The sequence below is a fragment of the Diceros bicornis genome, chromosome 19 (assembly GCF_020826845.1).
Source record: "Diceros bicornis minor isolate mBicDic1 chromosome 19, mDicBic1.mat.cur, whole genome shotgun sequence".
Taxonomy (NCBI): Eukaryota; Metazoa; Chordata; class Mammalia; order Perissodactyla; family Rhinocerotidae; genus Diceros; species Diceros bicornis.
In genome coordinates, this window is record NC_080758.1 from 24129323 (window position 1) to 24193501 (window position 64179).

General features: G+C 47.6%; 2 protein-coding genes across 2 annotated transcripts; one reads left to right on the forward strand and one right to left on the reverse strand.

Moving 5' to 3' along the window:
• Positions 1 to 802: 802 nt before the first annotated feature.
• Positions 803 to 43626, forward strand: LOC131418178 (fer-1-like protein 4). Its single transcript, XM_058562175.1, is given in 46 exon segments — positions 803 to 936; positions 1208 to 1263; positions 1646 to 1734; positions 1833 to 1932; positions 3115 to 3206; positions 3395 to 3436; positions 3731 to 3901; positions 4439 to 4499; positions 4615 to 4746; positions 5003 to 5065; positions 5144 to 5228; positions 5480 to 5639; positions 5755 to 5937; positions 6025 to 6212; positions 6827 to 7185; positions 7572 to 7680; positions 7866 to 8046; positions 8136 to 8256; positions 8703 to 8803; positions 12661 to 12748; positions 12824 to 12940; positions 22857 to 23009; positions 23910 to 24063; positions 24221 to 24345; positions 24781 to 24915; positions 25040 to 25213; positions 25646 to 25762; positions 25848 to 26009; positions 28359 to 28554; positions 28698 to 28756; positions 28845 to 28976; positions 29586 to 29628; positions 29722 to 29822; positions 29900 to 30037; positions 30144 to 30302; positions 36640 to 36767; positions 36956 to 37126; positions 37552 to 37706; positions 38293 to 38453; positions 39026 to 39111; positions 40328 to 40425; positions 40662 to 40904; positions 41404 to 41681; positions 41770 to 41870; positions 41970 to 42198; positions 43534 to 43626. Coding segments are annotated over 46 exon segments (6168 nt in total). The 5' UTR covers positions 803 to 857.
• Positions 43627 to 44047: 421 nt separating this feature from the next.
• On the reverse strand, positions 44048 to 58518 carry ERGIC3 (ERGIC and golgi 3). The gene is made up of 13 exons (XM_058562809.1): positions 58379 to 58518; positions 58172 to 58242; positions 57965 to 58052; positions 57625 to 57744; positions 52287 to 52380; positions 51303 to 51468; positions 51104 to 51161; positions 46549 to 46580; positions 45595 to 45691; positions 45453 to 45517; positions 44607 to 44743; positions 44476 to 44531; positions 44048 to 44275 (listed from the first exon to the last, which is right to left on the reverse strand). Exons 1-13 carry the CDS (start codon positions 58464 to 58466, stop codon positions 44196 to 44198), a joined length of 1152 nt encoding a protein of 383 aa, XP_058418792.1. The 5' UTR covers positions 58467 to 58518; the 3' UTR covers positions 44048 to 44195.
• Between the last annotated feature and the right edge of the window lie 5661 nt (positions 58519 to 64179).

A 64179-nucleotide genomic window follows, 5' to 3' on the forward strand; every position in this document is an offset into this window, starting at 1 on the left:
GGCATAGCACAACTCCTGCACATAGGAGGTGTCATTAAATAGAATAATTAAGCGGATGGCCATGAAATGCAATCAACACATAGTTACTGTCACCCATGGGTTCAGACTGGGAGATACGTTCATTCTTTCATTCAATAAAAGTACTGCACACCTATTTAAGGGTTATTAACCTAAGCTAGGAGCTCTATGTCCAGAAAAATGCACTTGTGCTCAATATTTTACAGTTTCAAGGGTTTGCAGACTCCCTGGAGGCCATCTATAGTTCCACTAATAAGACCCCAAGTTAAGGACCTCTGGCTTCTGGTTAAGAAGTGTTTTGAACACCTGCTATGTGCAAACTAGGGACCCATATTCGATCACTAATACAAATGTGTTGAGTGCCTACAGCACTAATGCTGGGGGCTAGGGGACCCATTTATTAATCTATCCCTTTATTCAGCCAATGTCTTGAGGGTGTCTCATGTACCAAACCCTGAGCTGGGCATTGAGGACAAAGGTGAACAAGGAACAACAGGAGGTCCATGCCGTTGAGGCCTCATAGGCTAGCAGGGAGCAGACTAGTGTCCTGTCCTCTCCCCTTGCCTCCATTCCTACTCTGTCTCAGCTTCTACCCCACAAGGATGCAGGATAGATGCTGAAGCTGGTGCAGACAGGGAGAATTGAGCTGACACAGGAACCTTACCCCCATCTCTCAGTCTTCCTGCTCGCTCCCTACCCATGACCCCCAGGCCTGCCACCTGTGTGTTTGACTAAAGGGCAGGGATTGCTGAACCTGCTGAGTGAGTCCAGTGAGTCAGAGGTGACTCAGGTGGGCAAGAGGGCAGGCAGGCAGAGGGAGAGCCAGTGGCCCTGGGACAATGGCTCTGACCGTGTGTGTACGGCGACTGACAGGGCTGCCGGGCAGCCATGACCGACAAGTGAGGCTCAGCTTTCGAGGTGAGGCTTGCTGGGGTGCTCTAAGGATTTTTGGAACTGGGATGCTCTGGTTCTTCCATTCTCTAGGTCCCAATCTCATCCCTAGGCATCTCTATGGCCTGTCTCCTTTCTCCCCCAGCCCAATATCTCCAACTCTCTGCCTCCTTCCCTTCCCATTTTCTGCCTTTCTTTAAGGGTAAGTCCAGGGGGATTGGACTCCAGGCCAAGGGCGAGGGGTAATTATTTTTTTCTGGGGAGAGGCTGATAAATGACTAGTTTCAATTCTAAGCAGGCTTTACCCAGAAAACAAGGAGAATTCACTGTGGTCAAGAAGCAGATATTGGTGAGGTCAGTGGGGTTGGGTCCTAGATGGGGAGAAGCTGATCTGTGCCTCACCTAAGACCATCCTGGGGTTGGGGGGCTCATTCCTGGGTTTTGGGAGGTGTAGTCTCAGGAGGTGGGGTCAGTCTCAGGTTTGAGAAGTCAGACCTAGTTTGGGACAATTCAGAGTCAAGACTAGGGGGGTTTAGTTCTTGATTGGTAGTTAGCCCCAGATCAGCCCTGGTTTGGAGTAAATCCCCTGGGGGTTGGTTCCAGGTTTGGGAGATCACTTATAGAGTTAGCTCCACGTTGGGAGGGTTGGCTCCTGTTTCAGGGCTGGGAATAGGCTCTGGATTGGGGGTCAGGGTCAGCCCAGCACTGGGTATCACAAGGTTCCTCCTATCCCCAGCTCTTCCGTTGGCCACATTATGGGGCTCCACTGGCTGGGGAGACTCTGTCTGTGCAGGTGGTCAACTGCAGCCGTGTGTTCAGCCCCAGGTAAGTAGGCCTGGGGGAGCCAAGGATGCAGGTAGGGCTGGGAGGTGGCTTGGGGCCAGTCCCCTGGGTCACCCTTCTGCTCCATGCCACACCCCCAGGTCTCTGGGGACCCTGGTGATCTCCCTGCAGCAGCTACAGAGTGCCGGGCATTTGGTGGTGCGGGAGGCCCTAGTGGCTGAGAATCTGCAAGTGTCCCCGGTGAGTCCCACCAGCCTCCAGCCTGCCACCCCCAAGCCTGAGAGTCCCTCTAGATAGACGGTTCCTTTCCTCAGAGGGGAAAGCCCAGACCCAGACAGGAGTGGTAACAAGGCTCCCAAGCCAGGGGTCCTTTCATTGCAGCCCCTGCTGACGTCCCACATGGGCCAAGAACCAGGTTCAGCTCTGAGGGCTCTGAGGGCAAGGGGTGTGGCAATGGGGGAAGGAAAGGAGTTCTGTGCTGCTCCCTGACACTGCACCAGCCTCAATTCTTGTGGCAGACAAAGATGAACCTGGCTGGATTTTCCTGGTGCTTCATAGAGGGTCAGTATAGCCTGGTAGAAATGGACCTGGGTTCAAATCTCAGATCCACCATTTCCTAGCTGAGAACTTGGACAAGTTATTTAGCTTCTCCAGGCCATTTCCTCACTTATATTATGTGTAGTCATACAAAATGAGTGCTTTTCATTCAGTCTGTCACCATTTGTTGAGCCCTGATTATAAGCCAAGTGCTGTGCTGAGCAATGAGGACTGAGTGGTGAGCAAAACCAGATAAGAATTTGCTCTCTTAGAGCTCCATATCTAAAGAAAGAGGCAAACATTAAACAAATATTCATACAAATAAATGTAAAATTGCCACTGACAGGTGTTACAAAAGAGGTGGTAGGGGGCTGGGAGAGGGTATAACAGAGACATATGACCTATTTGGGCATCAGAAAAGGTTCCCTAAGAAAGTAGTGCTTAAGCTTGGAATTGAAGGGTGATAGGAGTTAACTATGTGAGAGGGGAGAAGTTCCAGGCATAAGAACCAGCATATGCAAAAGTCCAGTGCCCTGAGAGAGCATAACTGGGGTGCTGGGCAGGAGCAGACCCCAACTGAGATGGGGCTGGAAAGGTTGGCAGAGGCCAGACCATGCAGAGCTGTGAAGGCCACAGTAATGGATTTCCAAGAGCAATGAGAGAATTTTGGAGTCGTGTATGGCCCCTACAAGAGGTAAGTTGCACATGGCAGCTTCTTAACAGGTTATGAGTAGTTAACATCATTAGAGAGGAACCACAAGTTACCACAGATGCAGGCCAGGAGGGTCTCTGTTTATAGGTGGAGTAATAGGCATTGTCCTTATGCTTCTCTCAGCCCCAGGACAGTTTGAGGGGTCCTAAGGCACACTGTGTATCTGGTTTCAGGTCCAGGTGGAGCTTGAACTGAAGTACCAGCCCCCAGAGGGTGCAACTGGAGCCTGGGTGGAAGAGGACTTTGGGGCACCCATCAGGGACAGGTAACCCCCCCCCACCAACCTAAGCAAGGCCTTGTGGTCCCAGCCCAGGGAGGCTTTGGAAAGGGAAAAGCGGTACTCAGTTCTACTCTGGATCTCCTGGACATAGTGACCCTGGACTAATGCTGCCCAGGTTGCAGCTCTGTGGTCAGGCCTGGCCCTCACACTCCTTTTACTTCTCCTTCTCCCAGCTCAGAGCTGATCATCCCCAATGTGGGTTTCCAGGAGCTGGAGTAAGTATGTGGGGATGACCTGGGGTCACTGGGTCAGTCTTGAGATTAGGAGCCAGTGATGTGGAGTCAGTCTTTGGGTCTGGGATCAGTACTGGATCAATTCCAGGGTGAGAAGTCACTCCTAGAGTCAGGGGTCAGTTCTGAAATTAGAGAGTTCCCAGATTAGCAGTCAGTCCTGGGATCAGTGGGGTCAGTCAAAGGTTCGGGGGTCAGTCCTAGGGTCAGGGAAGTTAAGGGATGCCTAAAGATGGGTGAGAGTTCCCAGACATGTCCCTTGAGAGCCTTTCTTATCAGGCCTGGGGAGGCCCGGCTGGAGCGCCGGGCAGCAGCATTGGGCCGCAGGCTAGCTCAAGGCCTAAGTCAGCAGGATGATGAAGAAAATGAGCTGGAGCTGGAGCTGGAGCTGGAGCTGGAGGACGAGCCTGATGTGGAGCTTTCCGGCATAGTGTTCAGCCCCCTCAAGAGGTAACTTGTACCCACTGCACACTTGCTCCCACACTCCACCAGTGTGTCAATCTCACTCAGTCACACATGTAGGCCCTTGCCCATCCACTCTCACAAACACACAGTCCCAGGGTATGGGTGATGAGTGGATGTCCTGGGGTCAAGGGTCACTCAGTCCTAGGTATAGACACTGTCACATTCACACACACAGTTACACTGGCTCACATACAGCTTCTGGAACCCATGTAGGTGTTGGAAGTGTGATGAGGGCAAAGAATTCTGTCTCTTTTGCTCACTGCAGTGTCCTAGTGCCTAAAAGAGTAGGTTTGGCACACAGTAGGTGCTCGATAAATCTTTGCTGCATGAATGAATGGTTTTAGGGCTCCAGGAATGAGTCAAATTCTGGGTGTAGGGTTGAGATAGAGGCAAACCAAGACAGAAGTACTCAGAATCCAAAAGTTCAGAGGGAGAAGAGATCTTATCCCCAGCACAAAGCAAGAGTGTGTGTGTGGTGGAGGGAAGAAGTGAAGTGAGAGCTGACCTTAACCCTCTCTGCAGCCGAGCACGGGGCCTGGCTGGTGGGGATCCCTTCCAGGTGTCCGGAACCCGGGACTTCCAGGTAAGCTCTTCCCTCCAGGCCCTAACTCTTGGGGAATACCACCTGCCCTCCACACGTTCCTCCCTCCTATCTTGGCAGCCGTGGCTTCCTCTTCTCCTCCTTCCGCACTCTTCAGGTGGGGGTCACGGTGCTGGAGGCCCAGAAGCTGGTGGGAGTCAACATTAACCCCTATGTGGCCGTGCGTGTTGGGGAGCAGCGCCGAGTGACCGCCACACAGCGCGGGACCAACTGCCCCTTCTGCAACGAGGTGTGTGCGACCACGGAAGAGCGGGGACCTGAGAAGATGAGCCGGACCCGGGATAAGAACTGTCCGCGGAGGGGCCTGGCCTAGGTGGAAATAAGCCAGCTGCGGCGGAGGCTGAGGGCCGTCTAGGGAAATGGTGTAAAGAGGCACCATCCCAGGGCAAGGAGGGCGTTCCCTTTGCAAGAGGCAGGGGCCAGAGGGCGTGAGCCCTTCACAGACAACCGTCTCTCACCTCTCTTGTTTCCCCACTTCAACCCAGTACTTCTTGTTCGAATTTCATGAGACCCAGCTTCACCTCCAAGACTTGCTGCTGGAGATCACGGTGAGGCGGTAGGGTGAGAGGTTTCCGACAGAGAAGGGGAGATGCCCAAGCTCCAGGACTAACGCCACCTTCCCCCAGGCTTTTCATTCGCAGACCCTCCCCTTTATGGCCGCCCGGATAGGCACCTTCAGGATGGACCTGGGCATTATCTTCGACCAGCCAGGTACCGAGCCCTCCCGTCATTGAGATTCATCCGCACCGACAAGGGAAACTGACCTCCTGGGCGCTGATTCCTATGTGCTAACTTGTGAGCCCGCACTCTCTTGCGAAGGCTGACCTCCACGCACTCCCGCTCCTCCCTTCTGGGCTGGACATGAACTCCGGCCATTGTCCAACACTCAGATCCCAGCCCCACGACCGCGCCGCGCATCCCGCCGATCTCCGCTGACACTCGGCCTGCCCCTCTACCTGCAGATGGCCACTTCTACCAGAAATGGGCTCCGCTGCACGACCCTCGGGACACTCGCTCCGGGACCAAGGGCTTCGTCAAGGTCACTTTGTCCGTGAAGGCGCGCGGGGACCTGCCCCCTCCGCTGCCACCCCCCAGCCCGTGGCACAGATCGGACATCTAGAAGTGAGCTGGAGAGGGGTGGGTAGGGGAGGGTAGGACTGGGCGTGGCCTCCGGGACGCAGAGAGGGGGAGGGGCCGAGACTCGGGCTTCTCAGCCCCTCAGTGCCCCCTGCCCTAGGAACCTGCTCCTGCCGCGGGGGGTGCCGGCCCACAGGCCGTGGGCGCGGCTGCGAGTACGCGTGTGCCGCGCGGAGGGGCTCCCCGCGCTGCGCCCCAGCCTGCTGGGCAGCCTGGCCCGTGCCCTGCAAGATCGGCGCGTGCTCCTGGACCCCTACGTGCGGGTGTCTTTCCTGCGGCAGCGGTAAGTCCCTCCAGTCCCCACCCTGCCGAGGCTCAGGCTCTGGTCCCGTGCTGACCCCTCTCCGCCTGCCTTCACCACCGCGCTCAGAGCGAGACGTCCGTACGCGGGGGAGGCGGCGGCGCCCGAGTGGAACGAGCAGCTGAGCTTCGTGGAGCTCTTCCCGCCGCTGACACGCGGCCTACGTCTGCAGCTGCGGGACGACGCGCCCCTGGCGGATATGGCCCTCGCCACGCACGTGCTGGACCTGAGGCAGATCTCACACCCGGGCCGCGCGGGTGAGCGCATCTGGCCGACGCGTGCTGCCCCCGCCTGGGCCCTATCGGCGGTGGTCCCGCCCCCGACAGCAAACTCGATTTTCGCGATCCCACTCTGCTTAGAAAGTCGGGTCCACCCCACATAACAACCTGTACACCAAGCCGGCCCCTCCCTTCGGAGCCTCACCTGTCGCCCCCAGACTGCAAACCCCACCCTCGGTTTGGCTCCGTTGACAAAATCCTAACTACAGCTGCAAATCCAGTAACCACTCCAGCCCGGTTCTCCCTACAGATTTACACGTACGGAAACAAGCCCAGTCCACATCCGTTTACCCCAGTCCGTTATGGGATCACCCGTAGCTTCGCCCCAATCCTGACTCCACCTCCAGGGCTCTGGCTCCGCCCCTAGAGCCTTCGCTCCATCTGTCTGCAGCGCCTTTGGGAGCTGAGCTGGTTAGAAGTGCTCCCAGGTCGTGGTCCACAGCTGTCGGTCCACAGCTGTTCGCAGACTTCCCTCCCAGAGCGGCCGAGGCCCCCCGCCCGAACTTGCAGTAAATGAGGGTGTGGTGCATAAACTGACGTAGTACCCACCTGCCCCATGCTCCCCTCCAAAGTACTGTTCTTCTCCCTCACAGCGGGGTTTAACCCCACCTTCGGCCCGGCCTGGGTGCCTCTCTATGGCTCGCTCCCCAGCGGGGGGCTCCGGGATGGTCTTCAAATTCTCAATGAAGGCCTTGGCCAAGGCATTTGGTTCCGCGGCCGCCTGCTGGTGGCTGTGTCCATGGAGGTGTTGGAGGGGAGAGCTGAACCTGAGCCTACGCAGACCCCACAGGGGTCGAGGTTGCCCCGGCTCATGGGAAAGAAGAAAAAAGCCAGGCGAGGCCAGACTCCAACGGGGATTCCACAGCACGGGGATGTCAGCTCCAGTGCTGATGGGCCCGAGATTCCTAGTGCCATGGAGGTGGAGGTGGAGGAGTTGCTGCCGCTGCCAGAGGTGGGGGCTGGGGTTTAACAAAGGGGCGGGGCCCCTCTCAGCTCTGGAGTGTGTAACCAGCTACCAGGCATTAAATACAGGAAGGGGTGGGGTGGGGTGGTGGTGACTCAATCTGGGGGCCTGGGTGAAGAATGCAGTGTGTGTACACATGTGCCGTTGTGTATATACACATGTGGGGGGAGGGGGGCTGACTAATCAGAGGTGGGCGGGAGGACTAAGCCCGGGATCTAATTGGGGCTGCAAGGGGCAGAAGGGAGGTAGGATACCTGCAGTGAATCTTCTAGGCCTTGGTTGAGTGTCTTATCTGTGGCCACTGTGGCCAAGCATAGTCTGCGCTGCAACCTGGGAGGGTGGGGGCTGACTCCAGCCTGACACACCTTTTCCAGAACTCCCTGGCACCCTGTGAAGATTTCCTGCTCTTCGGTGTGCTCTTCGAGGCCACCATGATTGACCCCACCCTGGCCTCCCAGCCCATCAGCTTTGAGATCTCCATTGGTGTGTGCCAATCCCCTGAGGGTCATGGGTTTGAGGGTGGGCACTTTTGTTCCGGACTTAGCCCCTTGGAATGGACAGTTGACCTTCAGTCAGAGGAGGGCCCTGACTTCTATTGAGGCAGAGGAGGTTGAGGGAGGGGTCAGGCCCTCAGCCTGGCACCCGCTGACACTTGCTCCTCCGAGCAGGTCGTGCAGGCCGCCAGGAGGAGCAAATGGGCCGAGGGTCCGGGGCCAAAGAGGGAGCAGAGAGTGCAGCGGGGGAGGCGCAGCCTCTGCTGGAGTCGGACTTGGGAATCCGGCCGGTGGAGGAGGTGGAGCTGGGGACCCCTGCTCAGTGGCCTGAGCCTGTGGATGGCAGCGGTTGAGTGCTCCTGGTGGCTGGGAGGAGGGCGTTGAGAGATCCCCAGTGGCCCAGGACTGCCCCTTGCAGCCTCAGCTCCTCTCCGCTCGGCCCAGGCCGTACCTGTGCTTGCCCCTGCATCACCGCAAGCCGTGCGTGCACGTGTGGAGCCGCTGGGAGGATCACACGTGGCGCCTGCAGAGCAGTAACTGCGTGAGGAAGGTGGCCCAGAGGCTGGTGAGAGCGAGGCGGGTGCCCACAGGTAGAGGCTGGGACATAAGAGTGTGGGGGAGACTGCAGCCTTTGAAGGGAGCTCTGGAGCAGGGCTAACAGGTGGAGCACCAGGGAGCCAGCACCTGGTTGGTGCAAGGCCTGAGGGTCAAAGAGCACAGCTTCTGGGTGAACTGAGGAGGCAGGAAATCATGGGAGGTCAGAGATTCAGAACTGTCGGACCCAGGAAGGGGCTGAGTGAAGGACATGGGTAGAATTACTGGGGGCCCAACTCCACAGGTGTGGAGCCAGTAGAGGGCTAGAAAAACTGAACCCCGACCCGGATGGAGCCAAAAAAGGGAGGGGCCCAGAGGTGCTGTTGTGAGTGGGCGGGCCCTGGGGTGGGGTTGCGATCTAAAAGATGTCGGAGTCTGGGACCCTAATGACTCTGACCCTCTCGCCCGGTTGTGCAGGACCAGGGGCTGCAGGAGGCTGAGACTCTGCAGCACAGGCCGGGGCCCGGCGCCTGCACTCGACTCAAGCAGGCGCTGGAAGAGCTGGTGGCTGGGAGCAGGTGAGCTGAGAGCCTGCGCCTCACTGCTGCCTATATCCGCGCCAACTCCAGAGTGAGGGAGACTCATGGGGGCTGTTTGGACCCAAGGGCAAGTAGAAGCTGCGGTTGCTCTGCACTTTACAGAAGAATGGGAAGGAGATTATTGTCCATATCCGAGGGAGCTTGATGGAAATTATTGGAGGATAGGCCACTGCCCTCCAATAAGCTCCCTTTCCTAGAGATTTATCCCTTTTCCCCTCTTATCAAATCTCCCTTGCCCCTCTCCTCCACACTCGTTCCAGCTAGTATCCTCCTCCCCTACTTCATGAAGAAAATAGAAACCTCACCTTCCTCTGTCCCATCTACCACCTTGCCAGCTTCTGTATCCATCTGCTCTCCTTCCTTCCTACAACAGAAAAGAAGTGTCCCTGTTCCCATAGCCACAGCTGTGATCTTGATTTCATTTTCTCTCACCTCCTGGAGGAATTAGCTCTGCAATTGTCCACTTTCTCTCCTGCAGCGTCAACTGGTCCCTAGTTACCAGGTCATTACTGTAACCACATAAATTTGTTCTAGTCACTTCCACCTTTGACCTTCACTGACCTAAATTCCATAACCTGCTTCAGGTACTTCAGTGTTCTTCTGATCCTATTCTTAAAAGAGTTGTTTATCCATTTATTCAATAAATATTTATGACACTTACCATGCTGGCCCAACCCACTGATCCTTTTTAAGGATAAGTTAGAGCCTATCTCTTCTCTTCTCAAAACCTTCAGTGGGGGGGAGCCGGCGGGGGGCCGGCCCCGTGGCTTAGTGGTTAAGTACACGTGCTCCACTACTGGCGGCCCGGGTTCGGATCCGGGGTGCGCACGGACGCACCGCTTCCCTGGCCATGCTGAGGCTGCGTCCCACATACAGCAACTAGAAGGATGTGCAACTATGACATACAGCTATCCACTGGGGCTTTGGGGGGAAAAAAAAAAAAAAGAAAGGAGGAGGATTGGCAATAGATGTTAGCTCAGAGCCGGTCTTCCTCAGCAAAAAGAGGAGGATTAATATGGATGTTAGCTCAGGGCTGATCTTGCTCTCAAAAAAAAAAAAAAGGATCAGTGGGGGAGGGATGGTATAAGAGAGGAAGCAGACAGATGATTACTTTGTAATAGTTCAGGTGACCAATAATGATGAGTTGAATCTGGGGAGGTTGCAGTGGACATAGAGTGACATGAATGGATTCAAGAGCAATTTTGGACTTTGGAGGTGACACTTCAGGACTTGCTAATGGATAGATATAGGGGATGAGGAAACGTGCAAAGAGTCCTGAAAGACTCCCATGATTTTGGCTTGCACACCTATGTAGATGGTGCTATTTAGTGAGCTATGGAAAACAAGAGAAGAAGGTCTGAAGGGAGTGAAGGGAATATCAGAAGTTCATTTTCGGACATGTGAACTTTGAAGTAGATGTCTATTAGACTTACAAATGGACATGTCTGCTAGGCAGTTAGCTACGTGAGTTGAATTCTGGGAAGAGTTCTAGGCTGGAAATGAAAATTTGGGAGCTGTCAATACGTAGATGGAACTGGATAAGATTATTTAGGGAGCACAGAAAAGAGAAATCTGAGGACCTGGAGAGCTCTAGCATTTGGAGGCAGGGTGGAAGAGGAGGACTCAGACAAGGGCCTAGTCATAGGTGGTCACTTTTCTGTTCTCATCTTACTCAACCTTTCAGTGTCAGTGGACACGGTTGACCTCACTCTCCTTCTTGAAATATTCTGCTATTGACTTCCGTGCCTCTGGTTTTCCTTCTGTTTCCTTCTCATTCTCATCTCTTGCTGGCCATTCCTTCTCATCTCTTTTGCTGACTCCCTCTCTTCTTGACCTCTAAATGTTCCAAATGTTCATGGGTGTGTGTCCCAGGGCTTCATTATAAGGCTCTCTGCCTACATTCTTTCCATCTCCAAAAGAGCAACCACTTTTAATGCAATTTAATTCCTTGTTTGATTTCCCATACAGTGCAATTAAACTTTCCACTTTCACTTTACTGAAATTATTTTATTACTGGAATTATTCTTTGGCAGGGAAATTTCAGTGAAAGATTTGCCCATTTATATTTCACTATTTATAGCTTTGGGCAGTGTGGTTTTCTTTTGTGGCTACTATTTCAACCAGATCCAATTTCTCTGAATCCAATTTTGTGGATCTAAATCTTGCCAGGAAGATTTGATTCTCCTGTCAATTTTTAATCAATAGCAAATGTTAATAGATGCAGTTTTGACCCTTGTCAGTTTTATTTTATGCTAATTATTTCTACCAATAGAAGTCTTGGAGCAAAGAGCGTTAGTGTATGCTCTGGGGGCAGTATTAGATGAAAAATCCTTGGAGTCATTTTCATTTGATATATTTTTGAAATTTTCCATAATAAAAACTTAGGAAATTGTTGGGAGTCAAAAAGGGCCCAAAATATCACATCTCAAAAATCATTTTACTTTTCCCAACAAATATTTTTTGAGCATCTATTAGGTGCCAGGCCCTGAGGATATAGTGGTAATCAGAATGAAGTCCTTGCCCTAGCTTACTATCTATTTAGACAGACAGATAAAGCAGAGTATAAGGATGGAGAAAGTGGCAAGGGCTGTTTAGATGAAGTGATCAGGGAAGGCCTTTGAAGAGGTAACATTTCAGCAGAGACCTGAATGAAGAATGGGAGTAAGCCATGCAAAGATCTAGGGGTAGAACGTTCTAGCAGAGGAAGCAGCTAATACAAAGGCCTTAATGTAATGGGCTTTGTGTGTTCATGGAGGACAAAAAAGGCCAGTGTGACTATAGGGTTGTGAAAGAAGGGGAGAGTAACATTTGATCAGGACAGGGAGATAAAGGGAGCCAGATCATGTAGAGCCTTTTAGGTAAGAGTGGAACTAGTAAGAGTAGCTAGGAGGCAGTTGTGATAATCCTAGGTGAGATATGATGGTGGCTTGGAGTAGGGTGATCCTGGAGAAGGAGAAAAGTGGTCAGATTCTGGATGTATTTTATAGGTAGAGCCTAAATAATATGCTGATGGATTCATGTGGAATGTGAGAGAAAGAACGAGCAGTGAAGGATAACTCTGACATTTTGGAGTAAAGCATGTTTTCTTTGGAGGAGGGGGTTCATTGGAACCCAAGAAACATGCACTTGGTTTGGGCATGTAATCTTTGACCTATCTTTAGTCAGTGTTGGAATTGTCAAGCATAAGGTCCATCTGAGTCTTTAACGTGCAAATGAATCCCCGAGGGTATACACATGCAGTTTCTGACATAGCAGGTCTGGGGTGGGGCTGAGATTCTGTATTTTTTTTTTCCTGAGGAAGATCAGCCCTGAGCTAACATCCGTTGCCAATCCTCCTCATTTTTGCTGAGGAAGACTGGCCCTGGGCTAACATCCATGCCCATCTTCCTCTACTTTATATGGGATGCTGCCCCAGAATGGCTTGACAAGCGGTGCATTGGTGCACACCCGGGATCCGAACCTGTGAACCCTCAGGCCGCTGAAGTGGAGCGCGCGCACTTAACCGCTCCACCACCAAGCTGGCCCCCATGAGATTCTGCGTTTTTAACTATGTGATACCAATGCTGTTGCTCACACTTTGAGTAGCCAGGGCAGTAGAGGGTTAAATACTAGTGCATTCTAAGGCTCAAACGTGAGGCTGGCCTCAATGAATTTGGGCATGGTCCAAATACAGAAGCCATCCTTGACTGGGAAAGGGCACCTCTCTGAGAACATGTGAGGGAGTCTGGGTGTGAGGGAGTCTGGGTGTGAGGGCCTGCTCTGAGGAAGGTGGCTCCTAAGGGTCCGTGTTCCCTCCTTTGACTCCCACCTGCCACACCCGTCCCTGCTCACTACAGACAGTTTTGCCACGGTGCTGAGCGCAGAACAATGACCCGGCCTAATGCCCTGGATCGATGCCGAGGGAAACTGCTGGTGCATAGCCTGGTATGGTCTGGGGAAGGGGGAATCATGGGCACTTAGCTGGGGCTCTCCACTCACGTTCTCTTCCTGCCCTTCCAGAACCTGTTGGCAAAGCAAGGACTGCGGCTTCTACGGGGCCTGAGACAGGGCAATGTGCAAAAGAAGGTGGCACTGGCCAAGAAGCTCCTGGCAAAATTGCACTTCCTGGCCCAGGAGGTACTGCCTTGCCCACCCATTTCCCTACTCTGAATACCTTTCTCCTATGTTTCCAGAGGCCTCTGGTCAGGGGTGACCTAACATTTGTCCTGTGGATTGAGCCAGACCGAGGGGTCTGTTGCTCTAGGCATCGGATCAGCTCCATTTAGAGCAGCTAATAGTGAAGATAAGTGTTCCAGGCCCAGCAGGGATGCAGGGAACATGAAGGATTTCTTTGGATGAAGATTTGAGAGTACATTTCCTTGGCATGACTTCCCTGGTCTGAAGCTCTGAACACAACATGCGTGAGTGGTGAAGGGAGTTCACATTTTTGGAATGCTTCCTCTGCTAAGTGTCTACATGTGTTATCTTGTGTGATCCTTCCAGCAACCTTGGGGAAGACATTACCCCATTTGACAGGTGCAGAAACTGGGGCTTAGAGAGGGAAGGTGACTGGTCCACCATGTCATAGATGGTTAAGTGACAGAGCTAGAATTCAAAGCCAGTTCTGCCTCATTCTGAAGCTCAGTGCTTCCCAAAGGCACAGAAAGTTTTGACCTCTGGGGCCGGTATGTCCTCAGGGTCAAACAGTGAGGAGTTGGATACTTGGTCTCAGACCTTGAACGACAAGTTGAAGTTTGGCAAGTGTGAAAGAATGAAGACCATGTGCAAAGGCACAGAATCAGGTAGGCCTGGGCAGCTGGAAGACAGAGTAGTAGGAGACGGGATAGAGACCCTTATTATATTGAATTTTAGTGCAAAATTACTTTATTTATTTGGAATGAAAACCTCCTTTTGTTAGCTGACATTTAAAAACACTTTTTGACTTAAACATGCATCCTGAAATAATATAGTTTAGTTTTGTTATTTTTCAAACTTTATATAATACTGTTTATATTATTTTGGTCAATATTATATTTGTGAGATTTATCTGTATCATTGCATGTAGCTGTAATTTGTCCATTTTAATTGCTATGTAATATTCCACTGAATGACTATATTACAATTTGCTTATTCAGTCCACTGTTGATGGATACCTGTGTTGATCCCAAGGGATGGTGATTAGAAACGATGTTTCCAAGACCATTTTTGTACATGTCCTGGGGAACAAGTGCAAGAGTTTCTCTAGGGCAGTATTTCTCAAACTTTTTTGGTCTCAGGACTCCTTAACCCCCTAATAATTACTGGGGACCCCAAAGAGCTTTTTTTAATGTAGATTGTATCTATTGATATTTACCACTATCTAAACTAAAACTGAAAAATTTAAAAAACCTGAGAAATAAAAATGTATTTATTAATTAAAAAAACAATAGTAAACCCATTGCAAGATAACATAAATAACATATTTTTATGAAAAATAGCTATATCCTCCACAACAAAAACTTTAGTGAGAAGAATGGCATTGCTTTACATTTTTTCAAATGTCTAGCAAAGAACTTTTTATACTCTGTTGTATTAAAATCCATCAGTCTATCTTGTACTTTGAATGGATCTATTATCCTTGCATGATTTTGAATCATCATACATAGGTCATTTGGAAATTTGGTTCACTGACTTATGTAGATCTTCCATATGTTGGCATATTTCATTATATAGTATTAAGACATCACATTCATTAATATTACTACCAATCTCATTAGAAAAACCTTTAAGTGTTGGGAAGCTGTCAGCTCACAGTGGCTGATACAAGAGATACAATTTTTCCAAAATTGTAATTTTCACTCGTTTTGTTTCTGATCTTAGAGGGAAGGCTATCATCCTTTCACTATTAAGTATGATATTAGCTGTGGGTTTACATAAATGCCGTTTATCAGGTTGAGGAAGTTTTTTTTCTATTCCTAGTTTTCTGAGTGTGGTTTTTTTGTGTGTGTGTGAGGAAGATCAGCCCTGAGCTAACATCCATGCCAATCCTCCTCTTTTTGCTGAGGAAGAGGGGCCCTGAGCTGACATCTGTGCCCATCTGCCTCCAGTTTATGTGGGACGCGGCCTCAGCATGGCCTGACAAGTGGTGCGTCGGTGCGCGCCCGGGACCCGAACCCCGGGCCGCCAGCAGCAGAGCGTGCACTTAACCACTACGCCAGGGGGCCAGCCCCTGAGTGTTTTTTTATGATGAAAGGATGTTGGATTTTGTCACATGCCTTTTCTGCATCAATTGAGATGATCATTTGGTTTTTTTCCTTTGTTCTGTTGAAGTGGTGTTATTACATTGATTGATTTTCTTAGGTTGAACCAACATGGCATTCCTGAGATAAATCCCACTTGGTCATGGTATATAACCCTTTTTATATGCTGTTGGAGTCAGTTTGTTAATATTTTGTTCCAGACTCATTCATGAGGGATATATCTATATTCATAAAGGATATTATTCTGTAATTTTCTTTTCTTGTAATGTCTTTTAAAAAAATTATTTTATTGAGGTCCTATTGGTTTATAACATTGTGCAATTTCAGGTGTACATTATTACATATCACTTTCTGTATAGATTGCATCTTGCTGTCCCCCAATAGTCTAGATTTTATCAGTCACCATACATATGTATCCCTTTACCCCTTTGACCTCCCCCCACCCCCTCTCCCTCTGGTAACCACTAATCTGTTCTTATCCATGTATTTGTTTGTCTTCCACATATGAGTGAAATCAAATGGTGTTTGTCTTTCTCCATCTGGCTTATTTCACTTAATATCATACCCTCAAGGTCCATCCATGTTGCAAATGGGACGATTTTGTCTTTTTTTATACCTGAGTAGTATTCCATTGTATATATATACCACATCTTCTTTATCCATTCATCAGTTGATGGGCACTTGGCTTGCTTGCACACTTTGGCTATTGTGAATAATGCTGCAATGAACACAGTGGTGCATAAATCTCTTTGTATTGTTGATTTCATGTTCTTTAGATAAATACTCAGTAGTGGGATAGCTGGATTGTATGGTATTTCTATTTTTGATTTTTTGAGAAATCTTCTTACTGGTTTTCCATAGTGGCTGCACCAGTTTGCATTCCCACCAGCAGTATATGAGGGTTCCCTTTTCTCCACATCCTCTCTAACATTTCTTATTTTTTGTCTTGTTAATTACAGCCATTCTGACGGATGTGAGGTGATATCTCATTGTAGTTTTGATTTGCATTTCCCTAATAATTAGTGATGATGAACATCTTTTCATGTGCCTGTTGGCCATCTGTACATCTTCTCTGGAAAAATGTCTGTTCATATCTTCTGCCCAATTTTTTTTTTTTTTGTGAGGAAGATTAGCCCTGATCTAACATCCGTGCTAATCCTCCTCTTTTTGCTGAGGGAGACCAGCTCTGAGCTAACATCTATTGCCAATCCTCCTCCTTTTTTTTCCCCCCAAAGCCCCAGTAGATAGTTGTACATCATAGTTGCACATCCTTCTGGTTGCTGTATGTGGGACGCGGCCTCAGCATGGCCAGAGAAGCGGTGCATTGGTGTGCGCCCGGGATCCAAACCCAGGCCGCCAGTAGCGGAGCGCACACACTTAACCGCTAAGCCACGGGTCTTCCCATTTTTTGATTGAGTTTTTGTTGTTGTTGTTGAGTTGTATGAGTTCTTTATATAGTGTGGAAATTAACCCCTTGTGGGATATATGGTTTGCAAATATTTTCTCCCATTTGATGGGTTATCTTTTCATTTTGTTCATGGTTTCCTTTGCCTTGCAGGAGCTTTTTAGTCTGATGTAGTTACATTTGTTTATTTTTTCTTTTGTTTCCTTTGCCTGAGTAGACATGGTATTTGAAAAGATACTATTAAGACCAATGTCAAAGAATGTACTGCTTATATTTTCTTCTAGGAGTTTTATAGTTTCAGGTCTTACATTCAAACCTTTAATCCATTTTGAGTTAATTTTTCTATATGGTGTAAGATAATGGTCTACTTTCATTTTTTTGCACATGGCTGTCCAGTTTTCCCAGCACCATTTATTGAAGAGACTTTCCTTTCTCCATTGTATGTTCTTGGCTCCTTTGTTGAAGCTTAGCTGTCCATAGATGTATGGTTTTATTTCTGGGCTTTCAATTGTGTTCCACTGACATGTGTGTCTGTTTTTGTGCCAGTACCATGCTATTTTGATTACTATAGCTTTGTAGTATATTTTGAAGTCAGGGATTTTGATGCCTCCAGCTTTGTTCTTTTTCCTCGGGATTGCTTTGGCTATTCAGGATCTTTTGTTGTTACATATAAATTTTAGGATTCTTTGTTCTATTTCCGTGAAGAAAGTCATTGGGATTCTGATTGTGATTGCATTGAATCTGTAGATTGCTTTTGGTAATATGGACATTTTAACTATGTTTATTCTTCCAATCCATGAGCATGGAATATCTTTCTATTTCTTTTATATCTTATTTGATTTCTTTTAATAACGTCTTGTAGTTTTTAGTGTAAGGGTCTTTCACTTCTTTTGTTAGATTTATTCCTAGATATTTTATTCTTTTTGTTGTGATTGTAAATGGGATTGTATTCTTGACTTCTCTTTCTGCTAGTTTGTTATTAGTGTATAGAAATGCAACTGATTTTTGTAAGTTGATTTTGTACCCTGAAACTTTGCTGTAGTTGTTGATTATTTCTAATCGTTTTCTATATTGGATTATATATATATATATATAAATTTATATATATATAAAGAATCTATGGATTCTTTAGGGTTTTCTATATATAGAATCATGTCATCCACAAACAGTGAGAATTTCACTTCTTCCCTTCCAATTAGGATCCCTTATGTTTCTTTTTCTTTCTTAATTGCTCTGGCCCAAGCCTCCAGTACTGTGTTGAATAAGAGTGGCAAGAATGGGCACCCATGTCTTGTTCCTGTTCTCAGAGGGATGGCTTTCAGTATTTCACCGTTAAGTAGGATGTTGACTGAGGGTTTGTCATATATGGCCTTTATTATGTTGAGGTACTTTTCCTTCTATACCCATTTTATTGAGAATTTTTATTATAAATGGATGTTGGATCTTGTCAAATGCTTTCTCTGCATCTATTGAGATGATCATGTGATTTTAATTCCTCATTTTGTTAATGTGGTATATCACATTTATTGATCTGTGGATATTGAGCCATCCCTGCATCCTTGGTATAAATCCCACTTGATCATAGTGTATGATCCTTGTATTTTATTTGCTAATAACTTGTTGAGGATTTTTTCTTGTGATGTCTTTATCTGTCCTTGTTATCAGAGTAATGCTGGCTTCATAGAATGAGTTAGGAAGTGTTTCTTCCTTTTCTATTTTTTGGAAGAGTTTGAGAAGGATTGGTGTTAATTATTCTTTTAAGTATTTGGTAGAATTCACCAGAGAAGTCATCTGGTCCTGGACTTCTCTTCGTTGGGAGGTTTTTGATTACTGTTTCAATCTCTTTACTTGTTATAGGTCTGTTGAGATTTTCTATTTCTTCTTGAGTTAGTTTAGATAATTTGTGTGTTTCTAGGAATTTGACCATTTTCTAGGTAATCTAATTTGTTGTGTACAATTGTTAATTGTATAATTATAATCCTTTTCATTTTTGTAAGGTCGGTAGTAATGTCCTCACTTTCATTTCTGGTTTTAGTTATTTGTGTCTTCTTTCTTTTATTCTTTGTCAGTCTAGATAAGGTTTTGTCAATTTTATTGACTTGTCCAAAGAACTAACTTTTGGTTTCATTGATTCTTTCTATTGTTTTTCTATTCTCTAGTTTATTTTTCTCCACTCCAACCTTTATTTACTTCCTTCTGCTAGCTTTGGGTTTAGTTTTTTCTTTTTCTAATTCCTCAAGGCGTCAAGTTAGGTTATTTTTTATTTTTTTTGTGAGGAAGATCAGCCCTGTGCTAACATCTGCCAATCCTCCTCTTTTTTTGCTGAGGAAGACTGGCCCTGGGCTAACATCAGTGCCCATCTTCCTCTACTTTATATGGGACACCGCCACGGCATGGCTTGCCAAGCGGTGCGTCAGTGCGCGCCGGGGATCCAAACCGGTGAACCTCAAGCTGCCGCAGCGGAGCGCGCGCACTTAACTGCTTGCACCACCCGGGCCAGCCCCAAGTTAGGTTATTGATTTGAGATCCTTCTTCTTTTTTAATGTAAGCATCTACAGCTATAAACTTTCCTCTGAGCCCTATCTTTGCTGCTTCTCATATGTTTTGGTATGTTATGTTTTCATTTTCATTCATCTCTAAGTATTCTCTAATTTCCTTTGTAATTTCTTCTTTGATGCAATGTTTGTTTAAGAATGTGTTGTTTAATTTCCACACATTTGTGAATGTTCCAGTTTTCTTTCCATTATTGATTTGTAGTTTCATTCCACTGTGGTCATAAAAGATACTTTGTATGATTTCAATCTTTTTTTTTTTCAATCTTTTAAAATTTATTGATACTTGTTTTGCAACATACCATATGGTCTATCCTGGAGAATGTTCTATGTGCACTTGAGAAGAATGTGTATTCTGCTGTTGTTGGATGGAGTGTCTGTTAGGTCTAGTTGGTTTATGGTGTCGTTCAAGTCCTCTAGTTACTTAATGATCTTCTGTATAGATATTCTATCCACTATTGAAAGTGGTATATTGAAGTCTCCAACTATTATTGCAGAACTGTCTACCTGATATCATATTTTAAATCTCCATTATTTCCATTTGGCTCCAGTTTTCATGTGTTTTCTGAAATCACCCATCTTTTAACTCTGTGTACTTTTCTCACTAGATCCTTTAGAATTTTTCACAGCTGTTTGAATGTCCCTAATAATTCCAATATTTGGGTTATCTATGGGTCTACTTCTATTGATTATTTCCTCTCTTACCATGGGTCACATTTTTTTGCTTTTCATATGTCTTGTAATTTTTCGTCATGTGCTTTTATTTTTGTATAAAAGAACACTAGAAGCTAAAATAAATAATACATCTCCAGCAAGTTTTGATGAAGTCTAACTTATCTAATTGTTCTTTTCTGTTTATTGCTTTCTGTTATCTGTATGAGAAAACTTTGCTACCGTCAAGTCACAAAGATATTCTCCTATGCTTTTAGGAGAATAAAGATAGCTTTATGGTTTTAGATTTTACATTTAGGTCTTTGTCCTCAAATTAATTTTTGTGTATGGTATGACATATGAGTCAAGGTTCTGTTTTTAAAATATGGACATTGATATATTCCAGCACCATTCATTGAAAAGATTTTATTTTTCCCATTGAGTTGCTTTGGCTTTCTTTTTAACTTTTTTTAAAAAATTGAATAAATTTGATGTGTAACACTGTGTAAGTTTAAGGTGTAAAAAGTGTTACTTTGATTCATTTATATGTTATAAAATGATGCTTTGGCTTTTTAATTGAAAATCAGAAGACTGTATAAGTGCCTCTATTGAATTTTTCATTTCAATCATTGCACTTTTCATTTCTGTAAGTTCTGTTTTTTTCCAAATCCATTATGTTATTTTTCACAATTTCTTATTTCCAATAAATATTTGTTAGGTTCGTCTTTTGTTTTGTTTAAACATAGTCAGCAGACTTGTTTTTATAGTATTGGATGATTCTAATAGTGGATTTTTGGAGGTTTGGTTTTGTCTCTCTTTCTGCTGGTATTCCCTCATGGTTGTTTCCTTCTGTGCTTAGTTGCTTTAAACTGTGAGTCATTCATTATAGTTTCCTTTAAAAATTATTTGTGAGTGTTCTTTGAGTGTTGAAATAAAGGTACATTCTTCCCGAAAACATTTGTCTTTGCTCCTACCCTTGATTACATTAAACTAAATTTTCTTTTTGCTTGAGGAAGATTGTCCCTGAGCTAACATCTGTGCCAATCTTCCTCTGTTTTGTATGTGGGACACTGCCATGGCATGGCTTGATGAGCAGTGTGTGGGTCGGCTCCCAGGATCTGGGCCCGTGAACCCTGGGCCGCCGAAGCAGTGCACACAACTTAGCCACTGCGCCACTGGGCCAGCCCCCCATTAAACCAAATTTTGATGTTTAGCAACACCCAGGCACTGTGAGAAAATCAGCTTGTAGTTATTCTTTTCAGGAACAATTTCCAACTCCCACCACTCCACTCAGCCAGGCAACGCTCCTTGTAGATCCCTGGGTGTGAGAGAGTGGGGCAGGTTCAGTTATGGTTTATCTTTATCCTGAAGGCATAATTCTTTGGAATCATAGCTTTCAGGGACCAGGGAGATCTCCTATTAGACTCCTGTCCTCAGTGGAATCTGAGCTCTTTATTTTGTTTTTACTCACTGTTAGGACATGAAAAGCTCAGGTTGGCCAGGTTTGGCAAATGCCCTTATAGCAAAGTGGCTCAAATGCTCTGCTAACTTTTCTGGATTCCTATCTTCATTTAGAGCTTGGTCTGATAATTCTTTATTCTTGTTATCTCAGCACTGCCTTTAATAAAATATTGAAAAATATGTTACCCAGTCTTTTTAGTTGTTTTTAGTGAGAGGTAGGTCTTAATTCCTAGCTCATATTACTGGAAATGGAAGTCAGTCATGATGATTTTGAACACGGGAAGGAGAGTTAGATTTGTGCTTTGAAGAGATCTGTTCTAGCTATTGTTTGTTTGCTTACTCAATGATATTTGAAGTCCTACTATGTGCCAGGCTCTATGTTAGGCCCTGGGGATCCAACTCCTGCCATGTTTCTTGCCCTTGGGGGTTTATGTTCTAGTGAGGGAGACAGACTATGCATCTGCAAGTGAATAAGAAAAATAATTATGATCTGTAGGAATTGCTAAGAAAGATGTTACAGAGACTAAAGGGGGCAGGGAAGAACCTACTTACATAAGGCGATCAAGGAAGACTTCTCTGCAGAGACGACATTTAAATGGAGACCCAGAAGATGGGAGGAAGCCAGCCACTCATGGTAGAGAATGGGTTGCAAGGGAAGACTGAAGGCAGGGAGACTAATTAGGAGACTGTACCAATTGTCTGGACAAGAGCGGATGGTCTTGAACAAGGGCAGTGAGGAAGGGAGAGAAGGGGGACATTGGCAGGACTTGGTGATTGGATGTTGGAGGAGAAGGCTGACAACAGCCAAATGTTTGGCTGATGTGAATGGGCATACGGTGGGGATTGCTGGGGAAGGATCAGTTGGGGGGCGAGGGAAAGGCAGAGAAGTCAGGTTGGCACATGCTTCAACATGGTGAACCTTGAAGACATTATACTAAATGAAAAAAGCCAGTCACAAAAGAACAAATACTGTATGATTCCACTTATATGAGGTACTTAAGAGTAGCCAAATTCATAGAGACAGAAAGTGGAATAGTGGTTGTCAGGGCTGGGAGAAGGCAGAAATGGGAAGTTAGTGTTTAATAGATACAGAGTATCAGTTTTGCAAGATGAAGGAGGTTCTGGAGGTGGATGGTGGTGATAGTTGTATAACAATGTGAATGTACTACTGAACTGTACAGTTAAAAATGGTTGAGATGGTAAATTTTATGTTACATGTATTTTACCACAATTAAAAAAAAACAGAAACCAGGGGGCCAGCCCGGTGGCATAGTGGTTAAGTTCGAGTGCTCTGCTTCAGCGGCCCAGAGTTCACGGGTTCGGATCCCGGGTGAAGACCTACACACTACTTGTCAGGCCATGCTGTGGCAGGAGTCCCACATATAAAGTAGAGGAAGATGGACACAGTTGTTAGCCCAAGGCCAATCTTTTCCTCAGCAAAAAGAGGGTGATTGGCAACAGATGTTAGCTCAGGGCTAATCTCCCTCACAAAACAAAACAAAAAAAAGAAACCAGAAAAACAAAAGAAAAGAAGAAGTCAGGTTGGACTCAAATATTTGAGCCTGAGGTGGCGTGTGGGGCATCCAGGGGAGAGATGTCCAGGAGACAGGTGGCCACGTGTATCTGGGGTTCAGGGGGAGGTAAGGGCTAGAGATGGATATTTGACCCATCCGTCCAGTGGAAGCTGTGGGAGCAGGTGGTCTCAGCTCCAAATCCAGCTCTATGACCCAGTTCTCTACCTGCAGCCCCAGCCACCCCTCCCGGATGTGCTAGTCTGGATGCTCAGTGGGCGGCGCCATGTGGCCTGGGCCCGGATCCCTGCCCAGGATGTGCTGTTCTCTGTGGTTGAGGAGGAACGGGGCCGAGACTGTGGGAAGATCCAGAGTCTGCTGCTCACAGTGAGGGGGCCTTGGGGGTGAGGGTGCTGGGGACTGGAGTGGGGTGAGGCTCATAGGGCAGAGGGGGCTTTGGGGTGGAGGCCTGCAGTTCCCAAAAGGGGGTCCCCAAAATCTGTGTTTTAATTAAAAATTTTAATTAAAATTTAAAAAATTTAATTAAAAATTATTTTTGTTTTTATTTTTTTTAATTTTCCAATTTTTAAAATTTTTTAAAAATTAAAAAAATGTTTTAATTTAATTTTAAAAATTTTTACAATTTTTTATTATTTTAAAATTATTATTAATTTTTAAAGTGTACCCAAACTCTTTTCAATTATCCAAAAAGCCAAAAGGAGATTGTGCCTTTACCCAAGTCAGCTTTGATGTGAGATAAACACCAAATTTTGTCAGCCCTGGGCCTGCACTGGCCCTTTTGCTGACTAGGCTCTGACAGATGGGCAGGGTAATGAAAATGGGAGAGTGATTAATTAGTTCCTTATAAGTACAGCTGATTTGGAGGCAAAATATTTCTAAATGAGATGTCCCTGAAATAGACACGAACGGGGGTCACTAGTGGTGAGAAGTTGTGGCCGTTGACATAAGGGACAGGGAATCTAAATGTGTTGGGGATAAGGGGACAGGGGGTGAGTGTGGGGTACGGGAGTGCAGAGCTCAGAGTGTAGTTTTGGGGTATGGGGCTTGAGGTATAGGAAGTGACAGTGCTGGGGCAGCACATAGAGGGAATGAAAGTATCAGGCATGAAGTGGGGTGTAAGGGTGAGGGCCAGGAGTGCTCTTTGGGTTAGGGAGCTGGAATGTAGTCTAGCGGTACAGAGAGTAGGGGCAAGCCTTGCAGGAGCAGGGCTCTTGGTCTAGCTGGGGTAATAAGAGATGGCCCTAACATGCCTCCTCCCTACAATAGGCACCTGGGGCAGCCCCTGGTGAGGTCTGTGCCAAGCTGGAGCTCTTCCTGTGGCTGGGGCTGGGCAAGCAAGCCAAGGCCTGCACCTCAGACCTCCCCCCAGACCTGCTGCCTGAGCCCTCGGGTGGGCTGCCCCACAGCCTGTACCGTGATGGTGAGTGCAGTGGGTGGGGTAGGTGTGCCCAGGGCCCAGCTTGCTGTTTGCCTAAGGGGTGGGGCTAGATGCTCAGCTCGGGGTTCAGAGAGGCCTGGGGTCAGGGACTCCAGTGGTCTCCTGAGAAAACATGGCCTCTTCCTTCCCCCCACCCCAGACTTCAGCTACTTCCAGCTCTGGGCTCACTTATATCAGGCCCGAGGTGTGTTGGCAGCAGATGACAGTGGACTTTCGGACCCCTTTGCTCGAGTCCTCATCTCTACCCAGTGCCAGACCACCCGGGTGAGGCCTGGGCTGGGATGTGGGTGGAGGGGTGCTGGGAGACAAGATGGGGTGGGGGCCAAGCTTTTCCCCAGGACCTAACTCTCTCCTCCTGCCCTGGATTTTCAAGACAGGCTATTGGATCAGACTGCCCTGATTTGGGGGTTGGGGGTGCGGCAGTTGTAGAACCAGAGGGTCTTAGAGGTGAAGAGTTGTTCTCTGGGGTTGACTTTAGGACTAATTTTGAGAGTGGCAGATTACAGTAAGGGGAGACCAAGACCAGGAGGGCAGGCTCCAACGCCAATCTGAAGGGTGCTTTCATCTTCATCACATTCTCTCTCCTTTTGTGACAGTTATTTAAAGTATTACTTTAGGGCAGGGCTGCTCTCCTGGGATGTGCGTTGAGAGCCTTCTTCTGACGCCTGCCACTGCTTCCTCCCCTGCATGGCCCCCAAGGTCCTGGAGCAGACGCTGAGCCCGCTGTGGGATGCGCTCTTGGTGTTTGATCAGTTGATCGTGGACGGGAGAAGGGAGCACCTGCAGGGGGAGCCTCCACTGGTGGTCGTCAATGTCTTTGACCACAATAAGTTTGTGAGTGTGGCCTGGGTCCCACCCAGCTTCCTGCCCCCGAGCGCCCCCACTCCTTGTCTTGATGCCCCCTCCTTTGGCTCCTGAACCTCTTCTACTTCTGTCTTCACTGCCCGGCTCTCTGCAGGGCCCCCCTGTGTTCCTGGGCAGAGCACTGGCTGCACCGAGGGTAAAGCTGACAGAGGACCCTTACCAGTGCCCTGAGCTGCAGTTCTTCCCCCTGAGGAAGGGGCCCCTGGCAGCCGGAGAGCTCATCGCCACCTTTGAACTCATTGAACTGGACTACAGTGGCCACCTTGAGGTCAGAGTGCCGTGGCCTGGCTGATATAGGCTGTGGACCCCTCTTGTTATTCTATCAGGTCATCCACCCCAGGGAATATAGAACATGGGCATGTCCCAGGGTTACCCCTCCAAGTCCCTTACCCCCAGAGAATGCAGGCTGCAGGTCTGTCCTGGGGTCACCTCATCGGACCTCCTGACTCCAGGGAACATTAGAAGTAGACATGCCTTGGGTTCACCTTGCCAGGCCTCCAACCCCAGAGACTCCAGGCTGCGAGTTGATCCTCATGCCTCAGACACTCACTCTCCTCTCCTGCACTTGGCTGTTTCCTGAGACACCCCTCTCCCACCAATCCAGCCTTGCCTGGTGCCTCTGGATTTATATTTCACCAGCGGCTCTCCATATTCCTTCCCCGAGATTCCTCTTTGGCCTCTGACCTCTTGCCCCCTGCAGCCCTCAGTGCCCAGTGATGTGGAGCCCCAGAACCTGACACCCCTGGTCGAGCCCCTCTCCGGACGCCCGTCCCTGCCACCTAATGTGTGTCCAGTGCTCAAGGAGTTCCGTGTTGAGGTAGCACTGGGCACTCACGCCCCCCCCCAACTCAGAGCCCCTCTGTCAAGTGCAGTCCCCTGAATCTCCTACTTCCTGACCCCAGGTGCTGTTCTGGGGTCTGAGGGGCTTTGGCCGTGTGCATCTCTTCGAGGTAGAGCAGCCCCAGGTTGTGCTGGAGGTGGCTGGGCAACGTGTGGAGTCCGAGTTCCTGGCTAGTTACCATGAGAGCCCCGATTTCACCGAGCTCGTCAGGCATCTGACGGTGGTGAGGGCATGGGCTGGGGGGCAAGAAATGTTGGGCTGAGAGGTGACAGAGGGCAGTGGGATGGTGAATTCCCACTGGTTATCTTCGATTAAGCCAGGGGTCAGCAAACTTTCTATAAAGGGCCAGTTAGTAAATATTTTAGGCTTTGTGGGCCATATAGTCTCAGTTGCAATTACTCAACTCTGCTATTGTAGTCTGTAAACATCCATAGCCAACAAGTAAATGAATGAGTATGACTGTGTTCCAGTAAAACTTTATTTGCAAAAACTGGCAGCAGGCCAGATTTGGTTTACAGGCTGTAGTTTGCTGATTCCTGGATTAATCCATGAACTGGTGGTGCTCTCTTGGCTCTACTGAATGAGTGAATTAGCCAAGTATCACGAAGTATGAGTCTGAAGGAATCTATCTAGTCTCTGAGATACCAGGGCTGAGAAGAAAAATACAGTCTTCGTGTAATTTATAATTATCGTGGTATGGCCTTGGAGCCAAATTCTGGCAATGCCACTTAGGAGCATGTCAAATCACTTGTCTCATTTGAGCTTTAATTTAGTTTTGTTTGTAAAAGGGAGTAACAGGTACAAAAGAAAAAAGGTTGAAGGAAATACACCAAATGCCCCCTTGCAGGAGTGTAATGAGAAGGCAATGAGAGAAAGAATCTTGGTGAAAGGGCTTTGTAAACTGGAGAGTGCTGTGCCTCTCTGAGGGGCACAGCACTGGGACAAAGCACAGTGGTTCCAGACTGCAAGCAGGCAAAAAACAACAACAACAACAACAGAAAAAAAAAACTAACACCATTTCATGATTCTGTTTCACATGCAAGAGTTTTCAGTTTAAAAACTTCATTGTGCTATAAGATGATGACACTGAAAGCACTTGCTCATTGAACTTCCAGGGAATGTTTCCTCTCATTTCCCATTTCGTAGTGCAAATTGAGGAGAACACATCCCTCTCTCCATTGTGCACTTGAAAGGAATGTGCATTCTTCTGTTGCTGGGTGGGATGTTTTATAGTTGTCAATTAGGTCAAGTTGGGTTGATAGTATTATTCAAGCCTTCCTAAAAGAAGCTTCCTTGGTGATTTTCTGTCTAGCTGTTCTATCCATTATTGAGAATATGGTATTGAAGTCTCCACCTATTGTTAAATTGTTTGTTTCTCCCTTTATTTTTGTCACTTTTTACTTCTTGCATTTTGAGGTTCTGTTGTTTGGTGCATATATGTTTATAATTGTTATAGTTTCCTATGAATTGATCTGTTTATCATTATAAAATGTCCCTCTTTGTCTCTAGTATTTTGTCTTAAAGTCTATTTCATCTGATAATATAACTACTCCAGTTCTCTATGGTTACTGTTTGCATGACTTATCTTTTCTAATCCTTTTACTTTCAACCTACCTGTGTCTTACTAAAGAGTGTCCCTTAGACAGCATGTAGTTGCATCCTTTTATTTTTTTATCCAATTGACAATCTCTGCCTTTTGTTGAAGTGTTTAATACAGTCACATTTGATGTTATTAGTCCCTGAGCTAACATCTGTGCCAGTCTTCCTCTACTTTGTATATGGGTTGCCGCCACAGCATGGCTTGATGAGTCCATGCCCAGGATCCAAACCTGTGAACCCTGGGCCACTGAAGTGGAGTGTGCAAACTTAACCACGATGCCACTGGACCAGCCCCTGTCTCATATATTTTTTGTTCCTTCTTTACTGCCTTCTTTTTTATCAAATAGATATTTAGTAGTGTACTACTTTAATTCCTTTGTTGATTTTTACTTAGGAATTGCTCTAGGTATTACAATATGCATATTGATTTTTTACAATCTACTTTGGATTAATACTAGTTTAGTTCCAATAAAATAGAGACACTTTTATCCATTATACTTCTATTCCTTCCTTCCTCCTTTGTGCTATAATTGTCATATATGTGTAAAATAAACCCAACAATACAGTATTATAATTATTGTTTTTTCCCCCTTAGGATCCATTGGTAGATATAGAATTCCTGGGTTAAAAGGCATATGTATTTTTATGTTTCTAAATCTATATTAGCAACCTGAGCATTGGTTCTTTACATAATAATAATAAGAACCACCATCTCATGTTTCTGATAGCACTTTGTGGGCTCCAAAGTACTTTTGTATCTGTTTTGTCATTTGATACTTACAACAATCTTTCCAATTCAGGATTGTGTCCCTTTTTTAGCTGGGAAACAGGCTCAGAAGGCAATGATTTACCTGAGATGACACAATGGGGCTGTGGGCTTCGAATGCAATTTGGCTGTATTGTTTTCCCATCTGTCTCTGCTGCTGCTCCTCCCTAGGTCCTCAGAGACACAGTCCTCTCTCCCCACCCCCAGGCCTTGCCGGAGCAGCCTTACCTGCAGCCCCCACTCAGCATCCTGGTGATTGAGCGCCGGGCCTTTGGCCGCACAGTGCTTGTGGGTTCCCACATTGTTCCCCACATGCTGCGATTCACACTCCACGGTCATGAGGATCCCCCTGAGGAGGAAGGACAGGAGGAGACAGGGGACTTGGTGCCTAAAGGACCTCAAGGTAAGGGGACTTCCCCTTAGGGGCTACTAGACAGAAGTCCCTCTGGTACCTGGTTGAGATGGCTCCACGGGACCCTCTGGTGGGGCATGGAGTCTGACTTCTATTCACCTGACCTCCTCCTCGTGTCATTTACCTCCTCTCAGGACAGAAGTCCCTGGATCCCTTCTTGGCTACAACAAGTTTACCCAGACGGCTTCTGAAGGTGATGGGGGATGGGGGATGGGTGGAGAAGGGGCTGGCAGGACTTGGGGTGGTGCTGGGTTAAGGGCACTGAGTTCTCTCTCTCTCAGGCTCCTCTGAAGAAGCTACCCCTGGGAGGCCTCCTGAATCAAGGCCCAGAGCTGGAGGAGGACATCCCAGATCCTGAAGAGCTCGACTGGTGGTCCAAATACTATGCATCACTGCAGGAGCTCCAGGGGCAGGTGGGGGCAGAGGAGAGTAAACGGCAGGAAGAAGGATCTCATCAAACGTGGAGCTCTACAGTTTTCCAGAGCTTTTCATTACAGTCATCTTTTCTCATCTTCACAACAATTCTAGAAGCTGGGAGTTATTAACTCCATTATCTAAGCTGTGTTGTCCAACAGAAATATCATGTGAGTGACATATGTAATTTTAACTTTTGTAGTAGCCACATTTAAAAAAAAAGTAAAAGGAAACAGGTAAAATTTATTTTAGTAATATATTTTATTTAATCTGTCAAAATATCATTTCAACAAGTAACTATTGTAAAAATTCACAATAAGATATTTACATTATTATTTAATACTAAGTCTTAAAAATATGGTGTGTATTTTACACTTACAGCACATCCCAGTTTGGACTAGCCACATTTCAAGTGCTCAATAGCCACCCGTAGCTGGTGGTTACTGTCTTGGACAGCACAGGACTAGATGATAAAACGAAGCTTTGAAATGCAAGTGGCTTACCCAGCTGGAATTTGAACTAAAGTTTCCCAACTCCATCTCCTAGTAAGGGGTAGATTAAGGAGGTGACAGGTGGGAAAGAATCTCTGACCTGCCCTTTGATTTCAGACCAACTTTGATGAGGATGAAATGGATGATCCTGGGGATTCAGGTAAGAGATTTGGCTTTCTTGCTCATCCTCTTTCTGTCTCCTTCCCTCCCCCCACACCAGTATTTCTAACTGAGGCATTTATGCTGTTCCCAGATGGGGTCAACCCCATTTCTGTGGATGAGGAAGCCCAAGACCAGGGTGAGGCTGAAGTCAAAGGCTCCATGTCCCAGAAAAAAGCAATCGCCACCCTGAAGGTGACTGGGCGTAGGGGAGAGGGGGATTCTGCTTGGATTCTGGACGTTGGGCTGTCACTGAGGCCCTTGCCTTTCAGATTTACAACAGCTCCTTGGAGGAAGAGTTTAACCACTTTGAAGACTGGCTGAATGTGTTTCCCCTGTACTGAGGGCAAGGGGCCCATGATGGAGATGGAGAGGAAGAAGGGTCTGGACACCTCGTAGGCAAGTTCAAGGTGTGTTTGGGGAAGGAAGCGGGGGGACCAGGGAGTACAGGTGAGGATGCAGGAAGAAGACTCTCTTACTAGGGCCTTTACTGCCCCCCTCCATCCCCACCTCCAGGGCTCCTTCCTCATTTACCCTGAATCAGAGGCAGTGTCGTTCTCTGAGCCCCAGATCTCCCGGAGGATCCCACAGAACCGGCCCATCAAGCTCCTGGTCAGAGTATATGTTGTAAAGGTGAGCACCTGTCACCTCTGCATGCCTCCAGCTGCAGCAAAGGTAACACACGAAACCTATAGGCTGAAGGATTTGGAAGGAACCTCAGGGATCATAGTCCAGCTTCTTCATTTTTCAGGTGGGAAATCTTAGGTACAAAGTTAAGAGACTCCCCAGGGTTACAAAGCTTGCTCATGGCAGAACCAGAATTGAGAGCATAGGTCTCCTGACTCCTTGTTCATAGTTCTAGTCCCATAGAATGGGCAGTATAATTCCAGGAAGAGCACAACCCTGAATGTCAAGCTTCACAATGGCTTGTCATCAAACACCTTTGTACAGGTCCTTCCATTGCTACAGTTTTCATACGGTGCTCAGCAGGGCCCTGAAGTTTCCTTAAAGACATCTCAGGGATTAAGGGGAATGAGTGGGTTGCTGCCCCTTCACTCCCAGCACCAGAGCAGATGCTGTACTTTTATCTGGTTTAAATATAGGGATTCTGACTAAGATGTAATTTAAGGAAACATTCTGAGGCACTGTTCTACCATAATTGAAGCATCCTCGTGCATAAATTAGATAGTAGGAGTCATCTTGACCTTCTGCTTCTAGCAATATTGCAGACTAGATCATCTGAAATAACTTCCTGATATAATACATCTAGAAATGCTAGATAAACAATCTTTTAAACAAATGCTAAGCTCATAAGAAAGGGAATTTCCAACGGGCCAAAATGAGGAGGCAGCAGGAATCCCTGAACAAGCCCTGAAGCTCAGATTATCTTGAGAGGGTTTGTCCAGACCTGGACCCTGAGCCTTGGGTTCTAATAGCCTATCCAAGGTGGGAGACACAACCAACATCCTCGTGTGAAGCAGCACCCAGGCAGGGCTCTGCTCTCACGAAAGGTGGGCAAGAGGAAGCCCCCTCACTGGGAAAGGAGCCTGTAAAGTAAATGGTCTGTTTCAGGCTCTGTTCCAATTGAGGGAAATAGAAAAAAATGTCTGCCCTGAGAACGTATTATTAGAGTTTTGCCTTCACATTGATTTAAGACTTGAATTTATATTATCTGCTTAGTCTAGAAAACTCAAAGCTGAGAGATTGGTTTAAAGTGGTCCCAAATCAGGCTTCACAGGTTCCACAGATTTAGATAACCTAAACTAGGTTCAAAATCCCAAATTACAAAATATATAAGAAAAGAGACAATCAGGAAAAATTGTCAGAAAAAACACAAAGGAGAACCTCTAAGGGCTTCAGATGTTAGAATTTTCAAATATTAAAAACGTAAAACAACTATTTAAAATATTTCGCAAGCAGAGAACAAGAGGCTATCAAAACTGTCTGGGCATTTTTGAAAATAATAAAATAAAATTTCTAAAATCTTATTAAATACCCATATATAGCAGAATGGTATGTCCACACAACAGAGTACTATGCAGCTATAAAAAGAATGAGGAAGATCTCTATGAACTGATACAGAGTGATTTCCAGGACATAGTATAAAGGGAAAAAAGGAAAGTGCAAAAGAGTATCTATAGTATGTATGCTACCTCCACATAAGAAAGAAGAAGGTACAAGAAAACACACGTTTGCTCCTTTGTGCATCAGAAATACAGGAAGGATAAACTAGAAACTAAAGAGACTGGTTACCTAAAGAGGTGAATGGTAAAGGGGTGGAAAGACAAGGAGAATGGGATCAGGGTAGCATTCAAATAGTACAGTATTGTGTCTACCACAAACCAGGCACGAGGCTGAAAGCTGCTACCCTGGAATCAACAAGCTAATTCTAAAATTTCTATGGATGAGCAAAGTGCCAAGAATAGCCAAGACAATTTTGAAAAACAATGTAGGGAGATAAGAATTATTACAAAGCTATAGTAATTAAGACAGTGTAGTTTTGGCATGGGAATAGATAAATAGGCCAATGGGACAAGGTAGAAATTTAACAAAGACCCAGACATAGATGGAAACATATACCAGAGTTGGCACTGCAGATCAGTGGCGGAAAAATGGGACTGTTCTATAAGTGGTCCTATGAAAATTGATTGGCCATGTAGAAAAAAATAAAATTAAACTCCTAACTTACAGCACTCACATAAAAATCTAGCATAATTAAATATTTTATTGTAAAGAGCAAAAATGTAAGGAAATGTTAAAATATCTTTATGATCTTGGATGGGGGGAAGTTTTCTTAATACACAAAAGAGAACAAACAATAAATTAGGAAACAAATGATACATGTGACTACATTGAGATTAAACTTCTGGGCATCCATAAACTTTAAAATAAGTGACAAGACTGAACACAGACTGGGGTAAGGTGTTTACCCTATGCATAATCAAGACAGAGTTAGTGTACATGATACGTATAAGTAAGTCCCACAAATCTATGAGAAGCAGACAAAAAAGAAAAATTGATAAAAAATATGAAAAAGCAATTGATGGAAGAAGAAACTCCAAAGCCCAATAAACATACAAAAAATCCTAAACCTTAATAGTAATCAGGACATGCAAATAATTGAAACCATGAGAAACCAGTTTCCTCCCTTTGATTGGCAAGATTAGAAATGCTACCAGACGAAGGCTGGGGAGGCTGTGGAGCTCTGCACAGCACTCGTGGGAAGGTGTATGAGTTTCCTGTTGCTGCGGTAACAAATGACCACAAATGCGGTGACTTACACAACAAAAATCTATTATCTTACAGTTCTGAAGGGCAGAAGTCTGAAGTAGGTCTTACTGGGCTAAAATCAAGGAGTTGGCAGGGCTGCATTTCTTCTAGAGGTTCTTGGGGAGAATTGTTTCCTTGTCTTTTTGACCTTCTAGAGGCAGCCTGTGTATCTTGTCTCATGGCCTCTTCCTCCATCTTCAAAGCCAGCAGCACAGCATCTTCAAATCTCTCTGACTCGCCTATCTCCCTCTTTCACTTAGGAGGACATTTGTGATTTCACTGGGGTCCGGATAATCTAGGACACTCTCTCCATCTCATGATCCTTAATTTAGTCACATCTGCAAAGTCCCTTTTGCCGTGTAAGGTAACATATTCATAAGTTTAGGGATTAGTACTTGGGCATCTTGAGGGGGTGCAATAGTCTGCCTGCCACAGAATGTAAATTGCTATACCAACTTTGGAGAATAATTTGGCAATATTTAGAAAGATGAAAGATTCTCATAGCCAATACCCAGTAATTATACTTTTAGATATAATCTTAGAGAAATTCTTACATATGTGTATAAGGAAACAGATAAGAATTGCTCTTTCTAGTATTATCTGTAATAATAAAAAATTTAGAAATAAACTACTAAAGTGTTAGTATTCCTAAATAGGAGAGAGAGAGTGTGTCAGTCATATAACAAACACTACAGTTAAATTGATCAAACCACAGCAACCTGTATCCACAAGGAGAAACTTTCCAACATAAATTTGGATGATTCTCAGTTTGTGGAAGATGGCACCAATGAGGCATTTCCCCTTCCTTTTCCTGAAAATCATCCAAAAACAAATAGAACAAACAAAAATCCAGCTTCCAATTATGGTGAAATCAGAGTGTTAAAACTGCAAACCACCAGGCACACTGGAAGAGCTTCCAAGAGCTGTGCAGATGAAGTGGTGTGCACGAGAGAGTGGGGAGAGGACGTCACTCAGCAGAGCTCAGGGTCACCAGTCTGTGTCCCAAGGGGGAAGGGCACACCCTGAGGGTTAAAGCTTGCATCAGTCACCAAAAGTAAAAACGCTGGATAAAATTTTAAAAACATCTTTTATAAAGATGTTTTATAAAACTGGAAAAAAAATCTTTAAAATGCTGTGCTGAGCTTCCAAGAAAGAGAGATTTTAGAGGGGGAAAAAAATCCCAAAGTAAAAGCAGGAACTATTTTAAAATGTACACAGGATTTTATCTTTATCCATGTATGGTGAGGCTAACAGATCAGGAGACAATTGCCATTGAAAAGATAGTCTGTTGTTTGTTTCAGTTTCTCAAGAGGAGCGGGGGAGGCTGCACCACGCAGGGCTACACAGGGAAGCACTAGGGTCAGTCCGGAGGCAGAAGGAGCGAGGGACATTCGAGGGCCAGAGCCCTTCTTGTGGTTTCTGCAGGAAAGGCACGGCAGGGTAAGCAGGCTTAGGCTTGGTTAGTTTGAACAATTCCTGTGGGCTCTGGGGTACAGGGGCTGTTCCCTGTCTCTAGTTGTCTGGTACCTGTCCCTGTGGGGGTGATTAGGGCAGAGGAATATTACTTCTTGGAGTATAAGAGCCAAATAGAGGAGGTGGTTCAGAGTATGGGCTCTGGATTAGTTGGTTGTATATAAAAGGTGCTCTGGCAGGTGCGATGTTTGCTAACTCTAGGATTAGCTAGCCCTGGGAAGGGCAGTTTCTCCAGGATCAGTAAAGCCCCAGATACCAGAGTCTTCAGAATACAGGAAATAAGAAAATATCGTTAATACAGGAACCTAGGGAGATAAATGAGTGCTGAAGCTGGCTTTCATCCGACAGTTACTGCTGACCCTGGAGAACTCAGCCTCCCCGTGGAGGGCTGACAGGCAGTGGGGACAGAAGATAAAGCCCAGGGGAGGATTCTCACTGGAAGGCCTCATATAAAGCAGAGTCCCAAAAGGCTACACCCTCAGCATAAGGATGAACAAAAACAGGAATCTGTAAGACAGAAGGGGACACCAAGGAAACTTGCCTGTCTGAACCTTGGCACTGGTTAGAGGGGACAAGTCTCCCTAAGCATCCGTGACCACAAGCTGGCTCTAGTGCAGTTCTGGGCCTGAGTTCCCACCATCTGTGTGATCCCCAAACCTCAACTGGAGGATTTCATTTAAAGTGGTTGCAGGTTGGTAGTCTGCCCAAGAAACTGGCAGAAGCAAAAGCAAGCCCTTTCTGGCAGACAGCACCTGCAATTTAGGCCCTCAGGATGAGTTTAACCAAATGTGAGTCATGATAAAAAGTACCCAATTACTAAGAAACAAGCCCACCGTGAATAAGAATAGTAAAAATAACAACAGGTTCAGACCGCCAGGGTTGTTGATCTTGGACTGACTAGACAGAGAACATAAAATAACTATATATGAAATGTTTAAAGAAATAAAAGAATAAATTTAAAATGAGCAAGGAACAAGAGACTATTAAAAGTAAACAGCAAATTTGGGGGCCGGCCCAGTGGCCTAGTGGTTAAGTTCACGTGCTCCACTTCGGTGGCCCAGGGTTTGGTGGTTCGGATCCTGGGTGCAGACCCACACACCGCTCATCAAGCCATGCTGAGACGGCATCCCACAAGGAGCAACCAGAAGGATGTACAACTATGACATACAACTATCTACTGGGGCTTTGGGGAGAAAAAAGGAAAAAAGGAGGGAGATTGGCAACAGATGTTAGCTCAGGGCCAATCTTCCTCAAAAAAAAAAAAGAAAAGAAAAGAAAAGAAAAGGCAAATTTGAAGGACCAGATGGAATTTTTAGAAATTAAAAGTGTAGTATTTAAAATTAAAAACTCAATGGTGGAGCAAAAGATTTGAACCTCACTTCACAAAAGAAAATATACATAAGGCCAATAGGCATACGCAAAGATGCTCAACATGCTTAGTCATCAGGGAAATGCAAACTGAAACCACAATGAGCTACAATTTCACACACACTAGAATGACTAAAATAAAAAAGATTGACAATATCAAGTGTTGGTAAAGATGTGGAGCAACTGGAACTCTCATATATTGCAGGTAGGGGTGTAAAAAACACGAAAAATATATTGCTGTATATAAATTATACTTCAATAATTTATGCATATTTTTACTAAATTGTATAGTTATCAAAACAGACAAAAGTTTAATATATACAGTTTAAAAACATACAAATTGGTGCTATATATTGCTTGGGATACATGTATATGTAGTAAAAGTATTTTTACTTTTTTTGGTGAGGATAAATCCCAAGTAAAATGTTCTGGCTACTTCAGGGAAGGAAAGGGAGTTAAATCAGGTAAGGGGGCTCAGGGGGCTTCCATTTGTTGGTAGTATTTTATTTATTAATCTGGGCACATATGCTTATTGTGTGATTCTTTTATTTAGTTAAAATATTCTTAATTTAAAAAGTAACATATGCTCATTGTAAAAAATAAAAGTCAAACTATACAGAAAGTTATAGATTGAATAGTAAGGCCCTTATACATCTTTCCACGTATTTTCAGTGTTTCATTATATTTTTTGTTATGCCTATTTGTATGTCTTAAGTATTTCATAATAAATTTAAAAGAAAATAAAAGTTATCTTGTCCAACCTCTCAGTTAACTCCTCGTGGTGGGAGATCTCTGCTTGGTCACTTCTGCTTACACTTAATCTGAGATTAGGTCCAGCAAGGGTAACCTTGGGTTATGACAATGACACTTGTCTCAGTTCCACCCCATACTCTCCCTCTAGGCTACCAACCTGGCTCCTGCAGACCCCAACGGCAAAGCAGACCCCTATGTGGTCGTGAGCACTGGCCAGGAGCGGCAGGACACCAAAGAGCGCTACATCCCCAAGCAGCTGAACCCCATCTTTGGAGAGTGAGGCTGGGCCCCAGGCTTGAGAATGGGGAGCAACTTTACCATCTGACCCTGTGGCCCAAGGGCTCCCACTCACTTGGTGTTGGTGGGGGAATGGACAGAGGCTGCTGAGACCCCTGACACACCCACCCCCAGAGCCCACGTCCTAGGACATAGAGGTGTCCTCAACCATTCTCCCTCCTGGCCAGGGTCCTGGAGCTCAGCATCTCTCTCCCCGCTGTACCGGAGCTGACAGTGGCTGTGTTTGATCATGACCTTGTGGGTTCTGACGACCTCATCGGGGAGACCCACATTGATCTGGAAAATCGATTCTATAGCCACCACAGGGCGAACTGTGGGCTGGCCTCCCAGTATGACGTGTGAGTCTGATGGGCCCTCAGGAGCCATTCTGAGTCTGATCAAAGACGTTCAAGTTCACATTTCCATTGGTGTGTCCAGATTCTTTGATTTCATAAAAGGGGACCTCCCCATGACCACGATGTTATAGCTTAGTGGTCAAGACCTGTGCTTGGGAGTTGGAATCCTGTAACTAATAAGTCACTTGACCTCTCTGAACCTAGTTTCCTCATCTGCAAAATAAAGGTAATAATATCAGTATCTCCTTCATAGGAGCACCTGGCATACATCTTTGATTTTCATGGGCACCATAAGCAAGGACTAATCTGTCTTCTGTTGGAGTTATGAACCTGGATCCCATGTCTTCAAGGGTCCCCATCCCTGCCCCTGTGCCCAATTGTGTCCATATGCTGGCCCCAACAGAAGCATTTTCCTTTTTTGCCTGCAGGGATGGGTACAATGCCTGGCGTGATGCATTCCGGCCTTCGCAGATTCTGGCAGGGCTGTGCCAACGCTGTGGCCTCCCTGGCCCTGAATACCGAGCCGGGGCTGTCAAGGTGGGCAGCAAAGTCTTCCTGACATCGCCTGAGACCCTGCCTCCAGGTACCAGTCCCTCTCTGCTGGACATTCTAGAGGGAGCAAGATGGTAGAACAAGGTACAGGGGGCCCCTGGTGCCCAGTCTAGTGTGCCCCAAAAGAGTCTTCCTCCTTCTGCAAGCAGAAGTGAGTGTGGCTGAGTAAGGACAAGGTTCCTTGATGGCGGGGAGAAAACAGTCTTTGTTGGTGAGCGTGAAATCCCCAAAGAGCCAAAGTGGATCCTCAGAGCCATAGCTAATCAAGTTCCCAGAACACAGGGTAGCCCATAGTGGGTTCCATACAACAGAATGTGGCTGCAGAATTGAGCTCCTGCCTCATAAATGGCTGGTGGTCTGTCTCTAAACAGGGTCTGCGCAAAGGCGACAGCCCCTCCAATCCCACTGTCCCACTGACTGCTAGCTTTTCACTGGCGAAAGTTGTTACAGCAGCATCCTCCCGCTTTCTGTGCATTGTGGACTTACCCTCCCTGCCCATGAGCTTTGTCTAACACAGCCAGCTGCCTCCACTTAGAGCTTCTATTGAGGGCTGGGAGGAGGAAGGGAGGAGAGCTGGGAACTGTGTAGAACCCACGCTCACACACCTTTTGTTGCAGGTAGTGGGGGGCCCAAGGTGGCAAGTGAGGTCTCTGAGGAGGCCCAGGCACTGCTGGTGCTGCAGCGCTGGCAGGAGATGCCGGAGCTTGGGATCCAGTTGGTACCTGAGCATGTAGAAACACGGCCCCTCTACCATCCCGGCAGCCCGGGGCTGCTGCAGGTGAGGGAAGGCTCAGCAGTCAACCCCAGAACCTCAGGACTCCCAGAACCCCAGGAATCCCACCTGGTCCTGGACCCTGGGCCCCCGGGATGCCTTTTCCCCAAGACCTCCCCCTGGGTACCACACTGCCACTTCTGATTCCTGATCCTGATCCTGATCCTGGTCCCCAGCATTCCCACTCCAGTCTTGAAGCTCCATCCTGGATCCCACCCCACCCCCCAACTCTGATCCTGCAGGATCCCCACCCCTGGGCCACCAAGGCTCAGACCTAGCACTCCCAACCTGACCTCTACCCGGGTCCCTAGGATCTGGACCTCAGAAACATCGGATCTTACTTTTGATCTCAACCTTCCACTTCTGGGGACTCATCCCTGAACCCCTAACCTAACCTCAACCCTGGACCCCCCACTTCAGATTCTACCTTCATCCTCATTCCCCAGGATCTGCCCTACTGTGCCCTCTTGATCCCAGCTCTTCTCCCCACCTGGGGCAAGGCACAGTCTCTGGCCACAGGGCCGCCATGGGAAGTGGGGACCCCAGCAAGACCCTTCAGCCTCTTTCTGTGTCCCCAGGGGTCACTTCACATGTGGATTGACATCTTCCCCCACGATGTGCCCGCCCCACCCCCAGTTGACATCAAGCCTCGGCAGCCAATCAGGTGAGAGAGAGTCCTGGCCCCTACTCCCATGGGGCAGGCACATCTTGGACTGCCCTACAAGGGCCCTCTGAAAACCCAGGTCCCCAGCAAAGCAGGCAGAGGCTACTGAACCGGGCTTTTCAGTTAGGTGAGCCATCAAATTCCCTTTTAGTCATAAGCCATTGTGAGTGTGTATCTGTCACTTGCAACTGAAAGGGTCCAAACGCCAATAAATCCCTTCCTGACCTGAGCTAGTCAGGGTGGAGTTCTGTGTAGAGTGTATGTACTTCAGATGTCAGCAATCTGTGATTTTCTACCTCTGAGCTCTGTGTTCCTTGGTGTCACTCTCAGGGAGGCTTTTGCAGTCTGGGGCCAAGGTGGCTTTTAACAGTGCCAGGCTTACATCTTACCAACTAGTCTACTTGAGCAGAAAAATAAACACCTCTTTCCCAGTTAGAGCAAAAGTCTCAGAGCTGACTCTCATTGGACCAGCTTGGGTTGAATGGTGATCCCTGAACCAATCATTGTGGTCAGGGGGCTGTAATACGCTGATTGGCCAGTCCTGGGTGATATCCTAGGTGATGCACTTACCTCTGGAGCCAGGTAGGGGTCATTTGCCCCACCAGAATCACACAGATTGTCAGTAGTAGGGGTGGGGGTAGGGGTCACCAACAGAAAATCAGGGTGCTGTCAACGAATGAGGGGAAATTGATGCAAGAGAGAACCACAGATATCCAGGAAACCCATGACAGCCAAGGACAGGGCTATTTGTGGTATGATCAAGAATGTTGCAGCCCCTCCTTCCGTCCCTTAGGAGCTGCATGCTGTCATCCCCACTCTGTCACTCCTTCACCCACTTCTGTCTGCAGACTGGCTTTCTCTCCCGTGTACCCTAAAACTTCAGCTTGCACCTCACTTTGGTTGCAGTGGCTCCAATTCTGCCTCTGACACTACACAACTCAACCTTTCAGGGTCCTGATTCCAAATTTATAGGAGAATCCTGTTGGCCCAGCTTGGGTCAGCAGACCATTCCTGGTGCCATCCGCTATGGCTGGGGTGGTCAGTGATACCTGGGGCTGCCCCTTTAAGGGACCACAGACATCCTGGTCACCCAGCTAGGCACATATTGGTGCTCAGGGAATGTCAGTGGCCCTGGCCTGGGTCCTTCCTGCTTCCTGCAGCCCCTCTTAGGACCCCTCTCAAGAGTCTAAAAATCCTCTCCCAATACACCCCCCAGCTATGAGCTCAGAGTCATCATCTGGAACACGGAAGATGTGGTTCTGGATGACGTGAACCCACTCACTGGAGAGATGTCAAGTGACATCCATGTGAAAAGGTAGGCCCACAGGCAGGGCCGGGCAAATGGCTGTGTACTGTGTGACTGCAAACAGGGGCTTGGGCCCTCAGGCTGAGCCAGAGCCCTGTCCCCTAGGCCCTGTCTGCTACCTGGAGCTGGGTGAAGGGACTGGCCTAGTGGGTGAGCCAAGGGGAAGCTGGATGAGGAGCCAGGTTCTGGGTTTGGCCCCAGCACTGATGCCTCGCCCTTGGCCTGCACCTTTCCCCTGGCTCCGGCTGGGTGAAGGGGCTGGAGCACGACAAGCAGGAGACAGACGTTCACTTCAACTCTCTGACTGGGGAGGGGAACTTCAACTGGTGCTTCGTGTTCCGCTTCAACTACCTGCCCACGGAGCGGGAGGTGAGCGTCTGGCGCAAGCCCGGACCCTTCGCCCTGGAGGAGGCCGAGTTCCGGCAGCCGGCCGTGCTGGTCCTGCAGGTCTGGGACTATGACCGCATCTCCGCCAACGACTTCCTTGGTACTGCTTAGCCTTTCTCCTACCTCAGCCCCTAGACCCGATTTATGCTCTCATTGCCCGGGCCCCCCTGGCCCTGCCCCCTGGCCCTTGGTTCCCTTCTCTAACCCAACCCTGAAACCGGGGTTTCAGACCCTAGGTTACTAACCCCTGCTTTCTCGCCTAATTACTGAATTTATTCAGCCCTGAGCACCATAACCTGCATTCCCATCCAAAGTCCCTGACTCAATCCTCTGACTTGACCTGAGCCAGGTCACTCTGGACTCTGACTCTCTGGCCTTTGGACCCTGCTTTGGCAGTCTGGTCCGGTCCTGGGCCCTGTGTCATCAGGGTCTGACAGCCTGCTGATGTTTGGGCTGTGGTGTGTGGTCCCTAGCTGTGGCCTGACCACCACAATCTAACTTCTGATGCCCCGATTTACAATCCTGCTGCGCCGCCTCCTTCCCCTTGGCCGAGATGGACCTTGATCTCCTGCCTAACCCGGAAAGCTCTGGACTTGCAGGTTCCCTGGAGCTGCAGCTACCAGACATGGTGCGGGGGGCCCGGGGCCCCGAACTCTGCTCCGTGCGGCTGGCCCAGGACAGGGCCCAGCCGAGGTGCAATCTGTTTCGCAGCCACCGCTTGCGGGGCTGGTGGCCTGTAGTGAAGCTGCGGGAGCCGGAGGATGAGGAGCGGGAGCGGCAGGAGGCTCAGGCTGGCAAGAAGAGGTGGAGGAAGAGGAAGGGTCGGCCAGAAGACTTAGAGTTCACAGACCCGGGAGGCCACCTCTACCTCCTCACAGTGGGTGCAGCCAGGGCAGGGACTGGGCCGGCGGGGGCCCAGGCCTGAGCCTGCCTAAGAGCCTGGCTTCTGTTCCCTCTTTTCCTAGGGGAAAGTGGAAGCTGAATTTGAGCTGCTGACCGTGGAGGAGGCCGAGAAACGGCCAGTGGGGAAGGGGCGGAAGGAGCCTGAGCCCTTGGAGAAGCCCAAGTGAGTTGGGTCACAGGAGACCAGGCCAGAGCCCGAAGAGAGGGAGATGGGGGCAGCCCAGGGGCTTCCTCACCATTCTGACGCCACCTGCCCTGACAGCCGCCCCAAAACCTCCTTCAACTGGTTTGTGAACCCACTGAAGACCTTCGTCTTCTTCATCTTGCGCCGGTACTGGCGCATCCTGCTGCTGCTGCTGGCCTTGGTCACCATCTTCCTCCTCCTCGTCTTCTACACCATGCCTGGCCAGATCAGCCAGGTCATCTTCCGCCCCCTCTACGAATCCCATAACACTGACCTTGGACACTCATCCCATACCAACCCCGCTCCTGTAAGTCCTTCGCCCTAATATGAGCTGAGTTCACTGCTTTCTTTGAATAAACCTTATCACACATCCACTCAGATGCTTAAATATGTGCTGCTCAGAATAACACCAGGGCAGGGAACAGAGATGTTCTTAGGTGACCTCAGATGCTGGGGATTTACTAGGTGAATGGATACGCAGGGATGGAAGGCTGCCCATGTGGCTCTGCCACAGGGAAGAATAGGACCTGGCAGGAGGTTCCAGGGCTGAGGAGCCCTGGCCACTGAGGTGTCATGCCCTCTGAGGAGCCCACCTGTTGCTCCGGCTCCTGCCAATGGCTGGGTCTCTCTCACTTAATCTGCTTTTGGCCTCTGCCATTCCATGACAGCTAAACACTTTCCATACTTCATTAACTTGCTTATTCTTCACCAACCCTGTGAGTTGGCAAATCAGTTAGGACACTTGGTTGCAAATGACAGAAATCCCAACTCAAACTGGCTTAAGCAAAAAGGGAATTTTTGGCTCGCACTGCTTAATTCCCAGGGTTTGGCTGGCTGGCTTCAGGTGCACCTTGTCACAGGTTCAAATGATGTCACAAAGAACAGCTCTCCACCTCCGGGCTCAGCTCTGCTGTCCTCTAGGGGCTAGCTCATTCACAGACAGGGCCTCCCCTTGGAACTGTATGATGGCTGCAGCAACCACGTGTCCCCCCATATTCACATCCAGAAAGCAAGCAAGCTTTCCTAGTCCTGACAGCCTGGCTCACACTGGGTCACTGTGGCCAGCGGGGTGGGATATGCTGGCTGGGGCCCTTCCCTGGAGCTTAGGGTAGGAGACTGACCCTCCTCCCAAACCACATGAGCTGACAGGGTGGACAGGGAGGTTCCCAGAGGAAATTCAGGATACCATTAACAAGTGGGAATGGTTCCTGGGTGACTAAAAAAACAAGGCTCACTATAGCTGGCAATATTACCTACAATTTATAAATGAGACTGGTGCCCATAGAGGGATTAAATAACATGTTTAAGGTCACACAGTTTGTAAGTGATCACATCAGAGCTGGATCTCAGGTCTGTCTGCCTCCACAGGTTTTGCTATCATTGCCCTACTCTGCTTTCTGTCCTCGCTCTGCTTCTCTCCCTACTACTGTTTTACACTAAAACTCCCTGAGAAATGACTGGATGAACTAACCAGTTGTTAACGTCCCTGGTTCCCTGGGCTGTGTGGTGTGAGGTCTCAGGGCCTGGTTCTCCACATGTATAAAGGGCTATAATGGGAAGCCCCGACTAGGTCCAGAGCTGAGGGTCTGACATTAGCCCTGCTCCAGAATGGCCACTGCTACCTTCCCTCCCTTTTTTTCAGTTCTGCCTCCACCTGGGACACTGCACAGGACCTGGCTGGACCCCTCTCAGCACCAGGAGCCAGCAGGTGCTTGGCACAGAGCAGGGTCAGTGAGCACGAGGGGATCAGGTGACTAAGGCCAGAGTGGCAGGGAGGGGCCCCAGCACTAGCTGTCACCGAAGAGGTGGCAAGCCCCAGCCTGCACCCAGGGCCCTATTACCACTGGGGTCCAACACTCTAGAGCCTGGGGGCCATGGGGGCTCCAGGGAGCTCACCTTAGAAAGGTCCATCTCAGCCCTGGGGCTGAACCCAAAAGGCCCAAAGACCACAATGGAGGAGGAACTGGGGACAAGGCTGTGGGGTGGACATCGGTCTGGTTTGAATAAAGTCCTATTAACCAGGGGACATCCATGTGGGACTCCCAGAGGGCATCTGTCCCTGATTTGTCAGTTCTGACTGCCTTCACTAAGTAGGTGTGATAAGGGTTTGTGCCCAGGCTCCGGCCGGTCCCAAGAACCACACAGAGACCAGCTAGTACTATCACAATCAATAGATTTATCAACCTGGGGCTGCGACTGACTCTCCGAGTAGTGGTGGGGTGGTGGGGAAAGAGGCTGGGAAAATGGCCACAAGGCTAAAGAGAAACAGGAGAAGGAAGGAACAACAGAGGGGGAAGGGGACAACTACGTTGTCTTCCCTAGATCAATTTTCTTCTGGATGGCTCGAGCTGAGTGGTAGATGAGAGAATCGATGAGTCCAGCCACTGGGGAGAGAGACAAGAGCTGGCACTGGCCCAGTTAGGCCCTTGGCTTGACCTCCAGAGCCTTGTCACCTAACTGGCCAGCCAGTATCTCCCTTTGGTCTTTGAGGGGCCCCTCCTCCCCCAATCAAAACCTGGGGGGCCCAGGCTTTACACTCCCCACCATGCCCCCGACCCCAGACAGACGCCCTTGAGCTTCTAACCTGTGAACATGCCCCCGATGATGGCGCACACGCCGGTCAGGAAGTGCGTGAAGGACCTGGCAGAGGGGCGGGGGGGTCAGCAGGCATCCCTACTCCCTGCAGGCCCAGGCCTCCCACCTTCTCACCCTCACCTGTGCTTCTCTGTCAGCTTCACCATCATGGGCGAGAGCTCGTACAGCACGAAGACTCCAGGAAGCCCCTGGTCGCCCATCAGCCCATTGGCGACCTTCTCATGTCTGGTCACAGAGAACTGATTTGTCCTCAGCACCTGCGGTGGGAAGGGAGTCTGGGCCAGGGCAAGGGCTACGACCTGGCTCCCAACCCCCCTCACCCCGACCCCTGCTCCTGCCCCTTGTCTGTGGTGCCTTGACTGTGTGGAGGAGAACACGAGGCCCCACACTGGTAATGCACACTGCAAGGCTGGGGACCACCTAGATGCCTTCTCTCGGCCTCACCACCCCAGCTTCCCCTCTGGTCACCAGCTCTTTACAGTTCACCAACCCCGGCTACATTTGGTGGATCCTCTCAATGGGGTTCAGGGATGAGAAGCAACTCTCCAAGGCTGTACCACGAGCTCCTGGCAAGGCTGGGCCTGACTTCTGCCCCTCAGTCCCATGCATTCTAGCAGTCTGCGGAGATGCTGCCCCACAGGCCACAGCAGAGAGGGGAGTAGGGGGCCCAGGAACGGTTGGCCTGACTAGCCCCCAACCCAGGGCAGACCACGGGGGACAGTGAGGCAGACAGACAGTGGGCATCAAAGGAACAGATGGAAGCAGTTTGGGCAGGCAGAAAGAGCACATACTTTGAATTCCAACAGCCTGGGCCTGTACTCTCGCTGTGACAGCAAATCACCCACCCTCTCTGAGTCTCACCTACCCTCTCTGAGTCTCAGCTTATCACCCATCACATGGGCATGAGAGTAGCACTCCAGTTCCCAGGTTGAAGGGACTCTGATATCTGAGGTCCCGCAGACTCACCTCCCCATCTACCTTCATGTACACTGTGGGTACCACCTTCACAAAGTACTGGAACATCATGGAGGCTGCAGGGAGAAGAGAGCACTGGGCATGGCTGCTGGGCAGGGCTTTGGTGGCTGGGGGCTACCTCCTAGGCTGGTACCTTGGGGTGCAGTGACGTTGGTGCGGTCCAGAGGGTTCACAATGCCCGGGTAGTCCTCCCCAAACGACAGGTGCCGGATGTAGTGGGTCATGTTGATCTGCAAGCAACACGAGCGCTTGGGCCTCAGAGCACTCAAGGCCCCAACAGGCCCCACGACATCCAAAGCTCTACAGTACAGCAGCAGACAGGGACGCCGGGGTCTGGGGAGTGGATGGGTGGAGATGGGGGCAGGAGGGAGAGGCCCTGCCTGGGAGAATCTGACTGAGACAGGGACCCCTACTGCCCACCTAGGAACTCCTTCTTCACAGAGTCTTCGGGCTCCTGGGGCTCCGGAGTCTGTGGTTCTGGCTGCCTCCATACATTAGGCAAACACAGACTGGGCACGGACCCTGTGTGGCAGGTCTACCTTTGCCTGGAGGTCTCAAGCCAGGGAAGCCAAAGGCTGCAGGGGCCCCAGATTTCCCAGCTCCCGCTCCTGTCCTGCTCCAGTCTATATCAAACTCAGCCACCAGATCTTTAAAAATATGCAAATTTGATTATGTCATGACCCTGGTTAAAGTAGGCCAACAGCTTCCCACTGCTCTCAGGAGAAAGACCAGACGCCTCGGCATGGCCCCAGTCCTGTGTGGTCTGGTCCCCGCCAACCTCTCCAGCCTCACCTACCCACACCAGCCCTTGTCGTTCTTGAGAAGTGCCACACTCCCCCCGACTCTGCCCAAGGATCCCTCTGCCCTGGAAGCTCTCCTCCAACTCCATCCCCTGTCTCCAGCCTGTGTAGATCTCAGTTCAAAAGTCACTGCCAGTTATTCAACCTTCAGACTGGATCCCCTGTCAGAATACGGTATATTTTTCTTTACCCGCTCCCCCATCCCCGCATGTCTCCACAGAAAAATGAAGGCAGCAACCAAGTCTCCCACCCCCACCCGCCCTCCACGGTTGCCACCTGGTACGTACGTTGTCGAGGCCGAAGCTCTGCAAGTCATGGACTAGGAGAGAAGGGAGAAGGTGTCACCAGGTGGAGCAGGACCGGCCTCCTGGCTCCCTCCGAGTCCTCGCTCAGGCCTCTCTCTGGAGTGTGACCCGCCCGGCTCTTCTTCCACCCCTCATTCCCACCCTCAGCCTGGCGCTGCTTGAGGGCAGCCGGAAAAGGCCTGCCGTGGGCCTGTGTGAGAGTCCACGCCCTCCTCAGGGGTCTTAAGAACACAGACTCCATTTCTCCCCTGACATATACAGGGAGCCCTCTATGGGCATCACTCAGGCCTTCACTCCCACCAAGGCCCTGCTTGCATCTCAGGAAACAAAACCCACTGATTTTGGTCTCTTGTTAACTAGAGCCGATGGCCAATCACTGAACCCCAGAGTGAGGTGGGACCTGAGAACGCTGTCCAAGCTCTTTCCCTGACTCCTCGGCCCCTGCCCTCAGAGCCCCCCAAAGGAAATCCCATGGGTAGGGATTTCCTTTGTACCATCTGTTCCAGAACAAGTTCTTCCTGCCCTCTAACCCTGATCCCTCCTGCTGCAAGGAACCCCACCTCAAAGATATGTCCCAGGGTTTTTTTTTTTTTTTTTTTTGTGGTGAGGAAGATTGGCCATGAGCTAACATCTATGCCCACCTCCCTCTATTTTGTACATGGGACGCCACCACAGCATGGTTTGATGAGCGGTGCATAGGTCCACGCCCGGGATTCGAACCTGTGAACCCGGGGCAGCGGAAGTGGAGCATGTGAACTTAACCACTACGCCACGGGGCTGGCCTCTCCCAGTCCTTTTTATAGTAACCCAGCAGCCAGGCCAGAGAAGGCCCCAATCCCAGGCCCATCCAAACCTCCCCCTATCCTGGGAGGGTAGGCTGCCCCAGAAGTGGGGGCTTGGCCTCCCTGGGGGCAGGGCCACTTACTCTCCACAGCATGTACTGCAGCATGGGGGAGGGAGGGAGAGAGAAGGAAGGAAGAGAAAAAAGATTCAGAACTTCACAATGAGAACTACAGAGCAAGATATATGGCAGAAGGGAAAACTGGAATATTTTTGTCTCATCAGCAGGATCTGCACCTAGCTAACAAGCCTCCTCCTGGCCCCCTCCCCAATGGAGCCCTTCCCTAGCCAGGGAAGGGTGCAAATGGTCTTGGAAGGCAGAAGTATGGTGGCCTAGGAAGAACAAAAGACCTAGAGTCCAAAGAGCCACTTTCCCAGCTGTGTGACCTTGGGCAAATCACTTGCCCTCTCTGGGCCTCAGTGATCTCCTCTGCAAAGGGCTGTCCTGAGGACCAGGCAGGATCTAAGATGGAAAAGTACTTGGTAAACTTTACAATCTCCCTTCCTCCCTGACCAAATCAACAAGGATGTCAAGAACTTGCTCCCTGGCCTTCAGTTCAGCCAGAGCTCTAGACTCGTGCAACTGCAGCTTTGTGTTTTGAACATCCTTCCAGGACACAGAGCACCTTTGCCCTGGGCTCCCTGACTCTGATAACAGGCCACGTGGAGAAGTGGAGATGCTGCAGTCACCTCCGGGCACCACCTCCTACTCAGTGCCTACACACCCTGTGCCAACAGCTTACCACTGACTGTCTTTCCACAAGTCCAGTGAGACCACCCTTCCCCAGCCCCCTCCAGAGTAAAGAGGGGGCTCCAGACCCCCCTACCTGCCCCTCCCCAACACTCAGCCTCACCCCTAGAAACTGCCTTAAAGACCAGCAGGGCCCTCTCCACTGGCCCTGTTACCCCTGCTTACCTTAGTCACTGGGCAGCTCAGGACTGCCAGGTCACCTCTCATCTCCTGGACTCTTGTCACAATGTGGCTTGGTACATCCCCTAATATGATCCCGACGCCCATCCCTCTCAGACCCTTCTAGGGGGCCCTTTACTAATCAGCAAAACCCCTACATCTTCAACCTCTAAACATTCCCTTCACCTTCTTGCTCCAACCACAGCCTGGCTCTCCTTTGAAGGTACTATTTTCCTTGCAGCCCCCCAAGTGGTGACTATTTCTCTCCCACACCTGTCCTCCTCCTTGCTCCTTAATGCCATTTTCAGATCACTGTCCCTCAATCTTCCCTAAAAATCTCCAGCTTTGCAGCTCACAGCAAACTATACCACCAACTATCCCTACTTGTTTTAACCACTTAGAGATCCACACAGAACCCCCAGGTCATGTTCCCAAGCCGTTTCTCAATAGTTCTAGCCACCACTGGCCATAACCCTCTCCTATACAACCCTGTCACAACTCCTGGTGATTTCTGTATCACCCAGCTGCAACCGACCTGTACTCACACAGTCTGCCTTTCCTCCTGTTGCCAAGGTGGGGCTTTCCACTTCTAAGGCACTAGATTCTATCTTCCTTTTCCTTCTCAAGGACTTCCCTCCAGTTATTGTTGCTCTCACCTCTGGAGCATCACTTCCGTTCTTTTTAGTAGGTAATTTCCGACAGCATATTAACATCCTGCTACATCACGCATCTTATAAAAACCTTCCCTTGACTCCACATTTTCCTTCAGCTACAGCCCATTCTCTCTCCTCCCTTTATAGCAGGCTCCACGAATCAGCTGTCTACACTTGCTAGCTCCAATTTCTCTCCCATTCCCTTCTGAACTCACTCTATGGGTGCTCCCAGCACTCTACCCAAACTGGGCTGTCAAGGTCACAATGACCTCTGCCATGCTATACACGCAATGGGCAATTCTTACTTGACGTCCAGAAGCGGCTGACATGGCTTTGGAAACACTTCCATCTCCTGTCTTTCAATACGCCACTCTCTTGGTTTGCATTCTCACCTCACCAGTGTTTCTTACTCTTCTGCAGCTCCCTCCTGATGCCCTCGTGCTCTAATGATGGAGGCCCAGCGCTGAGTCCTGTGAACTCTCCTCCTCTCCATCTACCCTCACCTCCAGGGCGATTTCATCCACTCCCATGGTTTTAAATATGCTGATGACTCCAACATTTGTACTTCCAGGCCAGACCTCTCCCCTCAACTCCAGACTTGAATAGCCAACTGCTCACTTGACATCTGGGGTGTCTAAAAGGACACTCAAATCCCACTGGTCTGAACATGTCAAAAGCTGAATACCTGCTTTACACCCCCACCTCCAAACATCTAAACCTGTTCCTCTGAGTCTTCTTCCCCTCACTAAATGGCAACTTCATCCTTCTCACTACTCAGGTACAAAACTTAGAGTCATCCCTGACTCCTCTTTTCCTTACCCCTCACATCCATCAGCAACTCTTCTCAGCTCTTCCTTCAAAATATACACAATCGCTTCTCACCACTTCCACCACCCCTCTGGCCCAGCCCCCATCATCCCGTGCCTGGACTGATCACTGCAAGAGCCTCCTAACTGGCCTCTCTGGCTCTGTCCTTTCCCCTCTACAGTCTTCTCCACAGAGTAGAGTGCTGCTTCCTTTTTAAAGTTAAGTCAGATCATGCACCACTTCTTCAGAGCCCTACGACGACTGCCCACCTCACACAGAGGAAAAGCCCATGTCTCTGTGATGCCCTTCCAGCCCTACATGACATGGCCCCGTTACCTCTCTCACCTTATTTCTCACCACTGCTCTGCTCACTGCTCCAGCCACCCTAACTTTCTTACTGTACCCTGAACTTGCCAAGCACATTCTCACCTTAGGGATTTGCATTTGCTATGCTCTCTGCTTGAAACATTTCCTCCCAGACGTCCACGTGGCTGGCTCCTTCACTTTCGTCAGGTCTTTAGTCAAACATCACCCCATCACAGAGTCTTTCCCTGACTCCCCTATGTAAAATAGCACACACACACCATCTCCTCTCACTCTAGTCCCTCACCTCCATCATTTTTATCCTGCCTTTTATTGCTTCATATTACTTAATAGCATCTGATACAGCATATATTTTACACACTTGTTTATTGTCTGCTTCTTTACTAGAATGTTTTGAGGGCAGGGACTTGCTTTTGTTCACTGCTGTATCCTTAGTACCTAGACCAGCAAGCGGCACGCAGTAGGGGATTACTAAATATCTAGTGAACGTACGAATGAATAAATGAATGAGACTAAATCTCATTTATTCATCCCTGTGAACAACCCTGTGAGGCAGGTACCAGTATCTTCAACCCCATTTTACAGAAGAAACCGAGGGAGGCTCAACACTTCCTCCACATGACACAGCGGCAGTGGCAGAACCTGTGCTCCAAACCAGCTCTGCTTCCTGCAAAGCCTCACACACAGGTCATCTGACATTGGCGGCTACCTTTCAAGCAGTGCCTACCACAAGCCAGGCTCCGTGCTATATCTGTAACCTGCACAAACACCAGAGAAGATAAGTACTATCACCATTTTATAAAGTAGGAAACTAAAGTTCAAAAAGGTTAAGAAACTCTCTGGCTCCTCAGCCTGTGCTCTCAACTATTATACCAAACTGCTCCCCTGAAATGGGGGTCTGCTTTGGGCCAAAGACAAAAGAACCTCCAGCAGGCGCAGGGACTCTCAAACTCGCCAAGGTGTCCAAGGTCTAATCCTCCCCGGCTGACGCAGGATCACTCACCGTGCACGTGGGACTGCTGGAAGCTCTTCCCAGGAGCAAAGTGGAAGTTTCCAGCCACCTGTAGGGTGGATATTCCCTCTCATTCTCCAGCTGTTTCCTCCCTTTGCCTCCTGAGGGCCTGTGTGGGCCCTCGATTCATAGTGGCATAGGGCGAACCCACAGCCCAGCTGGCCCTGCCCTGCCTCAGTCCCTCCTGTACCTTGTTGACTTCCAAGAAGCCATACACCTGGCAGCCTTCATTCTTTTGCTCCTGCATCTTCTGGCTGAAGCCCTCTCGCCGGCACTGCTCAATAGTGTCTGGGTTCTTGAAGGCCCAGCCTCGACGGCGATATGCCTCCCGCACGTCCTCACAGGTGTTACAGCACCTGTAGGAGAGGGGGTGCCGTGTGAGAGTGTCAAAGAGGCATGAAAACAGTGCTGGCACCCTGAGAAATAAAGCCCAAGCAATTCTCCCGCTCATGAAGCCTCCACCAGCCTCATCCTTGACCACTCAATGTTCTCAAAGTGTGTTTCCTCAGCAGCAGCAGGACTGTTAAAAATACATATTCCCATTCTGTTTGGCGTGATGAAAAGTTCTGGAACAGATAGTGGTGATGGTTGCACAATGCTATGAATGTAGTTGATGCCACTGCATCATACATTTGAAAATGGTTAAAATGGTAAGTTTTATGTCACATATATTCTACTACAATAAAAAAATTTTAAAAATACATATTCCTAGGCCCCACCCCAGACCTGCTGAATCAGCTTCTCAGGGGTCAGGGCCGGGGAAACACAGCAGCAGTTGCCATGCATCAAGGGCCTAATAACCTGGGCTGGGCCTTCCATCTCAGTGCTTTACATACAGTATACATTTAACCCTTATGTGACTCTTACAAGAAAGGTGTTATCATTATCCTCCTTCACAAGAGAGATTACGAGGTGTGGCTTAAGGATGCATGGCTGGAACCCAGGCAGCTGGACTCCAGAGACCACCTCTGAACCAGAGCAGGGACCACTTCAGCCTCATTCCTAGGTCAGGGCCTGGGCACAGAGCCTCAAGACACTTACACCAGTATCAGTTATCGAGGCATTCATCCCATTCCCTCTAGATTCTTGGTCCAGCCTCCCCACTTGCCACAGAGTCCAAGAGAGGCTGAGGATGAGCCCTGCTGCTCCCTCCCACCCCCAGGGTCCGGCTCACTTGATGTCTTCTGTCTCAGCACCATAGCAGCTCTCACAGCGATCAGGGTCCAGGGAGTCAGGGTCAAACACCTTCACCTCAACTTTCCCGAGCTCTAAAGGGAGGGCAGAGGCAGGGGTATCAGCTGTGAACAGATACAGTGAAATCTGTATCCCCAACCCCTACACAATCCCCTTTGGCCTATGGCTTCAGAATAATATGTTATAATAATATTATATTTTTACATAGTTAATATTTACATAGTGAATACTATGTGTCAGGCACTAAGGCTTTCTACACATATATTATTTAATAAAAGTAATAGTAATAAAACAATAACGGTGAATACTAAGCATTAGCTGAGTACAGGTCACTGTACTTTACGTGTATCATCTCTTTTCATCCCCACAATGACTCTATGAAGCAGGAGGTTATGATCCCCACTGTACTTGAGAATATGCTGAGGCTCAGAGATGAGAAGTGACTTGGCTCAATGCAACATAGTAAGTGCTAGATTTCAGCTCTAATTCCAAAGCATATGCCCTTAACCACTTCACCACTGTGCTTCTCAGAGCTCTCTCTCGGCACCAGGTTCCCTGCCTCTCATAACTGCCATCATAATTGGTGATTTGAATATTCAATACCCTGACCTCTTGTTCTCCAATAATCTTTTAAATTTTTTTTGTGTGTGTGAGGAAGACAGGCCCTGAGCTAACATCTGCCAATCCTCCTCTTTTTTTGCTGAGGAAGACTGGCCCTGGGCTAACATCTCTGCCCATCTTCCTCTACTTTATATGGGACGCCGCCACAGCATGGCTTCCCAAGCGGTGCGTCGGTGCACGCCCGGGATCCAAACCGGTGAACCCCAGGCCACCGCAGTGGAGCGCGCACTTAACCGCTTGCGCCACCAGGCCGGCCCCAATAATCTTTTAATTTTGTCATCCCACTTCAGGCACCCATTTCCATGCTCATACCTAGACCTTGTCATTACCAATTACTGCAAACCTTCCAAAATTCAATTTCAAGTATCCCAGTCTTCAACTACGCATCCTTATTTTCCCAGTTCACTATCTCTGGTACCCAGAATCCACCAGTTCTTTGAAACCACTAACACCATCACCCCTTCATGTCCTCACTTCCCTCCTATTTAAATTCCACGGTCCAAGGCCAGGCCCTGTGGCCGAGTGGTTAAAGTTCCATGCACTCCACTTCAGCAGCCTGGGTTCGCAGGTTCGGATTCCGGGCACGGACCTGCTCCACTCACCCAGCCATGCTGTGGAGCTGTCCCACATATAAAGTAGAGGAGGATTGGCACAGATGTTAGCTCAGAGCTAATCTTCCTCAAGCAAAAAAAAGAGGAAGATTGGCAATGGATGTTAGTTAGCTCAAGGCTAATCTTCCTCAGAAAAAATAATAATAATAAAATAAAAAGAAATAATAAAAAATAAATTCCATGGTCCAAATGGGGAATGATAGTCTCTTCAATAAATGGTGTTGGGAAAACTGGATATTCACATGCAAAAGAATGAAACTAGACCCCTATCTTACACCACTCACCAAAATTAACTCAAAATGGATTAAAGACTTAAATGTAAGACTTGATACCATAAAACTATATAGAAGAAAACATAGGGAAAGAGCTCCTTGACACTGGTCTTGGCAATAATTTTTTGGATATGACACCAAAAGCACAGGCAACAAAAGCAAAAATAAACACATGATACTACATCAAAATAAAAAGCTTCTGCACAGCAAAGGAAACAACAAAATGAAAAGGCACCTAGAGAATGGGAGAATATATATGCAAATGATTTATCTGATAAGGGGTTAATATTCAAAATATATAAGGAACTCATATAACTCAATAGCAGAAAAAATCAAATAATCCAGTTAAAAATGGGCAAAGGACCTGAATAGACATTTTTCAAAAGAAGACATACAAATGGCCAACAGGTACACAAAAAGGTGCTCAACATCATTAATCACGAGGAAAACGCAAATCAAAACCATGAGATAGCACTTTACACGTGTTAGAGTGGCTATTATCCAAAAATAAAAATAAAAACGAGATAAATATTGATGAGGATGTGGAGAAAAGGGAACCCTTGTGTACTATTGGTGGGAATGTAAATTGGTACAGCCACTATGGAAAACAGTATGGATGTTCGTCAAAAAATTAAAAATAGAACTACCATATGTTCCAGCAATCCTACTTCCGGATATATATTTCAAAAAAATAAAACCTAATGATGTACACCTGAAATTTATATAATGTTATAAACCAATGTTACTGCAACAAAAAATATATATATATTATAAAAAAATAAAAAAATAAATAACAATCAGTATCTCAAAGAGATATCTGCAGTCCCACGTTCATTGCAGTATTATTTACAACAGCCAAGACACAGAAACAACCTAAGTGCCCATCAACAGATGAACGGATAAAGAAAATGTGATATATAGAGAGATATATATAAAATGGAGTATCATTCAGCTATTAAAAAAGAAGGAAATCCTGCCATTTGCAACAATATGGATAAACCTTGAGAACTTTATGCTAAGTGAATTAAGTCAGACAGATAAAGACAAATACTGTATGATCTTACTTATATGCAGAATCTAAAAAAGCTGAACTCATAGAAACAGAGAGTAGATTGGTGGTTGCCAGGGGCCACCAATAGGGGAAATGCGGAGATGTTGGTCAAGGGAACAAACTTTCACTTATAAGAAGGGCAAGTTCTGGGGATCTAACGTATAGCATGGTGACTATAGTTAACAATACTGTATTGGATACTTGAAAGTTGCTGAGAGAGTAGATCTTAAATGTTCTTACCAGACACACAAAAAAGGTAACCATGTGAGGTGATGGATGTGTTAGCTAACTTTACTGTGGTAATCATCTTACAATATATATGTATATCAAGTCATCACATTGTACATCTTAAATTTACACAATATTATATCTCAATAAAGCTGGAAAATAAATTCCATGGTCCATTGCTGTAATTATTCTCTTGCACATAACCACAGTGTATTTGTTCTTCTCTCTCTTCGTTGTACAAGCCTAGTAAAACCCAAACCCTAGTTAAATTCAACTCTCTGTGCCTACTTCTTGACTGTGCCTCCTTTAAGACTGCCTGGCAATCCTACTTCATTTCACTAATCAGTTCACTCTCCCATTCTTTGAGATGACTAATTTATATCTTTTCTTCTCACCTCAGGCTTCCACTTTCTTCACTCTTAGCTAATGACCTTGCTTTCAATTTCCACTAAGAAAAGAGAAGCAACAGAACCTCACTTAATCTCAGCACCAAACCTACCTCCACTCCCACACTCTCCTCCAGCCCAGCCCACTTCTCTGCTCTCTCTGGCCAAACTCCTGAAACGGTCATCTCTACTTGATGTCTCCACTTCCTTTTCTGCTCTTTGACCAGATTTTCATCCCCAACAATACCCAAACTATTCTTTTGACAGTCTCCAGTGACCTCCATGTTGCCAATTGCAATGGTCAATTCTCACTCCTCATTTTACTGGACTATCAGTAGCTTTTGACACAGCTGCTCACTATCTCTTCTTGAAAATTTTCCTCCACTTGGCTTTTGGGACATCTCTTGGTTTTCTTCTACCTTAATGGTTAATCCCTCTCAATCTTCCTTCCTGGAACCTCATTTCCTGACTTCTAAATATTGGAGGGGCCCACGGTATAGTCCCTAGACCTCTCCTCTATCTATATTCACTCCCTAGGTTTTCTCATTTAGTCCAATAGCTTTGAATACTATCCACATGCTGATAACTCCTACATTTATTTCTTCAGCCCTTCTCTAAAGTCGAGACTGGTACATCTGTCTCCTTAACATTATTAGGATATCAAATGGGCATCCTAAATTTAATATGTCTCAAACCTGAAATCTGCCCCCAAATCCTGTCCTCCCCTATGAGACCAGTCTCTAAGATGTCCCCAATGATCCCCACCTCCTGGTATTCACATCCTTATGTAGGCCCCCCTTCCATAATGAATAGAGCTGATCTGTATAACCACTGGTAGATTGTAGAAATGATAGTGTGCAACTTCTGAGGCTAGGTCATAAAAGAAGTTGTGGTTTCCACCTTACTCTCTTCTGGATCACTTGCACAGGGGGAAGCCAGCTGCCATGCTGTGAGGACACTCAAGCAGCCCTATTAAGAGGCCCGTGTGGTGACAGCACTGAGGCATCTTGCCAACAGTCATATGTGTGAGCCCTCTTAGAAGCAGATCCTCCAGCCCCAGTCCAGCCTTCATATCACTGCAGCCCCAGTCAACAGCTTGACTACAATTTCATGAAAGACACTAGGCCAGAACCACCCAACCAACCCACTCCTGAATTCCTGACCCACAGAAACTGAAAAAACAAATGTTTGTTGTATTAAGCCACTAACTTTTGGGGGTAATTTGTTAAATGATAGTGGATATATAATATCTCCCCACCTCTCTCACACAAAAATCCTCTTCCTCTTCTCTGGTCATCCCTATCTCAATTCATTCATTTGCTCAGGTCTAAAGCCTTGGAATCAACCTTGACTCTGCTCTCTTACACCCTACATCCAATTCTACAGCAAATTCTATTGGTTCTACTGGGGGTCAACATATATCTGTTGAACGAATGAATGATAAAGCTCAGCAATAGAGCAATCCCTAAGGTGTGAAAAATCACAACTTTGAGAAGGGTTTTGTTATGGTGGGAAACTGAATTAATGGAGGCCTTGGGAGGCCACCTAGAGAGAGGAAAGGAAGCTAAAAGTGAACAGCCACTCTGCACCAAGCATTGTACACATATTACTTCATTTGATCCTACAATTCCATGTGGTGAGTACTACTGTTTATCATCACTTTATAGCTGAGGTCACAGACTGCAAGAGACAAAGCTACATCTGAACTCAGGCAATCTAACACAAAAATGTAAACTCTTAACCTTAAGCCACTCTGCGTTCCAAAGGGAAAGAGCATTAAGGGCTGAATTCAGCCAATGGGATGAGGAAACAAACACCCAGAGAGGCTTGGGTCCATCTAGAGGAGTTCTGCCAAGGGAACAGCACATAGGACACATCCTCAAACTTCTGTTACTCAAACCATGACAGGAAGGGATAGGGGACCTCTGAGAACAGGTAGAGTACTCTACTCAATGTATAGAGGCTAGAAGACTGGATTTCAGCCCACTCTGATTCATAATAGTTGGGGGACCCTAGGCAAGCTACTTGACTTCTTTGGGTCTTAATTGCTTCATCTGTCACTGGGCTGGCCACAGCCCACTTGCCAGAAGGTAAGGCTTGGGCATGTTCAGCTCTGGGATCTGAGATCTGGCCCCCTCCCTTCACTTACCATGACGCTCAGCCTCTGAGCTCACTGGGACGCCATCCTTATCTAGCCGTTGCTTGAACAGGTTGTGTTCCACATCCAGCTGCTGTTCCCCAGCCACATCCATGGCATCGATGCTCAGATCTGGAAGCAAGAAGTCAGGGTAAGGTACTGGGATCCTAGGGTCAAGGGAACCTGGGTTTCGGAGGGTAAGGGGATGCTGGGCCTGTCTTGGGGCAACAGTGGATTAGGGGAAGAAAGTTGTCCTGGCGTTCAGTCTAGAACCTAAGGCTGGAGGTGTGAATCTGGAAGGCCACCTGAGAACCCTGAGACTTGCAACTCCCACCCATGGTGAGGTACTCACAGGCACAAGGCATGTGCGGAAAAAATACATCGATGTTGATCTTCAGTTTATCTCCCCGTGACTTGTCCACGTAGAGTTCAGGATGCACCTGGGGCAGCACGATCTCAGTTAAGTTTTGGCCCCACGGTCTCCTTCCCCACTCCCATCCCTAAAGCTCTTATCCCTAGAAGGCCAAGCCCCGCCCACGTACTACCCCCCGCCCCTTACCTCAGTGGTGAGATAATACTGCAGCTCGGACAGGAACAGTAGCAGCATAAGAAGGCCACTGACAATGGTCACTGCAGGGCAGGGAGCGAGGGTCAGACTGGCCTCTGTTCAGCTCCCTCAGCCCCCAGCACGCCGGCAGGGTCCAGGCGCCTCGGCCAAGTTCTAGGACACCCCTCTCCCCACGACCCCGACCCCGCCGCGGCCTACCGGTGGCGCCCCCGCAGGTCTTGACCCGGAAGTCCTCCAAAGTCTTGGGGTAGGCATCGAACTGCTTCAGCTTCCCCAGAGCCTCCATGGGGACCAGCCGGAAAAGGAACGCCAGTAGCCCGGCCCCTGCAGCCTCCCGCTTCCGGCCCGGAGCTTGGGCCACGCCCCCTCTCTGTCCGCACGCAGGCGCATCAATGCGCGCGCTTGGCCCCACCCCCGCCGGCGTTTTCACTCGGGGGTCCCCGCCCACCGGTGCTCTTAGCGGTCGTGTCTAGACGCTGGCAGCGGCCGCGGACCCCTGCGGTGAGGTGGTCTTATGTGGATCGACAGGGCGCCCGGAGGAGGTCTTGACGGGGTAGAAACAGTAATAGCGGCATTCGCTTGCCTTGTGCTTGGAACTGAGACAAGAGTTTCACATCAGACTCTTGGGACCTCCTAGAACAATGGTTTTCAAAGTGTCGCCAACCAGCAGCCTTCTTATCGCCAGGGAACTGGTTAGAAATGCAAGTTATCGGGCCCCACCACAGACCCGCTGAATCAGAGACTTTAGGAGTGGCTCCCAGGTGATTCCCTGCAGTTAGTTTGAGAATCATCGCTGTGGAAAGTAGGTGTGACTTTCATCTCCATTTTCTGAAGGAGAAACTGTGGCCTGGAGAAGCCAAGTAACTTGCCCTATTTCACGGCCAATTAATGTCAGGGCCTGATTCCAACCTATTTCTTCTGGACCTCAAAGTACTCTGGAAGCCAGCGCCCTTAGGGTTGATTTTACTCAAACAGCCTCTCATTGCTTCTGGTGAGCATGGCCCATGGAGGTGCAGGGCTCAAATCATTTCAGTGATGGAAGACCAGAACTTTGATAAGAGGTGGCACAGGAGACTGTGAGAGTCTGTAGGAGAAAATGACTGACACGCTAGGTTAGAGAAGGCTTCCAGGAAGAGGAGGAGGGACACTGGAGCTGGATGCCTTGTAGCAGTCTGACTCAAGAGAAGCTGAGCAGTGCCGGAGTCCCCCTTCTGCCTGCAGGCTGCAGTTTGCTAGGGAAAGGAAGACGGAAAGGACTAACTCACATTAACTGTGTGGGAGATCAAAATTTGGCCACCCTGAAATATATCTCTTTACCTTGATTGTTTTCTCTGAAGGACATTTGACCTCCCCCACTAACTGCCTAAAGAATTTGACATGGTGGCTCCTTCCTGGAACAGATCTTCCATCTGATGGCTGTAATATAATGTAAAATAGATGTTACAATAGGAAAGGCACCAACAAGCCCATCTTATCAGAAATTCTGTCTCTCTGGCCACATTCTCTGGATGGCCCTGCGAGGAGTTGCCAGACAAACATTTACATTTATAAGGGAAATCTCCATTTGTAAAGGTATCTCCCTCTCTGTCTTGGGAAGAGGGGGGATGACCTCATTTCTAGAAACTTATCAATGTGGAAGGTGAGGTCTTAAATCTGCATAATAACCTTACTCTTGTTTACTGTGCTTTAGTGGTAATCTCCTGTAACTGACTCCCCCACCCCCAAAATCCTCCTTTGTCATTGGCTGAAAATGATATTTAAGACGAGAATTTCTGCTATTGTGTTGAGAAACGCAGTGTCCCTGCTTTCTCCCATGTATACATGTTATTAAACTTGGTATTATTTTCTCCTGCTAACCTGTCTTGTTGATTATTTGGCCAGCCAGAAGAACCTTAAGGGAAAGGGCAGAGGGAGATTCTCCCTCTTCCCCCGACAACTGAAAACTGACAATATGCCCACTGCTGTAATCCATTCTACTGTCAGAACAACCCTGGGAGGTCAGTGCTATTTCAAACCTCATCTTATAGATGAGGACGCCAAGAGGTGAATTGACTTAGCCCAAGGATGGAGGGGTAGTTAATGGGGCAAAGCTGGGGTTCACGGCCTGGTTTTGCTGGCTTCAGAGCCTGGCTCCACTGGTCACGCATTAGCTACCACCAGCAAGTGCGAGAGGCATCTATTCTCAGATGGATGCCCAGGGACAACATTAGCAGAAATTGTCCTCTCCTCTCTGGTCTGTGCCCATTTGGTGCCCATCCACGTTTGACTTCCAAGCCCTCCCTCCTCAGAGGGGCTCCAGGCTAAATGACTCACTCCTTCACTCCTTCAACACATATTTATGGAGGTCTTCCTATTTCCCAGGTCTCCCCTGGGTTATGGGAATACCATGGTGAATAAGACAGATGTGGTTCATGCCTACCTTCAAGGAGCTTTTAGTATGGGGTAGAGAGAAATAAACAAAAAATATATATAAACACCACTTAAAAATGGTTAAGATGGTAAATTTTATGTTGTACGTATTTTACCACAATAAAAAAATTGAAAAAAATAGTAATAAAGAAATAAATAATTAAGACACAGAATACGCCTTGTCCCTGTGAAGGAAATAAACAGGGAACTATAACAAGGACAACAGAGGTGGGGGACGTTCTGTTTTAGGAATTCCAGACTTGGATAGTCCTTCCCTTTTTGGAATTCTCATAAGTGGCCATGACACAGAAGTCACAGGAGACCAAGAAACTGACTACTTAGAGACTTCACTCCTCACAACATCAGGCTTCACCCTAATGCTTCAGCTCTCTCCGTCAAGGCGGGATCCTTCAACCTTTGGAGCAGGTGGGGGCTGCACGGGGATGGCTCACTCTCCACATGGGGCCACCAGAAGAGGGGGTCACTGGTCACCTGTAGCTGTACTTTACAAGCGCAACCAGAGAAGGGGAAGGTTTCAGGCCCTTTCATTGGTTAATTCTGGCCAGTCACAGCCTTCTTTCACCTTATTTTCACACTGATAAATGAACTTTTCCTAAATTGTTAAAGAAATAAATATATTTGCAGATGTTACATGTTCTCCTCCTCCAGTGCAGATGGACAGTTTTTCTTTTGAGAGAAATACAGAGACCTCAGTGTATCTGTATTGAAAACAATAGTCACCGTGTAGAAATCCTATTGCTTCCCCTGAGAAGGAAGAATCATAACAGCCGTGTCAGAGGGTGTCAGGGCCCAATTAGAAGAGCTTCTTAGGGACTTCAATAATACAGGGTTCAGGGAAGGAACCCTAAGATGAGTGACATTTAACATGCAACTTGAAGAAAGGGAAGGAACCCTAAGATGAGTGACATTTAACATGCAACTTGAAGAAAGGGAAGGAACCAGGGAGGTGAAGTGCTGAGGGTAGGAGTGGGAGCGAGTAATGTGTTCCAGGAAGAGGAACTGCAAGTGCAAAGGTCCTGGGGAAGATGGAACTTGGAAAGTTCTAGGAACAGGAAAAAGCCAGAATGGCTAGAAACTGTGTGAGAGGAGTGAGGATTTTGGATTTTATTCTGAGTGCAATAGGATGCCATTTTAAGGATTCAAGCAGGAAGTAAATTTAAGATCATGTCAGTTGCTGAGTGAAGAATGGATGAGGGAAGGATAGAACAGAAGCAAAGATACCAATTAGGAAGCTCTTGCAGGCTGTGGAAGGAAAACATTATAAGCCCCTCTTTAGAAAGCAACATAGAGTTAGAATATGACCTTCCATTTTAGTAAAGTAATCAGTTTGTCTCTGTAAAATTGTTTGCTGGCTGGATATGTTAAGCTAAGGCAGTGGTTCTCAAAGTGTGGTCCGTGGACCAGCAACATTGGCATCACCTGGGAACTTGTTAGAAATGCAAATTCTCAGGCCCCACTCCAGGGCCTTAGAGTTAGAAACTCTGGGAATGAGGCTCAGCATTCTGTATTTTTATTAAGCCTTCCAGGTGATTCTGATGCATACTCATGTCTGAGAAGCACTGTGCTAAGAGTCTCAGGAAAATACTTTTTATTTGCACTGTGGTGCAATCCATGTAAGGAAGAACTTTCTTTCAATATTTGTAAAACATTATTTAAATGATTACATAAGTCATAATACAATGACCGATGAGAAAATTAATTATAAATGTTCTAGTTCCAGCAACATGCAGACTTAGTCCTGGAAACCTTCCTGCTGTAAACCATCTTGAAACACTGAATAACAAGTATCCCTTTGAACATATAGCTGACTCGTGAAAAAGTGAGAGAAATTCCTAGGGGCTAAAAGTGAAGAAGTTGAAAAAAGCAGTAAACTTGTGAGCTGATTTTGTGGCTCTGGGGATGGGACAGGGAGTGATGGCTAATGGAGCTGGCGTGTCAGTAATCTACAGGCTTGAGTTTTCTTTCTTTTTTTTAGCATATAATAATAATTCATATCAATATAAACATTTACAGTTTACAAAGCACTTACATGTAAATAGTCTTGTACATTGGAGAGTAATATGTGTTAGGAGCTGTAATTTGGTAAGATGCTACATTAGTTTAGGAAGGCTTTTGGAAGGAAGTGACTTTTTTATTGGAATCAAATAGATGGGAAGAAAATGGTTTCACAAAGTATTTTTAAATCAGCGTAGCCAGCACTCCCCCATGATCATATTGTACTTGCCTAATAATCACTGTCAAAATAGATGGGGGTGTCTTCTTTGGGTATTGGATATTAATACTTATGTAAGGAGAGGAAATGATACCTTGAGGCCTCAAGAAAAGGATGGGATTTTAACAGAGCTAGACCTGTAGGAAAAGGGTAGACTAGAAAAAAAATTACCACTTGTACAGGAAGAGAAAGAGAATGCTTGAGATTGTCTCAACTTGTGTCCTGGGTGAGAAGACAACAACATAAAAATAAAACATTGCCAAGACATCATAATCACAGGCCTGTCCTCACACAAGTTTGGGGTTTGGATTTATATTCTCTGCTTAGTCTGGAAGCTCCAAAGTGGAGAAATTACCATAAAATTGAGGCTGCCTGGCAGAAGCAAACGTGAAACTTCCCTGAGGGAACACAACTCAATGGAAGCCACATAGCATTCTCAAGGATAAAACCCTGCTAAAAGTGAGCACCTGATCTAATTTTGTAAAACACATGAGGACACAATTCATCTTGAGCAACAGTCCTTAGACACCATCTTCAACGTAATTAGACTCGCACGAACTTGAAATAATGGAACTTTCAGATAAAAACTATAAATAAGTATGTTCAGAATGATTAACGACATTTAAGAAACAATAAAAATGTAAAGATGGTAGCAAATCAGGAAGACTTGAAAATAAATTTAAAAGAATTTCTAGGGGCCAGCCCAGTGGTGCAAGCAGTTAAGTGTGTGCACTCTGCTTTGGCGGCCTGGGGTTCACAGGTTTGGATACCAGGTGCACACCAATGTACTGCTTGTCAACCCATGCTGTGGCGGCGTCCCATATAAAGTAGAGGAAGATGGGCACGGATGTTAGGTCAGGGCCAATCTTCCTCAGCAAAAAAAAGAGGAGGATTGACATTGGACATTAGCTCAGGGCTGATCTTCCTCACAAAAAAACAAACAAACAAAGAATTTCTAGGGGGCTGGCCCAGTGTCACAAGCAGTTAAGTGTGCACTCCGCTTCGGCGGCCCGGGGTTCGCAGGTTCGGATCCCGGGTGCGCACCGGTGCACCACATGTCAAGCCTTGCTGTGGCAGTGTCCCATATAAAGTAGAGGAAGAGGGGCACAGATGTTAGCCCAGGGCCAATCATCCTCAGCAAAAAAACAAAAACAACCTTGCTCATGGACATTGTTGAAAACAATAGCAATCTAGTGGCAAATAATCAAGGAAAACCAACATTGCAGCTAGCCTGAGGTCATGATACTAGTTGGGGCAAGCAACAGACTGGCAAGCCAACTAAAAAAGTTTCACAGAGATTCGGGAACAAAATAGCCATAGTGGGCCTTCATAAGCTGTCACATGTCCCTGGTGGTCT

What these genes read in the sequence shown, in the direction of transcription:
- ERGIC3 (XM_058562809.1), bottom strand. Translation starts at nt 58,466, where the DNA reads ATGGAGGCTCTGGGGAAGCTGAAGCAGTTCGATGCCTACCCCAAGACT. An exon ending in GACCTGCGGGGGCGCCACCG is followed by an intron (nt 58,243 to 58,378) that starts GTAGGCCGCGGC and finishes CCTGCCCTGCAG; the next exon opens with TGACCATTGTCAGTGGCCTT. An exon ending in AGTATTATCTCACCACTGAG is followed by an intron (nt 58,053 to 58,171) that starts GTAAGGGGCGGG and finishes GTGCTGCCCCAG; the next exon opens with GTGCATCCTGAACTCTACGT.